General features: G+C 38.6%; 3 protein-coding genes across 3 annotated transcripts; 2 read left to right on the top strand and 1 right to left on the bottom strand.

Annotated features, from left to right (window-relative positions):
• Positions 1-15,895: 15,895 nt before the first annotated feature.
• Positions 15,896-24,891, top strand: LOC119262946 (membrane-spanning 4-domains subfamily A member 4A-like). The gene is made up of 8 exons (XM_037536590.1): positions 15,896-15,998; positions 16,262-16,436; positions 18,091-18,201; positions 19,043-19,099; positions 21,003-21,158; positions 21,368-21,487; positions 22,711-22,773; positions 24,491-24,891. The coding sequence occupies exons 2-8, from the start codon at positions 16,263-16,265 to the stop codon at positions 24,554-24,556; spliced, it is 747 nt and encodes a 248-aa protein (XP_037392487.1). The 5' UTR covers positions 15,896-15,998; position 16,262; the 3' UTR covers positions 24,557-24,891.
• A 2,915-nt stretch (positions 24,892-27,806) lies between these two features.
• Positions 27,807-59,897, top strand: LOC119262917. The gene is made up of 16 exons (XM_037536339.1): positions 27,807-27,898; positions 28,578-28,770; positions 32,504-32,614; positions 32,723-32,779; positions 39,613-39,759; positions 43,414-43,530; positions 43,616-43,681; positions 43,910-43,975; positions 46,286-46,407; positions 53,250-53,460; positions 54,483-54,596; positions 54,674-54,730; positions 55,168-55,314; positions 56,548-56,661; positions 56,748-56,828; positions 59,165-59,897. Exons 2-16 carry the CDS (start codon positions 28,579-28,581, stop codon positions 59,255-59,257), a joined length of 1,695 nt encoding a protein of 564 aa, XP_037392236.1. The 5' UTR covers positions 27,807-27,898; position 28,578; the 3' UTR covers positions 59,258-59,897.
• Positions 59,898-59,918: 21 nt separating this feature from the next.
• LOC108424798 (membrane-spanning 4-domains subfamily A member 12-like) lies at positions 59,919-70,906 on the bottom strand. The gene is made up of 8 exons (XM_017693035.2): positions 70,587-70,906; positions 69,987-70,167; positions 66,863-66,973; positions 66,710-66,766; positions 63,478-63,615; positions 62,365-62,478; positions 62,126-62,182; positions 59,919-61,935 (listed from the first exon to the last, which is right to left on the bottom strand). Exons 2-8 carry the CDS (start codon positions 70,140-70,142, stop codon positions 61,840-61,842), a joined length of 729 nt encoding a protein of 242 aa, XP_017548524.1. The 5' UTR covers positions 70,143-70,167; positions 70,587-70,906; the 3' UTR covers positions 59,919-61,839.
• Positions 70,907-72,089: the final 1,183 nt, after the last annotated feature.

Raw genomic sequence — 72,089 nt, 5'->3', positions numbered from 1 at the left:
AAAAGGCCTCGTTCATTCTATTCTGCTTCTGAACTGCGGAGCTCAATTCCACCTTTTATAAGAAAGTCAAGCTCAGTGCTCACTTTTAAGAAGTACCTAAAATGTTTCTCTTTAACTTAGTGTTTAATTAAAACTCTGCCTCTTGTGGTGTTTGTCTTAATTTGATCTGCATCATTTTCTAATATTTTATATTAATACTTGTAATTTCTTGTATTACTGTTAAACTCCTGTCTGTAAAGTACTTTGAGCTGCCACTGGCAGGAAAAGTGCTACATCAATACAAATTACTATTATTATTACTTTTATATCCATTCATCCATCCATCCATCCATCCATCCATCCATCCATCCATCCATCCATTATCTTCCGCTTCTCCGGGGTTCGGGTCGCGGGGGCAGCATCCTAAGCAATGAAGCCCAGACCTCCCTTTCCCCAGCCACTTCCACCAGCTCTCCAAGGGGGATTCCAAGGCGCTCCCAGGCCAGCTGGGCGATATAGTCGCGCCAGCGTGTCCTGGGTCTTCCCCGGGGTCTCCTCCCAGGTGGACCATTACTTTTATATACTAAGGCTTATTATTCAGAAACTACAAGGCTGAGCGATTCTTAGTATAATAAATCTTTGACTATTTAAGAGGTTTAATGAAAAATGAATGAAATTGTAAAGCAATTACGTCATTTGTTCACACATTTACTAACAGAATTCAGGAACTGCCCAGTGGCTTCTATTATAAGTCAATAGTGATCCTGTTTTGTTTTTTTGTTTGTCAGGGAAGAGCATTCAAGTAAATATTTGAAGTAAATGACAGTGAATTACAGCAGCAGACAGATACCTCTTTTCCAAGGTGCTCATGCCAGAGCTGGTGCTGGTTCACAGGAGCTGGTGAACTCTTTGGACTCATTACGTCACAAAATTCAAAGGAGAAAGCATAAAAACAACATTGTGAAACATGCTCTTCATTTGCTAATTTTACTGCTTGACTTCTTGCTTTGAAAGCATATCTTACCAAGCAGAATCAGCTTTTTCAGTGTCTGACAGCAATTAATGCTTTGTTTCCCTTCATCTGTAATGAGTGTGTCCCGATATTGAGCAGCAAGTTACATTCATAAGCAGTTTCTATGCGTTTCTCATATTAAATATGACACACTTAGTAAAAGGCAACTTGCTTTCAATTTTCACTTTTGATAGGCTGATGGCTTGATGGATGTCTCCTTGTGTATGGGCTCATCCACAAGCGCCTCACTGGTGCGATACGATTATTCCTGAGCAAAACAGTGATGTCAACAACTTTACATGTTGACAGCAGTGCCATGCCGCTTGCATCATGGGTTCCTTGGTCCCAAACCAGCAAGTTTGAGGCCAGCCAAGAACCCGTGTGTTTTGCAGTGGAAAAGTGCAGAACAGTTTGAGATTTTGGCACCAGCACCATGTCGGTGGAAAAGAGCTAAGAGACTCAGTTTAAGACCCTGGAAAATCACTTTAATAACATGTGTTTTGTGTAATCACTTTCAAAAAGGTTCCCATGGTCAATGTTGCTCCAACACTGCATCTTTTTCTCATTTTTAAATTGAAATAATTTATTATTAATGTTTCAGAAGTGCTGATAATACAGGGAGGGTGGCATGGTGGGTAGCGCTGTCACCTCACAGCGAGGAGGGCCTGGGTTCGATTCCCCGGCCGGGTGACCAGGGTCCTCTCTGCGTGGAGTTTGCATGTTCTCCCCGTGTCTGCGTGGGTTTTCTCCGGTTTCCTCCCACAGTCCAAAAGACATGCAGTCAGGCCAATTGGACATGCTAAATTGCCCCTGGGTGTGAGTGACTGTCTGTGTCTGTCTGTCTGCCCTGTGATGGACTGGCGACCTGTCCAGGGTGTATCCTGCCTTCCGCCCGAAGACTGCTGGGATAGGCTCCAGCACCCTGACGGAGAAGCGGCTTAGAAAATGGATGGATGGATGGATGATAGTACAGGATAAAAATATAATATATTAAAAAAAAATGCAGACTTACTTTGCTCTGCTTTAACCTGTAGCTCAGCTGCAGCCGCTTTTCCAGCAGAAGAGTTTCTTGTAAAATGTCTCTCAATATTAGACTTTTTATTAGGCTAAAGTCACTCCCCATTCACCAGCTTCTTGTTCAAACTTTCCTGGTCCACCTTAACTGGTGCCTGAAGCACCAAAATATGACAGCAGCACCATTTAAGGTGGGATGGGAAACTTCAAATGCCAGAGAGCTGGAGAATGAGTTTTTAGACTTTGACAATGCAGATTAAATGCATCAGGAAACCACCCTGAGTGATTATGAATGCGAATAAGTTCATTCATCTTAAATCTCTCTTTTTCTTTTCATTAGCTACTAGCGAGGCGAGACTGTTAGTATTTACGTTGCTGTGTGACCAGTGGTCTTCAGGGTTAAAGGGTGAATTAGAAGTTATATGCATGAACTCCAGCGTTTAAGACCATTTATTGTGATAACTGTGTTAGAACTGTGTGCTGTGATGATCAGCAGAGCTTTAGTTTAGAGCAAAGGAGAATCATGTTATTTTATCTAAAAATCTAGGTCCACTGTGTTGCCGATCCCTGGCTTAGTCCTGCACAGAGCCAGGGTCCCTGATGATCATTTTGAGGCTATAGTGTTGCTGAAGCTTCTGTCTGTTTAATTGGAGCAGTTTTATTTCCACTGTTCGCAATACTTTGAACTAAATTCTTTAGTTTTTGTTGGTTTTTATTCAGAAAAACCCTTTAATTAGCCTAAATTGTTGTTGGATTTTATGCCTTTGGTTGTGTAAGTTTGATTGTTGGTTACACTTAAACTCTTTATGTGTGATCTTTATGTATATTTGCTTTTCAATTGTATGTTTCATTCTAGCACATGATTAAATCCAATGTCTTGTTCACACTGCCAGTTGGGCTTGTTTGGCGTGTCAGATGGAGATTCACAAACATTCGGACAGTCGTGTTTTGAAAGTGGCCAAAAAGTAGTGCACTACTTTTCAAAAAGTAGCTAAAAAGTAGCCACTACTTCTTCTAGAAAAGTCGCTAAATTGTAGATAGCTACAAATTTTGGGAAAGTAGCTACAAAGTAGCTAACTACTAATTTTTCAGTAGCTATCCCAACCCTGCTTAGCTCCACCCACTCACACTGAAGTTGTAAGGAATGTTTCAGGCAGGCTGCTTTTTGAATGAGGCACAAAACAGAGTAGCCTATTAGAAGAGAGCTTGTTTACACATTTCAGTCTTAAAAGTGCAGTAACCAAAATAGCCTGTTTAATTCTAAGAGCCAAAAGAAGGATGGAAAACGGTCATGTAATGATGAATTATGGCTGGTTTTGGTAAATAAATCCAAACACATGTCATATATACATAAAATGCAGGTAAAATGTAGGACATTGGTCATTTAATAGTTTTCTGTGCTGTCATTGATTGTAAAAAAGATAAAACTTTTTTTATCTTTTTTTTTTTTGCTGTGCAAAAAGAAACACAAATATTGTTTTCCATAACTGGACACACAGATGTGCTAAAAAATAACCCAGTTCGTACTGTTCTGAGAATGCACTACATCCAGATGCTTCTGTAGAGCTCCTAAGGACTGGAATAATGGGTCCCAGAAGGTTGCCTGTGTGACGGAGCTTGAAGATAGATCATTTCTCTATGATGGAGGGGTGTGTGTGTGTGAGAGCGAGTGTATTATCATGGGAGTGACTATTGACTGAAGCTGTGCCTCTCCCCAGGTCTCCATTTTCCAGCTTTAATAATTCATCTCAGAGAAATGAATAGCGTTTTAAGCCACCGCTGATCCGCTTCCCCATGAGGAGCATTCGGGATTAGCTGGTGAACTGAAATGTCCCCGAGCCCCTCAAAAAAGAAGGAACACTATCAGTTTGTCTAACTGAGGTTAAAGCACATCCCCATGCTCACTGCCAGTATGTACCAGGATGGCAGGACAGAAACTACAAGAGCCTAATACCTCAAACACATCCCTGCCCTACATCAAAAAAGGACGGTATAAGTAAATAAATATTCAATAACGTGGGGGTGGGCATTAAACTTCTATCCTTCTGGTTCATCCCAGCAGCCATTGGGCCGAAGGCAGGATCACCAGCCTGTTACAAGGCAGAGGGTGGGCAAAATAACAAAAAAATATGATATCATGGTACATGAAGATTGCTGCTGATTACTGTTGGAAGGCATGTACAAAGATACTTGCTGGCTTGACCCCCAACACCCCCCCACCCCCACACCCAAAGACTCAAGACCCTCAACCCCCCTAGCGTGAGATTATTTTCAAAGGTATTAGTTTATTTTTCAATTCGGAGTGTTTGTCAATACTGGTTGCAATTATGAAGATAATACAAATGATGTTTAGCAGTTTATAAACTAATTTCTGTACATGGGATAAACTGGGATTTCGGACATGGAGGCCTGTTTTTTCCATGCCTGTCAACAGTACGGGAATCATATTTTACATTTCTTATTTTCATCACAGCTATCATGAAAATATGATTGCAGCAAATAGTTTAAGGCGTTTCTTTCTTTTCATTTACGTTGCTGTTTAGCGTTCATTGTTTTTATTCAAAATCAGATAAAAGTCACACTAAAGCCTCTAAATTACTCAAATAAATAGTTCAAACAGTGACTCGTTTGATATTTCATTCCTGTTCAACTGTCTGCTGGTAACAGCTGCCTAATGCTATCAATTGGAAAAATTCAACAATTTTCCGAAGCTAGCACTCCACCACTTAGCATCATGCCTATCATTGCACATTTCACAACCCCAAAGTTCCAAACTTTGCAGATATCTTTATAGTGGTGGCAGTAGGAACCAGGGTCGCCATGACTACAACACAAACGCAAGCATTTTTGTTTAATATCTGAAACCACTAGTGTACCTACACGAGTCTTCTGAGTATTTGTATGGAATGTTGATGATGGTAAAACAGTGATAAATATTTTATCACTATATAAATTTGGGTACCACTTTAAAATGAGACTGCCCTTTTGAAGTGACTTATAATTAGTTTGTTGATGGTTATTAGTAAGATCGTTAATGCTTTAAAAATCAGTAATAAGCAGTTATAACACATTAACAAAAAGCGTTCACTAACAATGAATAACAATAAATGAGCGTTCACTATTAGGCAAACAACAGGCCACTGTGACCCTTTTTATTTATTTTGAGTTGTAAATGCCTATTGGTGATGATCTTTATGGCCTAATTGATAACTGTTTTAAAGCATTTACGAATCCTTTATAAAGATATTTTAAATAAATAAAATATTTTAAAGTGGTCCCTAACTTTTCTTACCATGATTGAATAAACATATAGGTGAAAATGTCTCCAACATCAGATGGTCTATTCCCAACCATTTCATGAAGCAACTCTTTGTTAGATGTATACAGCCTGCTGTTGAATACATGCTTCTCAGTGCTGCAGGGGAGCTGATTGAGAACAAGCACCGGCATTGTTGGCTCTATTAAACTCACAGGTTTTTATGATCGTTTTCAATCTCCTTATAGACAGTATTGTGAATAAATTGAAAATATAGAGATTTGACAAAGATCTGATGTCATTGTGTCGTTTTCTTTCATTTGTTGAGCCAGATGTTAACAGTAAAGCAGAGGCGTTACTTGTCTAACTGAGGTTAAAGCACATCCCCATGCTCACTGCCAGTATGTACCAGGATGGCAGGACAGAAACTACAAGAGCCTAATACCTCAAACACATCCCTGCCCTACATCAAAAAAGGACGGTATAAGTAAATAAATATTCAATAACGTGGGGGTGGGCATTAAACTTCTATCCTTCTGGTTCATCCCAGCAGCCATTGGGCCGAAGGCAGGATCACCAGCCTGTTACAAGGCAGAGGGTGGGCAAAATAACAAAAAAATATGATATCATGGTACATGAAGATTGCTGCTGATTACTGTTGGAAGGCATGTACAAAGATACTTGCTGGCTTGACCCCCAACACCCCCCCACCCCCACACCCAAAGACTCAAGACCCTCAACCCCCCTAGCGTGAGATTATTTTCAAAGGTATTAGTTTATTTTTCAATTCGGAGTGTTTGTCAATACTGGTTGCAATTATGAAGATAATACAAATGATGTTTAGCAGTTTATAAACTAATTTCTGTACATGGGATAAACTGGGATTTCGGACATGGAGGCCTGTTTTTTCCATGCCTGTCAACAGTACGGGAATCATATTTTACATTTCTTATTTTCATCACAGCTATCATGAAAATATGATTGCAGCAAATAGTTTAAGGCGTTTCTTTCTTTTCATTTACGTTGCTGTTTAGCGTTCATTGTTTTTATTCAAAATCAGATAAAAGTCACACTAAAGCCTCTAAATTACTCAAATAAATAGTTCAAACAGTGACTCGTTTGATATTTCATTCCTGTTCAACTGTCTGCTGGTAACAGCTGCCTAATGCTATCAATTGGAAAAATTCAACAATTTTCCGAAGCTAGCACTCCACCACTTAGCATCATGCCTATCATTGCACATTTCACAACCCCAAAGTTCCAAACTTTGCAGATATCTTTATAGTGGTGGCAGTAGGAACCAGGGTCGCCATGACTACAACACAAACGCAAGCATTTTTGTTTAATATCTGAAACCACTAGTGTACCTACACGAGTCTTCTGAGTATTTGTATGGAATGTTGATGATGGTAAAACAGTGATAAATATTTTATCACTATATAAATTTGGGTACCACTTTAAAATGAGACTGCCCTTTTGAAGTGACTTATAATTAGTTTGTTGATGGTTATTAGTAAGATCGTTAATGCTTTAAAAATCAGTAATAAGCAGTTATAACACATTAACAAAAAGCGTTCACTAACAATGAATAACAATAAATGAGCGTTCACTATTAGGCAAACAACAGGCCACTGTGACCCTTTTTATTTATTTTGAGTTGTAAATGCCTATTGGTGATGATCTTTATGGCCTAATTGATAACTGTTTTAAAGCATTTACGAATCCTTTATAAAGATATTTTAAATAAATAAAATATTTTAAAGTGGTCCCTAACTTTTCTTACCATGATTGAATAAACATATAGGTGAAAATGTCTCCAACATCAGATGGTCTATTCCCAACCATTTCATGAAGCAACTCTTTGTTAGATGTATACAGCCTGCTGTTGAATACATGCTTCTCAGTGCTGCAGGGGAGCTGATTGAGAACAAGCACCGGCATTGTTGGCTCTATTAAACTCACAGGTTTTTATGATCGTTTTCAATCTCCTTATAGACAGTATTGTGAATAAATTGAAAATATAGAGATTTGACAAAGATCTGATGTCATTGTGTCGTTTTCTTTCATTTGTTGAGCCAGATGTTAACAGTAAAGCAGAGGCGTTACTTATACTGGGGCCCACAGAATTAATACCCCTCTGCTTGCCAATCAGTCATGGAGGCACATCTGGTAAAAAGCCTGTTAGACACTCAAAGGATTAAATGGTTTAACACTAAAGTGGGTGCTACTTTGCCGTGGATGAGAAATGAAGAACAAATGAACACAGGAAATTTTTATTAATTATACACATTTTTCTGATGTTTCCTTCTCTTTGTTGTTTTCTCTCTTTTTCCTTCCCCTGTTCTGTTCCTCTTTTCCCTCTGAAGGCTCTCTCACTTAATGAAAAAGGTTCATTTGATGTCTTAATTTTTTTTCCCATTTTATTTTAATATTACTGCCACAAGCATTGCATGTAAAATGAAACCTTTTTGGCATAAAACAGTGATTTTGATTGATTTTGTATTTGCTTGATTAGTTCAGGGTAGCTAGTCGACGGCGGCTTGTAAAATGAGTAGGTTACTGTTAATATTGGACTTGGACTTGTGTTATTAATGTCCCTTTCGCTAGCTAGCATAAATAAAGCCTTTGCTGATTTAATGAAAGCCTTTGCTTTAGTGGTCCAATATGCATTGGTGGGTTATATGACCAAACATACTGCTATCATTGCCTTGTTTTGCTTTCATGGCTGACCTTTTAATATTTACATGTGTCAGCTCCTACACGCAAAACTGAAAGCCAGTGCAAAGATGCAGGGGAATTATGGGAAACATAGTGGCAGGAGTGAATTTGTTTGGTGTGTCTTGTAGTTCTGCTCAGCAGTTCAGGATCAAATGGAAAACTTTGACTTTTTTACTGACTTTTTCATGCTGTATCTTGGCACAGCAACATTCCACTGGGCCAAATGCCCCAGTAAAATGGGTCTAATGATGCCCCTGCAGTAAAGTACATGGTGACCTTAGTAAATGTGTAATTTAGCAGCTATAGCTGCTTTGTGAAGCAGGAGCACAGACACTGCTGATGTTGTCAATCTGATTTTATAGGATCAGCTAGACTCAAGAGAAAGGCAATTTTGTTGTATGTGTGATTTAAATATGCTGGTTCTTTATGCATTTACAGGTCTTACATGAGCAGAAAACTGAGAATCTGAAAAAAACCCCAAGAAAGACAGTGTTAGACTTGTCCTGAATGAGTAACAGAACTGCAGAATGATAAATCTGGGAAATATCTGTAAGCAGGTTGTAATAAATGAATAACAAGAATCCCTGGTGAATTTTTTCCAAGTAGATAATTACATTACATTGTTTATCATATATTTTTTCACCTAAAATGCTTAAAATGTTGAATAAAACGTCTAGTAATGCCTTTTTGGTGTAAAGTTGGTCATTTTTAAGTCTACATTTTTTAAATTATTGCTGAATTTAAAATGATGTGGACAGCTTTCAAACTTTTTAATGGTCGTTCATAAGTATTCAATTATTTTGCCATTACATCATCACCACCTGTGCTTCCACTTTGTCAGACAGCACCAGATGCCACTGCCATGGGTATGTGGCTGTTTAGAAATAACTGTGGACTTTACACCAGGAATAGTGAAATGTAGATGTTTTGAGTGTATCTCATGTTCTGTTAGTGTGGGTTTATATTTAATGAACAAAGGTGTGTTTTTTTTGTTCAGGTTGTGTGTCCACTACCCATGTCCACTAAATTAATAATTATTTTAAATCATTATTATTAAATCATTTCGACATTAAAATTAACATCAAGCCACATTCTGAGAGTACATACAGCCTTCCTGCAGTCCAGAACTGTGTCCCATTGAGAATGTCCATCTTATTCAACTCAAAATATGACAACAAAGGTCCTGGACTACAGCCAAGACTTCTATAACAGAACAATGGCAAAAAATTCCGCTTTCAAAATTGGGTCAGTTGGTGTCTTCTGTACCCAAATGATGATGAAGATGTTGTTAAAAGGAAAAGTGATGAAACACAGTGATATTTAAGTAACACAACCTTGAGTGTTCTATTGCTTTTATACAAACGGATTTAGAAAATAAAGTACAGAAATTAAACAAAGAAGCCCAAAAATTCATGCTAAGTATGCTTTAATACTGACAGTACCTTCTGCCAAAAAGAAGTTCTATAATAAATGAGTTGTTGCTATGCAACAGTAATAATCCGTTAGCCCAGGGATCAGCAACATAGCTCTTTTACTGCTTTGTTGCAGCTCCACAGCAAAACTAACTTTTTTGGGTAACAATAAAATGATCCTCCTTTACAGTAAAATAAAGCTCTGTTGATTGTTCAAACACAGTTTTAACACTAGAGTTAACTGCTAATTTACCCTTTAACCCCGAGGACTGGCATGTAGACTGCTGGTCACACAACAATACAAACAATCTAGCGTAGCTAGTAGCTAACGAGAAGGCAAAGAGAAAGATTTAAGACAAACACTGATCATTTTTAGAGGAAGCACGCTTTATTACTTTACCAAAAAATTACTTGAAGTAAAAATTCCTTCATGTGGTGACAAGCAATTGAACTAGTTTGATTCAACTTAAAAACTAAATTGACTTAAATAATCACTCCTTCAAAGTTTTTATTTAGGTGGAATAAAATTAATTTACTTGTTGCCACATGAAGTCTTTTTTTTAGGTAGATCTGACGAGCCACTTTACACAGTGCAGAACCTTTTTGAAAATGGTTCTATGTAACACAAAAAAGGGTTCTGCTACTGATACAATGTTAAGCTTAGGCATGCGGATAGTTCTATAGAGAACTCCAACCGACATTGCCATAAAAGCTAACGTGTCTTTTTTAAATGTGCATTAAAATCATTATAATAAAACACTCCTGTTTTGCTCTGTAGCTACATAATGATGTTCTTTTAGCTCCATATTTAGTAACAAATCGAACCTCTTTACATTTGATGAACATTTTCACTGCAGGAGACGCCTGGCCAAGCTTCAAATCTCAGGTTTGGGTTAGGTTTTTATGTGCTGAAGTTAAGGTGCTAGGATTAGGCAAGGGTTAGTGTTAGGTCTTGCGTAAGGTTGGGTGGGGATAGGTTTTGCATGATGGAAGTAACATATTAACAGTACATCTATTTAATAAAAGTACTAGGTCAACAGAACATCTGCCAGATATTTATTTCAGTGTGTTCAGATGCTTCACTACTGCGCAGTGTTAAAATGTCAGGTTAATTCTATTAATTAAAGATGCATTTATTTTAAGAAAGTCATTCAGAGGATGCATCATTGTGCTCTGCTGCAAAACAACACAAAACAAAATCACCTCCAATAAGACTAAAATGTAGCCTATTTCTACGCAGTAATTGCTATAGCAACTATGTAATGCTCGTGCTAACTTCAGAGGGGTCTTTTGCCTCAGGTCTGAAGGGGATCTTACCCCAAATGCCTTACTTTACATTTTCATTTTAAGAAATAAAAAAAGTCTCTCAAAACCAAATGTAACTGCTGTTGATGTTTTATCAAATCGAACTCAAGTAAAAATTCTCAAATGAATTGGCAGAAAGGAAATGAAATCATGCTTTACGATCTTTTCCTCCCAGGTCATATATGAGACCCTCAATGTGGAGGAGCGTCTGTAGTAAGAAGTAGAGCCATTCAGTGACTGTTAAGAAAGCTCAAGCGACGGTTTTGGATTATGAGCACAGTTTAACACATTTACTATCATAGTAGACCTTTCCCAAGTGTCCTAAGGAGTGCCGCAGTGCACTTTTGTTTCTCTAAACAGTATTTTTCCTAGATAAAGCACCATTTTTGTAAATTATATGTATAAAGTATAGCCAGACTAGGGATCAATAAGGAACATTCACTTTTAAGAATGTAAATAAACAACCAATAAACTTAAAACCCCAAACAGAACATGAGATATTCTGGAGAAACAGTGTCCATATAGACACCAGGTGCTGATGAACTTGATGGCACTGGTATTGTTATTAGATAGATAGATAGATAGATAGATAGATAGATAGATAGATAGATAGATAGATAGATAGATAGATAGATAGATAGATAGATAGATAGATACTTTATTGATCCCGAAGGAATTTTATTGTACTGTTATTATAATTCAAAACAGTTGAATTATGAAAGGACATTTGTACAGTTTTAGCATCACTTCCTGTTCAACAGACTGAGATGTAGAAATTCACTTTTTACCTTTCAAGATATCTTTGTGTAATCAATTCTTAAACTACTTATTACAGTACAATTAAAAGCAACACAGTTTTTTTACTGTAAAAACTGAAACCATGTCAAAATCACATATTCACAAACTGAGGTAGCAAAAAAATATATGTGCTAACTTTAACTCTGTTTCTATGAATGAAAATGCTTGACATAAACTTGAGTTCATATAACAGTTGTCCTTTTTGAGTGTAATTGATTTTAATGACTCTTTGGAGGAGGGGGGGGCATCCAAGTTTAGTGTCTCCTTGTCACTCAAATCTACCAAGCTGGGAGGGTGAAGTCTAGCATAGGTTGCTCTGAGACATGCGAAGCTCCACCACATTGTTTCAAATGATCACTAACACAGTGTCAACACACTTGGAGGAGATCACTCACTGCTAATCCAGCGAATAACAACTTTAGAAATAAAAAGAACACATCTACCCTGCAAACAAAGGAATCTTCACAAGAGAAATTATCTTAATATAGTCGATAAATCTAATATGTCTGCTGGTGAGGTTGTTGTACATTTATTTCAAGATTATTTAACTTATTTTCAAACATATTTTACTTGTTGTCAGTGATTTTATCAAGTACATTTATTTGATCTAGATTGGCAAATATTTCTGCTTGTTTTAAGAATTTTACTCAAAACCAACAAAATTATTTGGCAATATAGTGAAATAATTTTTCTTGATAAAATAACTTAAAACAGGTAAAATAAGAAAATAAGCGAAATGATTATATAAGTGTGCAACCACCTCAAAGTAAGACATATTACATAGATTGACTAGAATTGACTAGACAATGTCACTTGACAAGATGCTATTTTTTGCAGTGTATATCAGAGTTTATAGACATTCCACTTACTGAATCATATGTACACCATAATGAGATACTGGTAGTATGAAAGAAAAGAAAGAAAGAAAGAAAGCTGCTCTCTTTTTGGATTCTCTGAAGGTGATGGCAAATTGCACCTCTTGTTTGAAATATTTCTTAAAGAACTTCAGCATTACAGCATTTACAGTCATATCATTGGAATCATCATTGAATCCACAGCAATGTCGCTGTTAGCTGTTGTATTGTGTCTTCTTCAGTCTTTGTGTGAGACTTTAATTTCCACTGTTTTTGATAAAGACACATTCCTAAATGATACTTGGGTTGAATGGCTGTGTGTATTCTGTCCACGAATAGTGAATCGTCAAGCAACCAATAGAATGGATTTTATTTTTATACATTGTACATACAGCAAAGTGAGCTCTTCCATTGGTTAAGTCTTCAGGAGCTGGACTGAAGGCCTAGTGTTCCAAACTAACCACTAAAATAATGGGAAACTGACAATGACTAATGAGAAAATGTCACTGTAGCGAAGACTTTATGGAAGTCCTCAAAACATCATTGACTGTGAATGTGAGTGGCACATGTTTTCCCTCAGTTGAAAGAAATGGAAAAGAGCTCTATGCCAGGGCTCTTTGCAAACTGAAATAGATGTTATAGTGTCTGTAACAATATTCAAATATAACATGCAGTGTCTTTTACAAGATGTGTTTATTCTAGCATAGTGCTAACATATTACTAAACATAGGGATGCTAGCAGAAATTAGCATTATTGGTGGTTTTGTTTCTTGTTTTGGCCAAGCTTTGACAATTATTGCTCAAACTGAAGCCCTAACTCTTCTAATCATGGTTTACCAGGTGGCCCAGGAGAAGTCCAGGAAGGTTGGGAGAACTCCTGTTGGGTATGTGTTATATGGTATGTGCTTGGACCAGTCTCTGTGGACTAAAAACCTCTCAAACATATACAGCAGAACTCCAACACAAACTAAACATCATATTTGTAGTGATTTAGAGGATAGATTAGCACCCCCTCTGCAACTGATACAGCCTTGGTTTACTGAATATAATTGGTCAATTAAGGGGTCTAGTAGAGTGGGTAGAGATAAGCAAACAACAGCAGAAACTGGAGAAAAAATCAAGGTGGCACATGGAGAAGGGAAGAACAACAAAAAAAATGCACTTCAGCTGTGAAATGCACCCAAACATGTGACATGAAAAATGTTTTGGGAAAGTATTTTTAGAGAACCAATCTGGGCAATTTGGGTGACTAGCTCTAGATGCCTGTCTTGCTGCTCCAGTTCACACCAAATTTGAACACCAAAAATGTTTCAGCTGTTGAGCTACATCTGCGGAAGGAGAGGAACATTGTGTAAATTATATATTTTTTGATGTTTAATTGCATGTAAACAAACCATCACTCCTACAGATGCAAATCTGAGCATTTGAAATGAGCATTTATAGAAGATGCCTAGATGCTGAAAAATGTAAATACTATTTAGATTAATTTTTTTTCCAGCTATATATATATATATATATATATATATATATATATATATATATGTGTGTGTGTGTGTGTGTGTGTGTGTGTGTGTATTGTTGGGGAAAAAAGTTTGTTATTATAAGGTTTTCTTCTTTGAAAATCAGGTATCACTGAGAGCTTCAGGTTCACTCACATTTTCAGTGTACCATTAATTTGATTTTAAAAAAATAATAAAAAAGAGGTTTTTGTCATTTTCTACTGATCTTCCTGGTCGGCACTGCAAAAACTGCAATAAATAAATGAATGTAATGAACGTTAACAGTAACCAAAACACATCATAAAGGCATAGTTAGTTATTTCACTTTCTCAAAATATGGAAACTGTATGAAACAAACAAGACTTGCAGCAATGTGCTCTTAGCTCTTAAATTAAACTGTCTGAGATGCTTTTCTAGTGTGGATAAGTTTAAAAGGCAACCCTAGCCACGTAAAACTACTTAAAACAAGGGTTTATTATGGAGATCTGCATCTATCTGATCTGGTCTTACAGAAGCTAAGTCTATATGAGGCAACTACAATTTTAATAGCTCACCAACCAAATGAGTCAACCTCACAAACAGCAAAACTCACCGCAGAACACAGCCACGAACAGACTTTACAGGTCAGGACATTTATTATTATTCTCATTCTTTTTAGCTCCTTTAGAAATGGCCTTTTTCTCTCCCTCGGCTTTTGTTGTGAGTGTATCCTATAATATTAAGTATTACACATTCACTGAAATTACTGCATTTTTTAAAAGTTTTCTCTATAGAGTTTAAATATTTAAATTTAGTTCATTCAAAATTTTGGTGGGGGTCCCGAACTGCTTTACTGTTTATCTCTCACTTTGGAGCTTTTTATTTTAGACAAACACGCACCAGAAAGGTGTGACGAATCGACAGAAACCAGACACGTGCGGATAAAAAGGACAATAGCAGCTTCACTTTCATAATCACAGACGAATAACAGGTGTGGGTCAAATCCAGAAACCATAGCAGAAGGCAAACAAACACAAAAAGGCAAGGCAAAAGATGGAGTCGAAGAGGCAGGCAAAACACAAATCAGAATAGTTCAGCACAAGTACAGAGGGATAAGGCAAAAGGCAGAGTCAAAAAAACAGAGCAAATGGTCAGAACACAGGATCCAAACAACAGGACAGCGCGCACAGTAGTTTACAGAGAACCACTACCTCGAAACTAGACGTAACTAAAGCCCAGGCTTATAAACTAAACTATAGGAGTCATATGACTACACACACAGGTGATGCACATTAGACTTCAGGGGACTGTGAGCGCTGATAGGAGCGAGAGAGAGCCACAAGTCCCCGAAGCATTCTGGGCAATGGAGTCAGGACTCCAGGTCTGAGGGAAGTATCTCAGTCATGTGATGTTCCAGAGAAGTCTGGGAGATGGAGTCTGTGTCTTTCTGAGAACTTGCCGGATGCGTGACAAAAGGGAAGAATAGGGTCTAACAGACTATCCTGATACATGACTTAGATGGACTTAGATGAGAATTCAGTTCTTCAGGGGTTTTTGTGCTTTTGTACTGATCCTTTTACTCAGAGCTGTATTTTGCTGGGCTATGTTTGCATATTTTGAAGTCATGGTTTCATTGTAATAGTAAAACTTTTACCAGAGTGTGTCTTCAGGAGGCTCTAAGCAGCTCTACACATAAAGTTGTTTAACTGTTGTAGAGGATGTTTTTCTACTGTCACAACATAAATCACTGCATAAGAAAAAGCAGCTAATACCAACAGCTAATCACTCAGGAGGTGCTGAAAGAGGTGGACAGAGAGTATAAGTGGGAATAAATGAAATAACGAGAGAGTGAGAGAGAGAGAGAGAGAGAGAGAGAGAGAGAGAGAGAGACCTGCCTTTATCTAATACTGACCTGCACATGTTTGTGATAGTGTGAATTGTGAATCACGTCATTTACGGCAACTGTTTGAGCACACATTTGATAAAGCTGCTAAAGGGTGTTCCCAGAAGAGGTAAAGAACATGAGAGATAGAGAGATAGAGAGATAGAGAGAGAGAGAGAGAGAGAGAGAGAGAGAGAGAGAGAGAACGCATGTTCCAACGAGAACAGCGAGAACAGCACTCTGCTCTACACGCTGTAGGAACCAAAGAAGAACTCAGAACTCCAATTCAGGTAAAACATTCAATTTTGTGTCTCATTTGTTTTTTCTACCAGTCGACCAGTGAATTACTTGCACGTGAGTGATGTGATGTGTGAATCATGCAAATGTGAAAACATGGAGGTACAAAAGTTTATGATGTATAATTCACAATACAATCACAATATATACCACTCTGCAAGATACTTACCACAATCTGTTAATGACCAGGGTGAAGTAATAACGAGCGTTATGATGTCCCCCTATACAGAAGTGTTTCTGTTTCTCTCGTTTGTAGAATGTCTACCACAGTTGTTCCAGTTGAGAACATGAAAAACTGCTTCACCATCATCAGCCATGTGGTCCCAACACAGACAGCTGGAAACGAACAACACAGAGCAGCCGCTCCAGCAGGAGCTCCCACCTTCACAAGAATCAGCGCTTTCCTGAAAGGAGAGCCGAAAGCTCTGGGGGTAACTCACATGTCTGCTCACTTCTGATATTCAGTACACAGCAAACAAGATTATTCATCGTTTTCTTTCTTAGGTGTGTGTGCAAAGCTCTGTATATTCTCAGAGATAACAGTATAAAACTGTCACTGGGGCAGTGCCCCTCTTGTGACTGGAGTGGGACCATCAAGGGTACATCTCAGTACCTTTTGTCAGGGAACATAATTACACCATAATCCACTGAAATGATATTTTCTGCATTGCATTGACTCCACACCCCCCGTCTCATCTCCAGGCTTTTTATTTTATTTGCTCTGTTTTAAAACATTAGGTTATGAAAAGATACAAATATGTCATTTTCATCAAAAATATTGAAAGTGCACAAGTGGACCTTAAAACCAATGCTGTACCTTTGTTGTACATTATTTGTACCTTGATGAGCAAAAAATGTACCTGAACAGAACCTTTATTTCTAACAGTGTATGAACACCGCGTGCCTGGCCCACAATACAAGATTAAATCTTAAGTGATGTTAAAAATGTGTGAAATAATAAGTGATACATTTTTTAATCCCACAAATGGGGAAATTCCACCTCCGCATTTAACCCATCCGTGAAGTGAAACACCACATGCACACTAGTGAATGAACACACACTACAGGGCAGTGAGCACACTTGCCCGGAGCAGTGGGCAGCCCTATCCACGGCGCCCGGGGAGCAATTGGGGGTTAGGTGTCTTGCTCAAGGACACCTCAGTCATGGACTGTTGGCGCTGGGGATCGAACAGGCAACCTTCCGGTTACAGGGCCAGTTCCCTAACCTCCAGCCCACGACTGCCCCCAAACACAGTGGCCACTGCCACTGAAGAAGCGCCCGGACTGAAGTTCGAACCGCTGCTGTTATGGTCGCAGCACCACGTGAGTGAATACTCCATATAAAATGACAGATCTCACTTATTTTTTGCCTTTTGTCATCTCTCACAACCCATTGCAACCTCCAAACTACAAGATTTGTCCAGAGTAAAACATCACATGCTTATACTCATTAACAGAACCCATACCACACTGGGGGTCTTCCAGAATTTCCCACAAAATAATAAAAATAAATGTTGCAAACAGCATCGTGGCACAGATTACTCTGAGGGGTTTTTCTGCAGTTCTGTCTGCATTTTGCCAAAAAAAGGCAAACAGAGATGCCAGCAGAAATTAACGTTATCATAGTGGAGGAACTTCTGTTCAGCTACAACTTCATTGTTAATATTGGTTATTGGTTATACAGCTGATGTGTGATGTCAGCACTGTGTTTCACATGAATCCCCCCAAACACTGCATCAAAAATATTAAACATATTATCTGAAGTTGAATTAATTCAGTTTTAAGCAGCCTGATCATTTTTCTAAAGTGAGATGATTGTTTATATTGTTGATATTGTTTTATATATATATATATATATATATATATATATATATATATATATATCATTGCTAATTAGCTCAGTATTAGCTCCCTAAGAAAATATTCATTGAGTTCACTCAATCAAGGAAGGAAAAATAAAAATAAACCACATTTTAACAAGAGAAAACTCTTGACTTTCTTTAAGGGCTCAGTTCTTTGTCTCGTGCCTGGATGTTTTAACTGGAGCCACCTGAATGAAATGCTGCTGTCTGGTTTTCTCCTTAGACCGTCCAAATAATGATTGGCGTGGTGACGTTCCTATTTGCTATCGTGTTGACGGCCAACATCAGCAACATCTCTACCTACAGTGGAATGTATTACTGGGGAGCTCTGATCGTGAGTCCTGTTCATTTTATTTATGTTTTAGTGAATTGCAGTGTTTTGCACATTTGCCTCATTGCATCTTTGCAAAGAAATTAGTTTGAGCTCACTTGTAATGTTGAAGCAATCACACCATTTTGTATTACTCAGTCAATAACATGTAAGTCAAGCATGTTGTTATATTGCACTGTTAATTACAAAGTTGCCCATGTTCATTTGCGTATATTAAAAATATACAAGTTAACATTTAAGTTAACATTGAAAAATACTCTGTGGGGCAACGATATAAAAAAATACTGATATGTGGGGCGCATGGGGTTCAAGAACCAGCTTTCTGGAAAAAAAAGATATTTACAGTCAAACCAGACATAATAATAATAATAATAATAATATTAATAATAATAATAATAGCAACAACACTTTTATACTGGATTGTCATATGTTATTTTCTATTTTAATTCTTATTAGTTCTTTGTTTGCAGTTACATATGCCAGCTATAACTGTCATTGACAATAGTTTGAGTTTTTTGCTAGTTGTTAAACCATTATTCTCAAATTTACATACATATACACAAAATATGAAATTGATGAATAACAAAGCTGTTGTTGACATTAGCGTGCACTTATTTTTGACTGTACAAATCTTCCATAAATAAGGTCAGATGTCTTTTTATGTGTAAAGTAGAGAAGGTCGGAGTGGGTTAAGCACTCAGATTTTAAACATGGTCTAAACAAAGGTATTTGCTCACTTACACTCATACCAGGACAGAGTATCAATAGACTATCAATGATTCCCTTAGTAAATCTGCACCTTTCAGATCTTTCAGTTAAAGCAGGCTGCTTTCTTTCTTCTCAGTACATCAGCGCTGGCAGTCTAGCCGTTGCAGCAGAGAACAAACTTCATCCATGTGTGGTAAGTATAAAGGCCTAGACTATTTTTGACTATTTGTTTCAAAGTTTATTTAAAAATCTCGTCAACATTACAAAGTTTAGCACCCAGACTCTTTTAATACAGAGACATGCTGCTGCAATACATGCAGAGTGTGGTTTAACATTGTCTTGCTGAAATAATCAAGGTCCCTGAAACAGCTTCCCTGAAAAAGATGTTGTCTGGAAGGCAGCATATATTGCCCAAACATGTATATATCGTTCGGCATTAATGGTGCCTTCACAGATGTGCCAGTCACCCATGCCGTGTGCACTAATGCCCCCTAAACCATCATAAATACTGGCTTTTGAACTGTGCACTGATAACAAGCTGAGTGGTCTTTAGTCCGGAGGATACTGTTTCCAGGATTTCCAAAAAGAAATTCAAATGTTGATTCGTCGGACCACAGGACACTTTTCTACTTCCATTTTAAGTGAGCTCCGGGCCAGAGAAGGTGACAGCATTTCTGGATCCTGTTTATATATGATTCCTTCCTTGCATTTAAGAATTTTAATCAGCATTTATTGGATGCAGTGATGAGCTGTTTTAATAGACAGTGGTTTTCAGAAGTGTTCCTGAACCCATGCAGTGACTTTCCCCTACAGAATCATGTCTGTTTTTAATGCAGTGCCATCTGAGGTCCCAGAGATCACACCAGCACTGGTTCTTGGCATTGTCTCTTGCATACAGAGATTTCGCTGGATTCTCTGAATCCTTTAATGTAGATGAAGAAAAGCAACATTCATTTGCCATTTTATGTTGAGAAGCATTATTCTTGAATTGTTGCACTATGCAGTTGTGAACCCCTCCTCATCTTCACCTCTGAAAGACTCAGCCTCTCTGGGATGTTTATTTTATACCCAATCATGTTATTGACCTGTTGCCAGTTAACCACCAGGTGTTTTTTGCATTAAAATGTAAATGGATTTTCATTCCAGCTAAAGAGGAATTACACAAACATTTCTGCATAACTCAGTCACGGAGCTGTTTACAGAATCATTTAGAGTGGTTTGATGGTATAGCCATCAATTGATGGTCATAGCCAGAGCCGTATATGCTTACTACACATGTTATGCAGTGCCCTGCAAATCAGGCAAGGGCTTTATATCAAGAATGAGAGGGTGAAGAGTAAATATCCATCTGGTCATGAAAAACAGTGAATAAGTTTATATACATTCAATAATCTGATCATAGTCGGGTTTCTGCAGTTTATTCAAATGGTCATGTGATTATTCAAATGGTCATGTGAACAGCATACTCTGATTTCTTAGATCGGAGTAATGTCTAAAAATCTGATTAAGAAATCTGATAACGAGGCTGGACTTTAGCTCAGTAATCAGATTTCTTAGTGGAGGTGAACTCTTTCAGATTTCTTTCGGATTTGTCAGTTTGTGCATGTTCAAAAACAGACGTGATACCAGAAATAAGCAAGCAATGAGACGCAATGAAGATTGCATATATATATATATATATATATATATATATAATATACACAATATAAGACAGCTGCATCATGAAGTTTGAGGTTTACACCACACTTAAGCCACGTTTTCTTCTGTGAGTTTATCGGCTGGTTGCAAAGTAGAAATCTGATTGCTGTCTGACTCATGTAGAGTTTCACATCATCATAACAGTGTAGTACTACAGTGTAGAGGGAGCACTGGGGTGTCAGGTGAGACTGTGTGGCAACTGCACATGATTTAAAAGGCTCATGGGTCAGGTAGGAGGACCCCATGGCAGAATTTTGCTTAGGGTGCCAGGGAGGTCAGGATATGGTTCACTGTAGAATCAGATTTCTTTATAGTATTCAAGTCATAAGAGGCTTATGTAGGTGCAATGTAGCCTTATGAATGCTGCCATTCAGAACCTGCTTTTTTCTCTTTTGCAGGTAAAAGGCTCTCTAGGGATGAATGTGATCAGTGCTATAACTGCAGGAATAGCCATCGTTCTTCTGTCTTTAGACTTGGCTTTCGGACCAATAAACTATGGACCATGCTATCCTGAATATGACCACTATTTTGAATGCCATACTGCCTTCAGATTGGTGCGTAGCTGATTTTGTCTAGATCCAACTTTGTGTTTGCTTTCATTTTCTCCAACTTGTTAGCGATAAAACTCTCCAGCTTTCTTCTGCTCTTTGATGGACTCTATATAATCTCTGTTGTAATTATAAAAGGGATTTTTGACTTTTCTTCCTATTCATTGTACATTGTTGGGTGTTAATAATGACCATTGTTGATGTTTGTTTGCCAGTTTAAGAGCCGGAATAATGGGATCACTGGAGTGTTGCTGTTTTTCTCTCTAATTCAGTTCATCATCTCCATCTGCATCTCAGTATTTGGATGTAAAGTCATTTGCAATGATGAAATTCTAGTGAGTATTTTGTTATGGTTAAAATATAAAGATCAGAGACCACTTTTCACTTATTTAACTTCTAGTCAAACAGCCATTTAGGGCAATTTATTCATTTTCAGGACATTTTTTTGAGATTAGAAATAAGATCATCAAAAGAAAGGAGAAAAATCTATAGGTCAAAAAATGTATTAAAAAATTATTAACTGACAAAATAAGACTTCTAACAGTCACTTGCAAGACTGTTTGACCACTAAAACCTCACCTGATAAACAACACTTAAAAGCTTTCGTCTTTGAGATGCACAGGTCTGTCTGTCCATCTTTCCACTGTGAGAAGATAACTCAGCACTATAGGTCTGAAAGGGTGTGTAGCTGTTCAAGATGAAGCCTCACTGAGAAAAGGAGACTCATCAAACAAAGAAGCTGAACTATGGACTGACCACCCCAGAGTCCAGACCTCAACATCACAGAATGTGTTTGATTATTTCAGAAAACGATAAACCAGCTTCTAAGACTGAACTTTGGAGGTGTTGAATAGAGTTGTAGGTGATTGGTGTGTATTTTGTAGTTATAGATGAAAGTGGCATAACATTCTGTATCTTTGTGATGATCCAGTGCAGAAATACAGTTCAAACATGTCCTGAATCTGTAGAGTTGCCCTTTCCATTCCATCTTATCACAATATCGCACATGACTCACATCTGGAGTTATGAGGTTATGAAGAGGGGCTGAGATATACCATGTGGAACTGGTGGATTTGTGCATCTGTCTACTTTGTTCATGAAATTGCCCAATGGATATTCAGGAAATCACTAAGAATGTGCCATCACACCAGAAACCCTTCATTCAGTTCACATTAGAGACACATGTGGTGTTACTGCAGTGGTTTTGGAAAGTAATGATGAAAATAATGAAGCATTTTAATATGAAACATATGAGTATTATGTTATATGAAGAGCCTTTAAAAAAGAATTTAAGAAGATAAGCAAAAGTCAAGAAAATGCCCTCAGACCTCAGCGGGTTAAGATACATTACCATCCAGAATTTACAAGAACTTACTATAGATTACAGCATTTTACTTAGCATTCAATAAAGTCCTTATTGCTCAACAAAACTTCAAACAGAAAACATCTTCTTGCACAATATATTTTGCATAAATTCTAAAATTTCATTCAACACTGTGAAGCTTATAAATGATGGTTAATAAAACTGCTCAGCAGTATTGCATATTTCTCTTTACAGGAGCAAGCTGCAGTGAATCTGTATGCGGTTCCCATTCCTGTCTCGAGTATTGAGAACTCACAGGTAAGAGAATTGTACTTGATGTCAGGCCTCGGAAGAAATAACTGCCTCACTGTCTCATTGATGACATTCATAAAAAAATGTAATAACAGTGAATGAGTGGGTTTAGCAGCTATATTTCTTCTTACATAGCAAAAATAATGAGCTGGATTTAAGGATGAGAATTTAATGGAAAAACTTGAATGCATGAGTAGAGGAGCATAAGTGCAGATGATTCCAGGTGTACTGCATGAAACAATTAAACCATTAGCATTCCATCATGCATAAAAATGCCAAGCTGACCAGCATAATTTGGGTCGTGATGGACAGAAGACAGAGCTAAGTTTATTATTAAGATGGGAAAGACAGGAACTTCAGTCACAGACCTGGCTCCTAAACAGTGGCGGAAAAGACCTCTACAATTAGATTTGTGGGAAAGTCAATCAGATTGATGAGGGACATTAGTGGCCACTAACAACAAATGTTGCTCATGTATCAGTAACAGAAGAGCAGCTGTTCCTCAGGAGATGGACAATGTCATGTAGAACATGACCAGTCTGTATCAGCAAGAACAGTCCATACAGTGAAAGTCAGTCACCCAAAACGTTTCTGTAGACACATACCCCCAAATCTCAATACACAGAGAGCACATAAACCCCCTCACTACAATGACAAATGACCATTTCAGAGTTCAGTGGTGAAGAAAAACAGTCAGCACTCATCTACAGAAATATAGAGAGATCAGGTCACTAAAACTTAATTCAAAGTTATTCTGATTGATCACCTTTATCCTACTAATTAAACATTTCTATCCTGTTACAAGTGGTCTCAGTGCCCCAATCTGCAAAGCATGAGGGGCCACTGAATGGTTACATAAGTATGAAAATGATTTAGATCACATACTATGTCCATCACAGTCTCTAGATCTCAACCCAGTTGAACACTGATGGGAGATCTTAGGCTGAAGTGTTAGCCCACATTCTCCACAACTACTGACAAAACACAAATTGGGGGAGTCTTTTGGTTCCTATTGGTTGGTGTAGTGTACTGGGTAACACCTCTGCCTTATATGCTGTAGACTGGGGTTCAATCCCCCTGCCTGGGTAAGCACCCTACACTATACCAATAAGAGTCCTTGGGCAAGACTCCTAACACCACCTTCACCTACCTCGGTAAACATGATCAAACTGTAAGTCGTGTCTGCCAAATGTAATTCAGTTCCAGAGACTCTCAGTTCTATTACAAGGTACATTGAAGTTCTTCTAGTGGCCCAACACCTTACTAAGACACTTTATGTTGGTTTTTCCTTTCATTCCTTTCACCCGTCTATGTTATTCATGAGGTAATGGTGTGCACATCTGAGTCAAGTCAATTCAGTGCATAATTCTTCAGCCCTTACAGACAAATGACATGAATTTCACATGTTAATACAAACTTCCCGTTAACTCCTTAAAATCCCATGTGTATCACATACTTAGGCTTATTATCCAGTAATTACAGGGACTTCCATGCAAACTGGTTGAGCTATTTTTAGGTTATAGAAGTATGTTATAAAACTTTGGGACTGCCAGTGGCCTCTGACCATTTAAGGGTTGAAAAATGTGTGATCACATGTGAAATTGTGTTTAAGCCCATGTGACTTTTCTGTAAGGGAGCCCTCATTTGTACTAAACCCATTACATTCAGGCTTAAATGCATTTCCTACAAACTCACATGATTGACAAACATTTTCTCTCTGTAGTTGTGCTCCAACATGGAACTCCCACCTGAAGAAAGCCCTCCAGCATACACGGAGAATGCCAACTGAACATGAGCGCAAAAGACCATTTCAGTTTCATGGGTTAGCAAGAAAATAAATAAAATTTCATTTTATTAGAATATAATTTTCAAGGGAAGGTTCACTTTAAAAGAAATTGAATTAATAAATTATTCTATTCATTATTAACATTTTAGGTGTTGCATATAAGAACAGCTTTATACGAAATTACCTTCCTTAATAATACTCCTGTAATTTGGAATGATATACATTATGTAGTGAAGGTGGACATGGAGATGGTTGGTGTGAAAGTAGAGGAGGCAGTGGATAGGGCAAGATGGAGGCAGATGATCCGCTGTGGCGACCCCTAAAGGGAGCAGCCGAAAGAAGAAGAAGATACATTTTGTGCATTTATTATAATAATTCTCCTGCTTTTAAACATTCTGAATTAAAACAAATGAGTTTTTGAATGATTGTTAAGCTTTTATATGATCATTAAAGAGACAGCTTGGCAAAAATTTAACTGTACATGATTTTTCATCTTACCCAAATGCAGTCAGGCAGCTAAAACATTGGAATCAAAATTTTCCTTTTCTGGTTTTGAACTGGAGGCTAATGTTGATAACAGTCACTTAACTGCCTATGTTTTAAACGGAATATATGAAGAAATGCATCAGTTGGATGCAGAACATAACAGTAACCCAACAATCTAACCCCACCCTGACACCCATCTCCTCGCACAAAGCTGAAGTTAGCTTCTAATTGTTGAGCTACCTATTTGAATTTTTCATTGCAAATGAGTTTTTTTTTGCTGAAATTCCCCTTTAAGCTTAATAAGTAACACCAGTAATTATCATAACAGATATGATAACAGGTGTGATAATGTGATGGCTAACTAGACTACATATTAAAAAGTAACAAAGTAACATGTGACAGGGTTGTCATGACAACTATCCTTGACACTGTCATATTACTGCAGAAACTTTCTGAAGTGAAAAGGTCTGACAGAATATGATATCTACCATGACCTGTTTATGTCAGAGTCAGAGATGTGCACAAGTATCGTTACTGTACTCTGCTCAGAGGGCATACTGCAGTATTTAGTCAAGGAGGGTCCAAATGGGGGCACTGTGTTCAATTCTTTATCTTTCATTCTCAGTAAGTCTGAGAAACTAACAGCTTAACAGGTTCCAGGCATGAATAATTCAATAAGATTTAAATGCTTTAATGTAATGCAGCTGCTACTTTCTCTACTTCACACTGATGGATATCAGTAAATTCTTAGACATTTTCAGCAGCATTAAGGAAGCTACAGGGATAATCTTTATACTTTGAATTGGCTCACAGTCATATGCAAATGTTTAGACAGTCCATTTAAAATTATATATTTTGTTTATTAAGCTTTGTTGAATAAAAACTCCTAAATGTTGATGTATTCACTCATTTTCACTTTTACAAACAAAAGTCATTTGACACAAACTTTGAGATATTACTGTGATTCTGTGTGTTTGTCTGGTAAGTGTGACCTGATATGTTTTGTGCTTCTACATGGATGTCTAGTTGAAAACTCCCATATCAGAAGCTTTGGTTGTGTATAGAAATATTGGGCAGTACAAAACATTACATCACATACACTACTGTGCAAAAGTCTTAGACACCTAGTTACATTTAACTTGGCAATAAGTGATTTGTGCTTTTAAACACACCGTGTATTATTAAAATAGATGCATAAACATACTGTAAAAAGTAATAGAATATATTATGTTGAAAATTCTGTAAATGTATAGTGGTCAATACGATTTATTTTAGAAAACATTAAACATATCACTGTCCAATGAAAAACATGTATTTTTTCTTTTTTCTATTTTTTCCTTTTCTGCATTATTTGGGCTCACCAGCTGTCCTTGACACCGTCTGAAAATGTCATGATGATTGTAGCAGTAGAAATGCTCCAAAATTGGTTAGAATGAAAACTCACACTGAGAGCAAAAAAAGTTTTAAATAAAGTTACTATGGTGGAGTTTTTCTTTCGACAGCGATGATGTGTAAAAAATACATACATGTACTGCATTGTAACGCTGCTGATGTTAATTAACAGAAGTAGAATGTAAACATCTGTGTTTATTTGAATTTTTCTTATTGTTATTATGATGGTAAACTACTGTATGTCAGAATTACTATCTGAACTGGTGAAACTGTAAAAGAGATCAAAGCAGCATTTCTTATCAAGTAAAAGAATGTTATATTTACCATCACTGAAAAAATATACTTCTCCACAGATATTACCGCTATTTATTTATTTGTTTGTTTGTTCATTTATTTACTTATTTAACAGTGTAGTAGATGTTTCATGAGCTAGTTTGAAGAAGAAATTTGTCCGGAGATGCCTAAAATTTTTGCGCAGTAATGTGGAGGAGATCAGAGATCAGTAACTAGTTACAATTATGTTACATCAAATTGCTTTTATGGATTTCTAATTTTGTGAGGAAGGTAATCTACTTTTTTTGTTGTTGTTGCTCCATTTGAACTGTTTGAAATTAGCTCTACACACAACTACACACAAAAGATGGCTCTTCAAGGGTTTTTTAATAAAGATAGTGGTTGTATTTAGAACCGTTTCCTGCCTAAATGATTCTCTGCAAATTTTTCTTCAGATTGATGGAGAATGTGTTGTGTATGGTTTTGTAGAGAATTCTATATAAAGGTTCTATAGAGCACCAAAACACGTTCGTCGACTGTAACAATGTCAACCTTATAATAACTGCAGAATCCTTTTTGACAACTTGACCATGCAGAGAACCATTTATAGTAAGAAGCATTTATTTTACCTTTGAAGAACCATGTTTTTAAGTTTGTACTTGAGGAACAATTAATAGTAAAAATACTTTTATTATTGTTATGGCTCCAGGCAGCTCTACACAGCTCTGCATTTAAAGTTTTATAGCTATTCTAGAAGATACTGTTTTCTACTGTAACATTGCATCAGAAAAAGCAGTTAATGCCAACAGCTAAACTGTCAGAATCATTCCAGCAGGTGCTGTAAGAGGCAGATGGAGAGTATTTGATTAGTGGGTGTAAATGTTTAATAATAACTGAGATAACGAGAGAAGAAAAAAGATAGAGGGAGAGAGCTAGAGAGAGAGAGACAGAGAGAGAGAGACCTGCATTTCCTTAATGCTGATGACCCACATACATTTGCATGAGTGCAAATTGTGAATCACGTCATTTACAGCTACTGTTTAAGCACACATTTGATAAAAGTGCTGGGTGTTTCCAAAAGAGGTGCAGAGCACTTCCTCTATTTAAAAAAGGGAGTGAGAGATTGCACGTCCAGATGGGAATAGAACATGCTATGCCTGCCACAAGAACCCAATAACTTGAGATTTCATTGAGGTAAATGATTGTTTCATTTTTTATGTTTTGCTAATGACATTTTTGCCAGTTACTTTACTGTGTGTGTATATGTGACTGATGTAAATGTATTTATACACCGAACAGGGATATTATGTTGTGCTTTTTAAGAGGATTGTCTAAAAATACTCATACTGTCTAGTCAAAACTATATCTGAAATAAGTATTTATATAACCAGGAAACCAGGAAACCAGTTGTATAACCAGGAAAAATATCATCTCTGATTGCAAGTGTAAAAGCAATATCTGTGTTTTTAGAGTTTTATTTCAGTGCTTCAGAGTTTTGTTTCAGTGCTCATTGTCCATTTTATCAGCGCCACTTATATATTAGCACTTTGTAGTTCTACAGTTACAGACTGTAGTCCATCTGTTTCTCTGATACTTCATTAGCCCCCTTTTACCCTGTTCTTCAGGGGTCAGGTCCCCATGGACCCTCACAGAGCAGGTACCATTTGGGTGGTGGATCATTCTCAGCATGGCAGTAAGTGGAGCTGATAAAATGGACAATGAGCATAGAAACAAGGATATGGTCATAATGTTTTGCCTGATCGGTGTACATGTTAATATTTATGCCATTATGTCAAACACAGCACTGTGCAAAAGCTGGTGCTCTTACAGAAGTGTGATTTCTCCCAGCTGAGTAAGTTTTTCTTGTGTGAAGAATGTCCACCGCAGCTTTTCCAGTTGAGAACGTGGTAAATGGGTTCACGATCATCAGCGAAATAATCCCAGCACGCAGAGTTCTAGCTGAAAATGAACAAAATGGAGCTGCCGCAGGATCTCCCACCTTTCCAATAATCGCCGCTCTAGGTCCACTTGGAAGCTTCCTGAAAGCAGAGCCGAAAGCTCTGGGGGTAAATCACCTAACTGCTCTTTTTTAACATTTGCACTACAAACAATCTGATCTATGCTTCTGATGCTGTGATATCACAGTGCTCACCCTGAAACACACTGAGAGTCAAATCAACTTGAAAATCAAACATCTGCAAAGCCTTTTCACAACTCAATTTAATCAGATGTTCTCACATTTTTAGTACTTCATTTTAGATTACACCCTAAAAAGGCTGGTCCTTCAAGGCTTCTTTAGCAAAGCTAATGGTTCTACAGTAGTGCTTGAAACCACTGGGTTTGTGAACTTTTTAGAATTTCTGTACTTTTGCATAAATTTGACCTAAAACTTCATTAGATTTTTACGCAAGTCCTAATAGTAGGTATTCCATCAATCCACAGTCAGACTGAAGACCATTGTTACGCTACCCAGGAGTGGACAACCAAAAAAGATCACACCAAGAGCAAAGCATTTAATACCTGTGAGGTCACAAAGGAACCCTGGATGACTTCTAAGCAACTAAAGCCCTTCCTGGCTAATGTTACTGTTCTTGAATCCATCATCAGGAGAACATGGAACAACAGTGGTGTGCATGTTAGGGTTGCAAATAGAAAGCCACCGCTCTCCATAAAGATGCTGCCTGTATGCAGTTTGATACAGATCACATAAGACATAAGGCTATTGGAACCATATTTTCTGGATGGATGAGACCAAAATAGATTTTTTTAAAATGTATTTTCTTATTTAAATCAGAAGCGTTATGTTTGGAGAAAATAAAAACTGCATTCCAGCATAAAAAGACATATCCCATCTGTGAAACACGGTGGTGGTGATATCATGACTTGGACTTGTTTTGCTGTATTTGGGTCAAGATGGCTTGCCATCAATGATGGAACAATGAACTATGAATTATCCCAGCAAGTTCTGTAGAAAAATGTCAGAACATCTGTCTGTGAGCTGAAACAATCACCCTAAACACATAAGGCTGAAAAGTTAGAGAAGAAAACAGTGAATGTTTTGGAATGACCAAGTCAAAGTCCTGACCATAATCCTATAGAAACTTTGTGGAAGGACCTGAAGCAAGCAGTTCATGGGAGGAAACCTAAAAACATAACAGGGTTGAAGATGTTTCATACAGAGGAATGGACTAAAAATCCATCAAGCCGATGTGCAGGACTAATCAACAGTTACCAGAAACATTTAGTTCACATACTGAAAGCAAACTCACAGACTTCACAGACTTTGGCTACTCACAGATGAGCATTATTGGATCATTTTCCTCAATAAATAAATGACCAAGTCTAATATTTTTGTCTAATTTGTTTAATTTGGTTCTCTGTATGTAATATTAGGACTTGTGTGAAAATCTGATGAAGTTTTTGGTGAAATTTAGGTTTCACAAACCTTCAAGCACTACTGCATATAGAAGCATAAGCACTCAACAGACCATTGGCAAGTTTATAGCTTCTTTGCATTATGAAATGGGTCTTCAGATTGATGGAGAGTATGTTGTATAAGATTCTATGTAGCACCAAAAAGAATTCTGCTATTGTTACTAAGTCAGGGTTGTAACAATAGAGCAACAATTTTTGGTGCTATATAGAACCATTTTATATTAATGGTAAAGCCAGTTGAGCTTTAATACAGAGCAAATGTGGTTCTCTCCTCATAAGTTGATATTGCATTTCCAAAGCTGGATTAACCTACGTGAAAGATCATACTTACAGCTCAATATCAAACCTAACAACAGGCAGCTCTCAGTTAAGCTAATCTATCTAGATTACTGTAGGTATCTAACCCTAATTTATTATGATGTCAGTAATAGAAATGTTACACAGCATTGTTAAGATCAGTTAACTTAGCTGATAACAGTAGATTTGATAAGTAGTAGGGCTGCAATGGTCTCATGCACACACACACACACACACATTTTCTAAGCTGCTTCTCACTCAGGGTCGCGGGGGGGTCACATATACACAAATAAAAAAATGTCTTTTTACTTAAACATACATTTTCCAAATTTCTGCATAATTAACTATATTAGATGTAAACAAAGTCATTCAGAGATGTTCGCCATGAAGTTTGTCATCATCAACATTCCATATAATACTCAGAAGACATGTGTAGGCTCACTGGTGGCTTTTAGATGGTAAATAAAATGTCTGTATTTGCGTTGTAGTCATGGCGACCCCTGGTTCCTATCACCACTGCTGGAAAGAAATATACACAATAAGCCATTTCACACCAAACCACTCTGAATCACTCTGTTCCTTAAAAGTGAAGTTAAAATATTTAGATTTAGCATGAATTTAATTACTGATTTATTACAAAAAATGCTGTCCCATATTTTCATGTCACTACTGAAACACAAAGATTGTTGATCCATAGGTGGAGCCTCATTTTAACCACACCCCACGATTGGCCCCTCCCAGTCCTGTCCATGTGTGTCTGTTTACATGTCCATGTGCTTTCTTCGTTTTGATTCCCAATCCAGCCCCCTTGTTTTCTGACTCCACCCCTGATTGTTACCATCTGTGTTTCAACCTGTGTCCTGTTATCCCTAGTTAGCCCACGTGTATTTAAGCCCTGTGTTTGCCCCTTGTTGTTGGTCTTTGTTTGATTGTGCTGTTTGCATTGTTTTCTGTGTTCTTGTCTGTTTTGTTGCTTCGTTATGCCCGTTCCACCTTATCTCCATGTTGGCTCTATGACCCTTAGTACAGGTTTGCCCAGAATAAATCTCACTTTTCATAGTGCATGCATCTGCCTTATCGCTCCAGTTACACCCTGCATTTTAGAGCAGGTAGTGAGGCTGCATCCCTGTCCCTCATGAGCAGTTAAATCTCATGGTTTTGAAGTAAATGTGTCAAAGAAAATCAGTGTGAAATATTAAGAATTGTCACCACTGAAACACATTTTCTGCAGTTAAACTTTAAACTTTAATGAAAAATACAAGTTATTTTAGTAATTTAGTTATTATTAACTGGAACTGTCAAAAAAAGTTTTGCTAGTGTTATGATTGTTTTGGTAATGACAAAATGGATATTTAAGAAATTATATTAATCAAAATAAACACAATAAAGGTATAGTGTTACTCACAGCACAATAATTTTAGTCAACTTCATTTGAAAAGGAGTGAGAGTGCAGATCCTAATGAGAACAGAACACTCTAGGCCACAAGAACCCAAAAAGAACTTAAAATTTCAGTTGAGGCCAAAGATTCAATTTCATCTTTTATGTTTTGTTAATGCCATTTTTCACTAGTTACTTTACTGTGTGTGTATGTGAACAATGACAATAAATACTCAAAGCTAAATCATTTTGGTCTAAGCTCCAAGTCAGTAAAAAGTCTAAAATGTGTTCTTGGCTTCTTTTGGACAATTCAAGTAACATCTGACCAAATCTTAATGAACAGAAAACAAAAATAAATTCTGAGCTTCTCACAGTTTGGAGATATTTGCTAAAAATGTGAAGGTAACCCCTCTACAGTTGCTGCTTTCATCCATATCTGCTTGTCTGCTGCAGCAGAACCTAAAATAGGACAGCAAAGCCTTGGGTTACACATCAGACGTCTCATCTTCCTGCTGTTACCAGATGCAAGTTTACACAGGACAGAAAACACACTGTGAAGCGTTCTGAAGCAGATATATTTTTATAAAATAAAAACACACTAAAAAAAAACTTCTAGACTCTCTTTATAGGTGCAGTTCTTTGTCCTGTGTCTGGATGAATGAAATGCTGCTTTCTGTTTTTCTCCACAGACCGTCCAAATAATGATCGGTGTGATCACCCTCTTGTTTGGCATTGTGTTGACGGTCAACATCAGCACCATCTCTGTCTACACTGGTATTGTTTACTGGGGAGCTTTGTTTGTGAGTGCTGGTCATTATATTCATGTTTCAGGGAATACAGCGTTGCAAATCATTCCCAAAACATCTAAACACTTTTCACTTAAAGCATTTTGCTTTCTTTCTCCTCAGTACATCAGTACTGGCTGTCTAACAATTATAGCGCAGAAGAAGCTTCGCCCATCTTTGGTATGTAAAACAATTAAATTTAATTTAACTAGAAAGTTTCATTACAAATTTTGTGTTCATAGTTAAAAGTGACTTTTTTTGCAAAGTAAATTTTTTGAATTTTCAATACAAACAACGTTTTCAAGTAATTTTATCATACATAGCAGTTAAACTGAAATTTAGGAGGTGGATTATTTACTTATCTCAATGTGCAAATGACCATTAAGTCAGGACAGTGTAAAAATATTAGGCAATCAAAACTATAAACTATTTTTAAAAACATTTCTTTAAACTATTCATCTCAACAGTATGTAACATTAATATCTAGAACCTGTTGGACATTTCTGTGCAATTCTGTTGTTTAGAGTGCCTTGGAACTTAGGGTCACATTACCCAAATTAATGTAATGAATTAATGTAGTACTTTGGACTCAGTACCTCACAATTACCTGCACTGTAAAATATTACACTGTAAACTTACAGTAAATTACTGGCTACTAGTTGCATTGCTTTGACTGTAATATACTGAACTACATTCGCCGTACATAACAGCTGTGTAGAATCAACAGAATCCAGATGCTCACGGATAAAAAGGGCAACAGTGGTTCTATTATCACTAGGCAAAAGCGTGGTCTAATGACAGGTGTGGGTCAAATCCAAAAAACACAGTAAGATCACCATGGTGATCATAACACCAGATGGACAAATACAAAGGGACTACTTATTCAACTACGTAGTTGAATAAACAGGCCAAGTGGTTTGAAAAAACACAGATCAAATATGATGAGCAAAAGTACAAAAAGGGCCGAGCAAAAGGCCGAGGCAGGGAAACAAAGCAAAGGTCTAAAAACGGTAAATGGGATCAGAAGAGTAAAACTCAACAAGTTCTCAAAGAATCAATACCTTGCACTGTTTCTACCTAAAGCTCAGGCTTATATACTAAACTGTTCTAGTCATGTAACAACATACACAGATGAACAGCATTTAGTAATCAGGAGATTGTGAACGCTGATAGGTGCGCAAACGAGTATCAAAAGTCATGTGATTCCTCAAAGTATTGTGGGCAATGGAGTCTGTTATGGACTCCGAGCCAGAAGGAAGTTGCTCTGTCATATGATCTCCCAGTGGAGTGTGGGAAATGAAGTCCGTTTCCTTCTGGGAGTCATCCCAATGCATGATGCAATTGTATACTGTGACTTAACAGCCACCTGGAACACAAGATTGCTGTGATGTAGCTTCCAGGACATTTACAGTAATGAGCTGAACTATAGCTCAGTAACAGTAACATATATATATTTAACATTTGTCTTGTATTTTTGCATAACAACTGTAAAGGTAATGCAGCTCAGTCGCCAGGATTTACTGTAAATGTATGTTTTATCAGAAATTGAAATATGTAAGTTTTTTCAAACAATGACTTTATCTGTTCACCATGCTTTGCAAAGAGTATCTCAAATTGAAATGAAATCCATCATAACTGGCTGTCTTTTGTTGACAGAGCCTTTAAATGATGATGAGGGCTGCTCAGGTCCCCTTGTACAGCTGGTACAGATTTGTGTGTGCTTAGAGAGTAACGTTGAAGTAAAGACATGTCTCGTAAGACTTTTCCAATGAAGTGAATAACGAGTATAGCTCGGGTCGGTAACCCAAATTTTAAGAAAAGCAATTTTGTCCTTTCAACAAAAATCTAACCACCTTGGGAGCCACAAATTTTCAAATCCATTTTAACATTTTGGCTGTAAATATGTCTCAATATGTGCTAATGTACTAGTACAGGCTAAAAGTCTGATATAAATGAAAACACAGACTTACTCTTGCTCTGCTTTAAGCTTCAACTTAGCTATAGCTGTTTTCTCACATCTCTGACAGAAAACCTAAAAGTAAAAGGGTCATTCTACAGAAACGTTTATTTTTCTATCTATAGACGTCACTGCTGTTACCAATTCTCATTGATGGTACACATAAGAAAGGTCACACCACTGACAGTAACATTTTAATGAAAAATGCATGTTACAGAATAGCTGCTACAGAGTATCAAACCACACGTTGTCAAACATGGAATACCCACTGAAATATGTAATTTAGTCCATTTGTATTCTATTTTTTTACAATTAAGAATAAAGTAGGTCACACCAATGATTTCAACTAAAAGCTTCATATGTAATTATGAGGTAAATGAGAAAGTTTCGGATAACTGTAAAGACAGTGGACTTACCATGTGCTTTTCTTCACCGATCTTCAGAAAACAGCTAAAAGGAAGTCAAGTGGTGTCATCAGAGTGATTTTTATATAAAATTAAGACACAACTCCTGGGGACAACAACTTTCATTATATATTTTATAATATTTATTTGCCATTTGTTTTCTTTTGGTCATTCAATGTGTATATTCCATAGTCATGTACAGATTATTGTAGTAAAAATTGCAGAAAAACATTTTTTTTTCTTCTTTAAAACATGACACCTACCATTTACATATGACTGTGGGGACGAGCACTTCTGTGGTGCTTGGAATTATAGACAATTAATTTAAAAACCAATATTGATAAATAAATGGCTCAAGAAGGTGCAATTGTTCAAATAACTTACCGCTTTATTTTTAAATATAAAAAAATTGTAACCCTAACATGTTTTTGAAGTGTAATATATATGCAAATGCTATGGACACAAAAATGGATGCTTCTGTAGAATGACCCAAAATAGTTTCTTGTAAAATGTATCACAAAGTTAACTTTTTTTACGAGGCTGAAGTCAGCTTCTCATTCGCCAGTTTCCTTTTCCAATTTTCCCATTCCACCTTAAATGGTGCCTTAGGTGCCAGAATGTAACAGCTACACCGCTGAAGCTGGAACAGGAAAATTAGAACAAGAATCTGGAGAATGAGAAGCTGACTTCAGCCTTGTGTCTTTTTAATGTTTGGCAGTCCATTTATCTCCAAATTAATGTTGGTCTTAAATCTTTCTCTTTGCCTTTTCGTTAGCTACTAGCTAGCCAAGACTGTTGACTGTGTTGCTATGGTGATCAGCAGTCTGCATGCTGGTCTTCAGAATTAAAAGGCTAATTAGCGGTTATACATTAACTCCAGCCCTTATGACCATTTATTGTTAAAACTGTGTCACAGTGATCAGCAGAGATTTCAAGATTCAAGATTCAAGAGTTTTACTGTCATATGCACAGCAAAACAGGCAGTTAGACTGTACAATGAAATTCTTACTTTGCTGTTCCTCCATTCACCAAATATAATCTTAAGAGAATAAAAAAGAAAATATAAGAATAAGTCTAAAAATGGTAGTAAAAAGTAAAAGTAAAAATGTACAGTATGTGCAAAATTGAAATAAAATTAAAGTTACACATGTGTATGTGCAAATATGTAGAGCAGCTGTTCATAAAGTGAGGTGTTCACCAGCCTGATGGCCTGTGAATAGAAACTGTTGATCAGTCTTGTAGTCCTGGACTTCACACTCCTGTAGCGTCTGCCTGAAGGTAGGAGTGTGAAGAGTCTGTGCTGGAGCTGTACTGTCCCTGATGACCCTGTTGTGGGCCCTCCTGATGACCCTGGCATGATAAATGTCCTGTAGTGAAGGGAAGGGAAGGCTGCTCCTGAGCTGGACTGTGCAGTTTTGATCACACACTGGAGAGCCTTTCTGTCCTGAGCAGTGCAGTTTCCATACAAGACCATGATGAAGCTGGTAAGAACACTCTCGATCGTACTCCTGTAGAAGGTGCTGAGAATTTTGGCTGGCATGCCAAATTTCCTCAGGCTTCTCAGAAAGTACAGTCGCTGCTGGGACCTCCTGATGACAAGGTGTGTGTTGTGAGACCAGGTGAGATCCTCACTGATGTGGATGTCGAGGAATTTAAAGGTTTTCAACCTCTCCACCTCAGTCTCATCAATGTGCAGGGGTTCCTCCTTGGATCAACAATCATTGGTCTTGTCTGCATTCAAGGAAAGGTTGTTGTTATGACAACAGGCCACCAGCTTAGCCACCACCTTCCTGTATGCTGTCTCATCCCTACCAGTGATCAGTCCAACGACTGTAGTATCATCAACAAACTTGATGATGCTGGTGTTTTTCTGGGAGGCCACACAGTCATACGTGAAGAGTGTGTACAGAAGGGGGCACAGCACACAGCCCTGGGGGACCCCTGTGCTCACTGTACTTAGAAAGTTCAACAACAGGTGTCAGTCCGAGGGTGAGGAGCTTTTCTGAGAGTTTGTGTGGGATGACTGTGTTAAATGCTGAGCTGTAGTCAATGAAGAGCATTCTGACATATGTGTCTTTGCCCTCCAGGTGTGTGAGGGCTGTGTGAAGGGTTGTGTTCACTGCGTCGTCTGTGGACCTGTTCCGACAGTATGCAAACTGAAGAGGGTCTATAGTGTTTGGAATGGTCTCCTGGATGTGAGTCATGACTATCCTCTCAAAGCACTTCATCACAATTGGGGTGAGTGCAACAGGGCGATAGTCATTTAGGCAGGTCACAATGCCTTTCTTTGGGAGGAGTACAATGGTGGTGGACTTGAAGAAGGATGGCACAAAAGCTTGCACAAGGGACAGATTGAATATGTCCACAAAACCGTCAGCTAATTCTGATGAGCAAACCCCTGAGTGCACGCCCGGGGATGTTGTCTGGGCTGGTTGCTCTCCGCGGGTTTATTCTCTTCTCTGCACTGATGTCACAGTGAATGATGTGCTCTGTGTAGCCATAATGTCTCTCGGGCGGCCAGGGTTGAAGGCCTCGAAGCGAGCATAAAACTCATTTGGCTCATCAAGTAGTGTAGTGTGGCTGGTTGTGACCGCCCTGCCCATCTGTTAGTAGTTGGTGATGTGCTGTAGTCCTTGCCACATGGGCTGGGAGTCCGTGGTGGTGTAGTAGCCTTCCAACTTCAGCCTGTACTGTCTCTTGGCCTCTTTGATAGATCTACGCAGGTCATATCTGGACCTTTTGTAATCTTCAGTCTTGCCTGAGAGAAATGCAGCATGGCGAGCACGTAGCATGGACTGAACTTCACTGTTTATCCAGGGTTTCTGGTTGGGGTATTTTCTGCAGGGCCTTGTAGGGACAGCGCTTTCAATGCAGCTGCTGATGTAGCCCATTACCCCAGAAGCATAGTCCTCTAGATCAACAGTACAGTTCTTTGCAGCAGGTCTGAACACATCCCAGTCTGTACTGTCAAATCAGTCCTGAAGCACCAAGTCAGTTTCTTCATTCCACACTTTGATAGTCTTACTCACCGGAAGTGCTTGTCTGTATGCTGGTTAGTGGAACACGGAGATGTGATCAGACTGTCCAAAGTCTCCCCTCACATTGCTGTAAACTTGGTCAAGTATGTTACTGTCCCTCATCGCTAAGCTTACATGCTGATGGTACTTGGGGAGGACAGTCTTCAGGTTGCAGTGGTTGAAGTCACCGGCAAGAATGAACACGGCGTCTGGGTGTGCAGTCTCTTGTTTACTAATAGCGTCATGTAGCAGCCCTAGAGCCGTGGCCGAGTTCACGCATGGCAGGATGTAAGTAGCCAGAATAAACACAGAGCTGAACTCTCTTGGCAGATAGAAGACTCTGCACTTCACCATTAGCAGTTCTAAGTCTGCTGTACACCACCTGTTGTTCACATAGATGCAGACACCGCTGCCTTTGTTCTTCCCCAACGCTGCCGTGCGGTCCCTGTGGTGGACGGAGTGCGTTTCCAACTGGAGTCTGGCGTGCTGTCCGAGAGCTAGGTTTCCGTAACAATAAGAGCACAGCACTCTCTGATCTCACACTTAGTTGTTATTCTGGTACTCAGCTTGTTTTCGAGGGAGCGAACATCTAGCAGCAGGCTAGGTAGCGGTGGCCGTGTAGCCCTAGCCTTTAGCCTAGAATGTAGCCCACCTCTCTTGCCCCACTTCCGCTTTGGCTGCTCTGTTTGTCGGCTGTGCTGCTCACCCGAGGCCGGTGCTGCTGGGCCTTGCCGGCTGGTGCTGGTGGAGTGTGAGCGTAAAAGTAAGTTGAAGTCTGAGAGGCTAAAGGTACGTTCCTGACAAACTTTACCGATCTCCAGGAGTGCCTCTCTACTGTAACTAACTGCACCGTAGATGCACTGTACATTTAAAATAAATTTAAAGTAGTTAAGGTAAGTAATAAACAGCATCGGTCGCAGGAGGAACAGACAAAGACATCTGCCACGGTGAGCGCCATCTTTAAAAAAAAATATACAAATATATATATAATTTTTTTTTTTTTTACTGCAAAGGAGGATTCTTTTATTTTTACCTAATAATCTAATTCTGCTGTGGAGCCACAACAGTTGCATGCTCCTCCGAATTCGTATGTTGCTGACCCCTGTTTGAGAGACATAATTAGTAGCTTGTAGTGGATCACTTGGCACTGAGCTGAGCTCAGATATTTCCATTCAGATAATCCAAAAATGTCTACAAAAATTGTCTAATTTAACCGCTGCTTTAACCCCTAAACTCCTTAACCACTTAAAAACGGCCTGTGTGTGGATCAATGCTGCATCTCCTCACTCTAATAGCTATACATACAAAACAGTTTCACTGTAGTTATTGAATAAGTCATACTAGTTATGGTTTAAAAAGCTTAAAGATATAGTAATAAAGATATATAAAGACATAATATCTGGCAATTACCTTGCAGTTTGACCCTTAGCAGTTAGCCATGTTATTGCTGGCAATTATTAAAGCTTGTTGTAATTTTACTTTTTTTTTCTTATTTGCTTATTTCTGGCAAATAATTCACTGTGTAGCTATGCAACACATTGTGTGATTAACTATGTAATTCAATATATAATAACATAATTACATATAAATAATATAGCAAAACTGCAATAACTCTGTTTTTCCCCTCTCCTGTAGGTGAAAGCCTCTCTGGTAATGAATGTGTTCAGTGCTATAGCTGCAGTAACAGCCATCATTCTCATGTCCTTGGACATGGCTTTTGGGCCAGTGAACTGGTGTGGTCTTGTTGGACGGCGTATGGATTGTTTAATTGACCTTTCATTGGTGCGTGTCTTATTACTTTGCAGTTGTGAGATCCAACTTTGCTTTTGCTCCCTTGTAAATTGACCTTGTTAATGATGAAACCGTGCAACTCTGTTCTCCGGCTACTTACTGGACTGTCTGTTACAGTTATAAAAGGGAGGTGTGACTTTTTTTGTAATTGATAGTATTAGATGACATCATCAAGAACAGCCTATTGGCATTTTGGAAAAGCTGTACCTCTGACTTTGGGCTTGGCTCATCCCAGCTATGACCAAGCAAAATAGACCAGAATGACCACAAAAAAATAAATAAATGCAGTCTCCAGAAATCGCTATGAGGAGAAGGTCAGCTAAATTAGTGGACAGGAGGCATATAGCCTGTATATCTGCAGAGTTCAGAATGAATGCATGAGACTCACCTTCGAAGCCACTTCTCCTTCTGGGCCACAGGGGGTGCTGGAGCCTATCCCAAATCAAATCAAATCAAATCAAATTTATTTATATAGCGCTTTTTACAACTGATGTTGTCACAAAGCAGCTTTACAAAAATGGGAATCACAGCACAGAGAATCAGACAAAACACTGAACATAATATACAGAATATACAGAACCCCCGTGAGCGCTGAGGCAAGGAAAAACTCCCTCAGAGCTGGAGGAGGAAGAAACCTCGGGAGGACCAAGACTCACATCTAAAGGGGGGACCATCCTACCACTGGTCAGACAACTTATAAGTTAAACATTGAAAAGTCAATTTTACATCCACGCAGTTCTAATATATTCAGGTGTGTATAATCAACAGTGGAAACAATTAGAGTTCATATAGATTTGGATGTGATCTGTAGTGGAGAAGCTGCGTTCCAGAAACTTCCATCAGTCTGGTCAATCAGGGGGACAGGGGGACTTGAGGGTGGGACATCCATCAGTATTGGGCCGGACCGGTGGACAGTCAGTAACTCGGAGGAAGGAAAGATTTAGGAATTAGTTTAGACTGGATTTATGAAGAACAGAAAATGTAAAAAATTATCAGAGTGTGACTAATGACTCCGGCAGGTCTGAATATGACAGCCTAACTAAAGGGAGAGAGCCAGAAGGTAACATAGACACGGAGGCTCCCTGAGACACTGGCATTCACCCACTCCACCGTCCACAAACCTGAGTGACTGCATGTAGTGAGTGACAGCAGCACCAGCATCTCAGTTTACCCACAATTCACTATGTCCATGAACCCCTGGATCTGCAGCCTTATCTAAAGGGAATTAACATTAACTACCAAAAGCTAAACTAAACAAGTAAGTTTTTAGTCTAGACTTAAAGATTGAGACTGTGTCTGAGTCCCGAACATTATCGGGGAGATTATTCCAGAGTTGGGGCGCTTTATAAGAGAAAGCTCTTCCTCCTGCAGAGCTTCTCTGAATTTTGGGAACTACTAGGAAGCCAGCACCCTGTGATCTAAGTAATCGTGGTGGTTCATAATAGGAGATAAGGTCTCTCAGATACTCAGGAGCGAGCCCATGTAGGGCTTTATACGTTAACAGGAGAATTTTATAGTCTATGCGGAATTTGACTGGAAGCCAGTGAAGAGCTGATAGGACTGGACTAATATGGTCAAATTTTCTAGTTTTAGTAAGGACCCTGGCTGCAGCATTTTGAACTAGCTGAAGTTTATTTAAGTTACTGCTAGAACATCCTGACAGTAGCGCATTACAGTAGTCTAGCCTTGACGTAATGAGGGCATGTACAAATTTTTCTGCGTCATGTAAGGATAAAGCATTTCTTAGCTTGGCGATGTTACGGAGATGTAGAAAAGCTGTTTTAGTAACATTAGATATGTGTTTATCAAATGCTAGATCTGAATCTATGATAACGCCAAGATTTTTAGCTGTTGAACCAGGTGTGACTGAGAAGTCGGCCAGATTCAACATTAGGTGTGATAATTTATTTCTAGCAGCTTTAGGGCCTAATAGAAGAACTTCTGTTTTATCACTATTTAATAGAAGAAAGTTGTGTGACATCCATGATTTCACATCTTTTACGCAATCCTCCATTTTCTTTATTCTCTGTTTGTCATCAGGTTTGGCTGATATGAAGAGCTGCGTGTCGTCTGCATAACAATGAAAATTAACATTATGTTTTCTAATAACTTTGCCCAGGGGGAGCATGTATAACGTAAATAATAACGGTCCTAAGATAGAGCCTTGTGGAACTCCATATCTAACCTTTGTATAATTGGAGGGTATATTATTTACCCTCACAAACTGAAAACGATCGGTCAAGTATGATTTGAACCATGATAAGGCAGTTCCAGTTATACCGACCATTTTCTCTAATCTTTCTAGGAGGATATTATGATCTATTGTATCAAAAGCTGCGCTCAGATCAAGAAGTACCAGTAAAGAAACGCAGCCTTGGTCAGCGGCAAGAAGCAGATCATTTGTTATCTTAACTAGAGCTGTCTCAGTGCTATGATGAGGCCTAAATCCAGATTGGAATTTTTTATAGATCTGGTTTCTTTGCAGATAAGAGCCAAGTTGTTGGGCCACGGCCTTTTCTAAAATCTTAGAAATAAATGGTAAATTTGAAATAGGTCTATAGTTAGATAGTACACTAGGATCAAGATTTGGTTTCTTGATCAAAGGTTTAATTACTGCTAGTTTAAAGGCTTTGGGAACATACCCCAGGTTTAATGATGAGTTTACTATTGTTAATAGTGGTTTAATTATGTCTGGTAATACCTGTTTTAATAGTTTTGTGGGAACTGCATCAAGTGTACAGGTTGTGCAGTTTGATGAGGAGATAATTTTCTCCAGTTCTAAATGATGTAGTGGGTTAAAAACTTCCAACCTGACTTCGGTAGCTGGATTTTGTTCTATATCAGCCACACCAGATGACAGACAAGCTGTGCTATTTATCTGTTGAATTTTGTCCCGAATATTTTCGATTTTATTATCAAAATAGTCCATAAAAGCATTGCTAGTGTGGATTGCTGGAATCTGAGGATCAGTACCTGCCTGATTTTTAGTCAGTTTAGAAATAACACTAAAGAGAACTCTAGGGTTGTTTTTATTAATCTCGATCTGAGAGGCCAGATACTCTGAGCGGGCTTTATTAATTTCTCTTCTATATTCAACAATACTGTCTTTCCAAGCAGAGTGGAATACTTCCAGTTTGGTTGATCGCCATTTTCGCTCAAAATTTCGTACTAATTGCTTTAAAGTACGAGTTTATCCCAGCGGTCATTGGGCAGAAGGCAGGACACACCCTGGACAGGTCACCAGTCCATCATAGGGCAGACAGACACACACATTCACTCACACCTAGGGGCAATGTAGCATGTCCAATTGGCCTGACTGCATGTCTTTGGACTGTGGGGGGAAACCAGAGTACCTGGAGGAAACCCACACAGACACAGGGAGAACATGCAAACTCCGCCCAGAAAGTCACCCAGCCGGGGAATCGAACCCAGTCCTTACTTGCTGTGAGGAAACAGTGCTACCCACTACAGCACTGTGCCACCCCTATACATTTGTTTGTATATCTTATGTAAGATTATAGTAAGAAATCCCAGCCATTTAAATTTCAGCTTTGATTTGTTATCACTACACTAAGATATGAATGGAATACTATGAGTTACATCATCATATGTTAAGCTGAAATGCTGTTCATGTTTGCTTGCTAGTTTCACAGCCAGACTAATGGGATCAGTGGAGTGCTGCTGGTTTTCTCTCTGCTTCAGCTCATCATCTCCATCTGCATCGCCGCGTTTGGATGCAAAGCTGTTTGCTTTGAAATTCCAGTGAGTTGAAATTCCAGTGAGTTGTCTTAATATGAATCAATCATTTGACAAGTGATCCCTGTCTGTTGTATATTTCTCCTTGCAGGAGCTTGCTGCAGTTGGGAATACATATGAGATTCCCATCCCTGTTCCAAGTCTTATGAACTCACAAGTAAGAGAAGTGCAATTATGTCAGTTCTCAATGGAAATACACTGCCATCCCTCACTGTCTCATTATAAAATCATAAGACCCCTGGTCAAATGATCTTTTGTTGACTTTCTGACATTCCATTATATCTACATGAGAGCTTGCATAATTAATGACAAAATAGCATAAATAACAATATCAATTGTACATAAAGCATATTGTCACAGATTCTACGTTCTTCTTTCTCTTTAGCTGTACTCCAACATGGAATTCACACCTGAAGAAAGCCCTCCAGCATACACAGAGAATGCTCACAGATAATAAATGTACACACATATACAGTATATATGTATTAAGTAAGGCTCCACTCAAAAAGAAATGAATATAATAAATAATGCAATGATGTTTTTTCATTTATGATCAGCGTTTTGTTACTTATGCCTTTTTGAACATGCTAATAATCATAAGTGGCACCTGTCTGAATCACCTGCAGTGAAAAACAGTATGCTTTATTTACTCATTTAAAAAACAAGTGCAATATTTCTATATATTTCTATATTCAACTCCACTAGTTAGTCGGGGTGGTTGACTGTGGTTTCATCTCCCGGGTGGCCTAGTTGGTGGCTGGGAATTGACTCTGGGATGACTGCTTGTGTCGGTAACTTCCTGAGTAAGCTGGGGGGCCTCGGCGGCTGACCTGGGGTGTCTGTGTGCTTGCCCTGGTTGGTGGTGGATGGGTGGGGGCTCGGGGGGCGCCGCCGTTTTGCCTCGGGTGCAGGTCCGGGGACGCGTGGAGGGTGGGTGCAGGCCCTGGGTGGGGTAGCTGGCCTCCCCTCCGGGGCTGGTGGCGGGACCCGGGGCCCGATGCCTTGGAGCCGCCCGACCCCATGCTGGGTCCCTGCCCGTGCGGGGATGGCTTGCGCCGCTGCGGGTGCACCACCGGGTGGGGCGGGTTGACCTTGCGTCGGGGCGTCGGGTCTGTGCCTTGGGGTTCTGGGGTGCCTGAGTGGCGGGGGTGGGGCGGTGACCAGTGGGGGGGGTGTAGGGTGGACTGGGGGCAATGGGTTCCTGACTCAGGCCAGCTTGTCTTCTGTCTCGTTGATGTCTGTTGTTGTTTGACTGTTGTTTGACTGGAATGGTTCGGTACAGGTGTATATAGGTGTGGGGGTCTATGTGTAGGTGTATATATGAGAGCAGGTGGATGTGTGGGCGTATATAGAGGATGAATGTGTCTAGGTGTACATATATGTCTAAGTGAATGTGTGGGTACACATGAGGGTAGATGTATATGTGGGACGGGTGTGTGTATGTGTGGGGGTGTGTGTGTGCAGGGGGGGGCTGTGTGTGGGTCCGGGGGTGTGTGCGGGGGGGGGGGGGGGGATGTGTGGACGCCCGCGTTCGCATGGGCATGTGGTGCTGTGTGGTTGGTGTTGCTGGGCGGGCTGCTCTCTGCGGTAGGGGAGGTGGGGGCTTGGGCGGGGTGGCGGCATAGGGTGTCTCCGTGACCTCCCCGGGCCGACCTCATCCTGCCTCGAGCGGGGGGACAGTGAAACGCGGAGCCTCATGAGCCAGCTAGTCAGCTGGCTCTCCTCTTCCAGAGGATCATTGCCTCTGGACCTACATACCCCCCCCTCCATCCACCCCCAGACACACACACACACACATACATACATTACTCCCCCACCCAAACAAACACACACAGTACTCATACATTTAGGATCTTGGGGGCAGGCATGTTGCCGGGGGTCAATGAGGTCAACCCGCTGTCATGGCCTCACTCGTCTCCTGACGACTGTCTGTCCCTCAGTTTTTACTGCACTTTAGACATTCAGGGCTTTTGAGGGGACGGTGTAGATGGACACTGCAGACCAGTGGCCCGGTGCTTAGCCCATGTTTGCCCACACACCTGTCCCCCCAATTTTAACTACACCATAGTATCACACACTACCCCACATTCATATACACCAACTCCTGCACTCAACACTTCACTGGAGGTGGAAGGGTGGGAAGGTCATCCCTCACCCGTTTCCTGCTCCCTACCGGGGCGGGGTGTTGAACGCCGGAACAGGGGCTGGGCCAGGGGCATTCCTGGCGTCCTGGGGTTGCTGCCCGGGCCCCCGCCGCCCCCGCCGCGGAGGGTGGCCTGTACGGCGGTGCCGGTCATGTGGCATTGTATGGTTGGGTGGGTGTGGGCGTCAGTTCTTCCCTGACGTGCGCCCTCAGACTCGTGTGCAGTCGTGCATGTTCCTCCCGTGTGTGCGCCCTCCCGCATGTGTGCACGTTCGTCCCATGTATGCATCCATATACAAACTGTTACTGGCTGGCCTTTCCATTCGCCCCCACCTCATCTAGGGGGATGGGGGGGTGTATATATGGGTGGGTGTTTGTACATATTGGGGTGATGTGTATGTATATATGTGGGTGTATGTATGTATGTAGGAATGTATATAGGTGTGGAGGTATGTGTGCGTAGGTGTATATATAGGGGTGGAGGAATATAAGGGAGTGAAGGTATGTAGGTGTATACATGAGGTTGAGTGTATGTGAGGACAGCTGGTTCTGGGTCGGGGGATTGTTGTCCCCGGTCCTCTCCCGGCTGCTCCCCTGTGGTTGCTACTTCCCCCCCAGATGGGGGGCGCCTTGGGGCTTCAGGGCCTGGTACTCCGGCGTGACGGTTGGCCCGCTCCCCTGGGTGGTTGGGCTCCGGGGCGGCTCAGGGCCCCTCGGCGGGGATGGGGCCCTGATGGGTGGTGGGTGGCTCTCGGGCGTATGAGGCGCTGGGTCTTTGCTGCTGCCTCGTGATGGGGAGGGGCATCCTGGGGGCGGCTCTGGTTCCTCTGGTTCCCCTGGACCTGCGCTCCATGGCTGGGGGGGGTGCTGTCCGGAGTCCCCCTCTCCCTTCCGCTGGGGTGGGCATGCAGGGGTCACTGGGAGATACGGCTCAGGGTCTCCACTGCTCCTGGGGGGGCCGCGGCGGGCGGGATTCCCTGGTCTTTCTCTGCCTTCCTCTGGCCTCTGGGGGGATGTTGTCGCAGCTTTCTGCCCTCGATATTGAGTGCATCTTGTGACAAATTTATACTGTACTACACTCACAAACACACACACTCACATACACATACATCACAGTCATTTGTGCAGTATTTCCAAGTGCTGTATGTCTCAGGTACACTTTCTTCTCTTTTCTCAGGAGCAGCAGTTGGTGAACCATCGCCGTGGCATTTGCGCTGTGTTTTTCTTTTTTTCTGCCCTTTTGTTATTTCCCTTTTTTTATATATTATTGTACTTAGTCTTTCACCATTCTGTTTTTTTTTCTTTATTTAATCTCATCTGAAATACATTGATACCTTTTAAATTAACATATCTTCACAGGTATCTCCAAAATCAGGAGAAGGTTAAAAATAGTCTTAAAGTTAAGGCAGGTAAATGTAAAAAAATTCAATTTCAAGTATTTTTTAGTTGGTCCATTCAACCAGGAAATATGTATACAATGTAAAGGACAGTTGCTGTGTTTACATGATGAGTAAAAATACAGTGCTGAGAAAATAGAGATGCCTTTTTTTCTGGACAGTGCAGATATTTTTTCATTGATCTGATAGGAGAAAACAATGATAAGACATTCTGATAATACATCGCTGGAGTTTCTGAGCACTCTCCATCAGTACCTCGCTAGGAATGTGTTTATAAGATGCTTTATTTCCATTTCTTGCAGATGGTTATTTCTGTGAACTGTGCTCATTTATTGTAGATGTATTCTGCTGTATGAGTTGACTGTAAATCCCTCAATTGCAGTATTTTCAGAGGCAGCATGAGGGCGCTGTGCTCAAATCTTTACCTTTCATGGTCAGTAAAGCAGAGCAGAGATGAATAGGTTTCATGACATTAATGTTAAATAATTCCCTGAGATTGTTTTATACTTCACGATACTTCACCTCCTTCATGCTGATAAAAACGGAAATGAAACGTTTACCCTCCACGTATTTCAGCAGCGTTATTGAAGGCAGGAGGCAGTTCCACAGCTCTGTATTATGAATTAGCTCATTGCAAGTTATCATTTGACTGCTGTTTGAACTTCCATTCTTCACATATACTTTATTTAAGTCAACCAGTCACTCCAGGGTTGCCTGGACTTTTTGGGGGATCATTGTGAGCTGAAATGACTGATTTTGCACTAGCCTTTCTCTATATTTGTAGCTTTTTAGTGGCTACAGCACAACTGTGGAAATGTGTTATGTTGGTCAGTCTATTTCTTGCTGCCAGTCTGATAGCTTTGAAATGAGCTTAATCGGTTCCTGACAAAATCAAAGGAGAAGCAAATAAGATATTAAGTGTATGAATTTGCACTTGTCCAGGGTGCCTTCCGCGTATATATATATATATATATATATATATATATATATATAAATGCATGATTATGGGATCACTGCAGGGAATATTCTTACATCAGTGAAATATCGACTGCAACACAAGTATAAATACCTAAAATAGCAGCTCATAAAAACTACTGAAGTAGGCGAGAGGGGGGCACAAACTGACACAGGGTAAAATATAGCTTGAAAGGTTAAACAGGTTCAAAGCATTATAAAATTTTTAAATTCATTATAAAAAGCAAGGTCACAAAAATGTGACGCTGGTGGAATGTGTGAAATTTCAGTCAGGAGGGCTGGCATACAGCCTTGTTTAATTGTGTTGACACATTTCAATGGGAAAGACCTTTACACGGTAATAAGGTAATAAGAAATGCATCATGTATGCAATCAAAAAAAATAAATACTAAAAAAAGGTATAGGTACTTTATTCAGGAGAGCTTACACAGCGGATTCTTCCAATGCAGTAATAAAAACTATGACTGGATGCTTGGTGTCACTGCTGCATGCGGCCTATAGTTCCTACTAAAATTGATTCAAAGGAATTAATTACCCTGTAGAGCATTAAAACAATATGACTCTCAAAGTAACTCAACCAGCTAATGCAGTGTCTGTGGCAAGTGTGAAGCCAGGCTCTTCATGAAGGAGGGGATGTTCTACTCAATCCAGCCAGTAGTTGACAGTGTTGTGTCATCTCCACCCTGAGTAAAGATGAGCAAATATGCTCTAAAATTATGGTTTTCAGAGTTTCTTTTTGAAAAGGGTTCTATATAGCACCAAAAGAGGTTCTTCTTTTGTTTCAGTGTTGAGCTAGTGACAACAGAAGACCCTTTTTGATGTTATATAGAACGCTTTTCACAACGGTTCTACATAGAACCAGCTATAGGACACCTGTCGGCCTGAGGAACAGAGCACAGAGCAGAGATGCAGAGCATTCATGGTTCTTTATAGAACCATTTTCTTTATTAAATAAACCCTAAAGAGCTATTTTTAAGTGTATAAGCTCCAAATATAAAGTGTTTTTCATTTGACAGCTTACACTATAAATATAACTTGAACCCCTTGAATCACCAGGGCCCAAATTTCTATTACACACCTAAGAATAGCTCAGCCAATTTGCAATGAAGTCCCTATAGTTACTGAATAATAAACCTTAGTAAAACAAAACATTCCAGTTTTTAGCATATTAATAACTGTTCAGTGATAGAAACACGGCATGCAGGCCAACCCCTTTAGTCATATATCACCATGGAGATGATCAATATACAAATGAAGTGAGATAAAAGGCTGTTAACCTACATTACTGTAACACGGTCCAGTCTAGTCCAGTTTTTTTTGCCTGCTCATGGACGTCTCGTATGGATAACGTCATGCAACAGGGGAGTAGCCACACGTTCAACAAAAACTCCTCCCTGGCAAGACCATGATACTGCAGAGTTCTGCCTTTTCCCCAAGCTGACACAGCTGTTTCTGCTCATGTAATAGGGCTTCATAATGAAGTAAATTAACATGTAAACATCTGCGTGATATTGTAATTATAATTTATAAATGTTAAATTATCCATCAAAATTGGACTGAAAAAGCATGATAGAAATAGAGTAAAAATGGGTGCGGCCTAATATTATAATGAATACTCTTGACTGACATCTCCCAAACACTCCCAATGCCACTGACACAGAACTAAACCCAACTGCAAGAGTGCATCAGGTCTCTATATGTACAGGTGGTGTTGTTGGCTCTACTGCATCCACTCAGTAAAAATATTTTCCAGATTTCCTACAGTTCTATGTAAAAGTTTCCGCACTCTCGGCCAAATTACATATTTTGTTGATTTTTGAAGTGAAAATAAATACAACCTGTGCAGCCAATTATTATTAGTCTTAATCACAAAGGCCAATGCCTGAATTATGCAAAAACAGCATCTACATAATGAAATGGTCATCTGTTAGGCCACGTCTACCTGAGGGTTGCAGAGAGCTCCACTTTAGTGACTAGGGCTGACCGACGACCATATTTAACATTGAGCTCTCAATGCCTTGTCCAAGCGTCTCTTGATCAAGCCAGAAATGCAAATATACAAATAAAAACAATCCATTGTAATTTGATGAGTTAGCCTAACTCTTTAAGCTTTCCTCAAATAATCCAATCTCTTGTTACCCTGTGAACATGGCCTCCCCCTTGTTTTGTTTTGCCCTCCCCAAACAGTGCCCGCCCACAATATTAGGGCACTTTTTAAGTTGGAATGAGAACATTTGAAGAACAATCTGATGAAAAACAAGCTGCATTGAAGCTTCAGCTTCATTGAGAGTTGGAATGCCTGAAAAGGGATGAGGAAGTCGCTCCTGCTTGACGGGTTGGTTGCATTACCTCATTTCTGCTGTTTCACATAATCAATTGGTCAGTGCTGTTTTGTCTTGTTTGTGAATGTTTGTGATAGCAGCTGGTTAGCATCATAACAACTGTAGTGACAGTCTGCTAACCCACTAGCTAACACTAGTAACATTACTTGCCAAACAGTTGCTCACCCGAATGTTATATCAGGGTATTTGTGTGTTGCAAAGGTTTTTTTAGCCACAAAGATCTAAAAAGGCATGTTGGCCTCAACAATGTGCGTCCATAAATGCGGGGGCGCAGTTGCTGAAGGAGCACTAAGCAAGGGGTGTGTTTGTTTCACTGTTGCGTTCACATCAATAATTGTTCTCCAGAATCATATATTGCTCCATTAAATTAAACTAGTTGCCTCTTAGCTGTTCCTGAGATCCCGGGAACCAAATTACACTACTTCTTATTGTATTCTACTAACCTTTAAACATTTATAAGTTTATTGACAAAACTTAGTTTTGCATTTTACTATTTAGGTTACACCCCTTTTACAGGGCTAAACAGGACTTTGGTACTTGCTTTGAAAACCCCACCACAGACATTGCCTTGCTTTAACATCTGTTGTATTTTATAGTGTTCCAAAGGTCATAAAAATACATGAAACTTCCTGGATTTCAAATGGACTGATGTAACTGAGCATTGAGGAGGAGGAAGAACACAGCAACAACACAGCAGAGACGAGAAAAACATCAGGTAAAAACACTATAACTAAGCGGAGTAATAACTAAGGAGTTTTTAATGGATATACTTCTCTTACTAAGCTATACTTTGTTAGTATATTTTGTAAAAGAAAACATACAACTAAGAAACTGTTCTAGCCCAAAGATTGCAAAGTCTGAACACACCCAGTCAAATGAAGTGTTCTGTTGGTTTTCTAAGCGAAAACAAGTTAACAAATTCTCTGCAGAGAAAACATTTCAATAAACATATCTAACAGGCAATAATGACATTCTAGTGGACAATTTTTCACAGATGTCCCGCTTTATATTGAGTATCGTTAGTAACTGTGCAGTTACACATGAATAACCTATGCAACAACACTGTAACTGCTGATTTAGGCAATGTTACAGATGGTTTTCAGAAGTGCAGCCTATGTAAAAACACATGTGTATCAACTTCAGTTTTGCCTCTATGTAATTACACAAGTGTATCTTCCACACAGGAACTTGCCTGTAGTGCAGTGTTAAAGTTACACTTTGAAATAAGTGGACAGTTAGTAGTTGTTATGTAGGTACTGTGTAATAACAGAGGGGCAATAGAGACATTGCTTTGGATTTAATGCAACACATTTAATTAATGTCATAAGTTACATTTTACGATGCAATACATCTGCTGTACTGTCACATTACAGAATGGTCTAAAGCAGAAACTGGACACAATGTTACAGCATAAAAGCTAGGTAAATGTTAGGAAACCTGGCAGATACAGTGTAAGTAATGTCTTAATATAAGTTATTACATACTTTCTTTCACTGCTGGAAAAGATGTCTGAAAAAAAAACTGCTGTTCCACTCTGATTACAAAGGTAGTTAAATTTTTGTTATAAACCTTGTGTAATTACATGAGAAAGAATAGGCAGTTACAACTATTAGGATACACTTGTGTAATTACATAAGGCAAAACAGAAGTTGAAACACATTTAATTACATAAGGTGTACTTCTGTAGTCCATCTTACATTTACGGCATTTGGCTGATGCTCTTATCCAGAGCGACTTACAATTTGATCATTTTACACAGGTAGGCAAAGGCGGGGTTGGGAGTCTTGCCCAAGAACTCTTATTGGTATAGTGTAGGGGGCTGACCCAGGTGGGGATTGAACCCCAGTCTACAGCGTGGAAGGCAGAGGTGTTAACCACTACACTAACCAACCACACATCTGTATGTTGTTGTTGCACATGTTGTTCACATGTAACTACAAAGTTATTAGAGAGGCATAATAAAGTGAGAGCCGCACAAAGACTTTTCTATATATTGGAAATGACTAATACTGTACAAAAGTCAGAGACAATCCTTTAGGTAACTCATTTCTGTGCAATGTGACCATTAAGTACAAACTGTTCATTTTTCAGAGATATTTCTGAGGAGACTAAATGTTAGTCATTGAAGACCTGGCAGGCCACTAAAACTGCACATCTGATGGGCGCACACTTTCTAGTGAAAATGTCCTTTTTGTGTACATTTCCTTTTCTCAGTGAGGCTCTTCTTGAACAGTTACACACCGTTTCAGACCCCTAGCGCTGAGTTGCCGCCTCACAGTGGAAAGACGGACAGAAAGACCTGTGGATGTTTTCAGATCTGAAGTAGCTTGATTTTCCTTAAAGATTAAGGTTTTAAGTGCTATTTATCTGATGGAGACAGTTGTGGTGTATACCAAGTCTTCCAGGTGGTTTGTTAGGAGGCCCTTTTTTTTTCAATTTTCTCTTAAGCCTTTAATCTTTTTTTTTATCAGGTTTGGTAAAAAAGTTTGGTTTCTTTTCTCAACCTATTTTCCTTTGACTTTCTATGTCCCTGTGAAAGTGGATTACTTCTCTAATTATTTTAACTAATAAATCTAAAGGCAGCTGACGTGAGTTTGGGTAGTTGTTTGTGTGAATGTTAGTCTTGGGAACATCTTGATTAGTTTATGTTTCTGAGACTAAAAATGAATAACGTGTAGTTAATAGCTGTTTTGACTTGACATTTTAGCCTTTTTTCAGTACTGTATTACATCAACACCGTGTGATAACTGATTTATTTAAAATAACATACTATTATGAGTCAAGTAAATTCAGCGCATGTGGCCTAAAATCACTATACAACATATTTCCCCTGTGAGAAATTTCTCAACAACTCAGTTTGTTTTAAAGGATGTCCACCACATTCATACCAACGAATAACATGGAAAATGGCTTTACCATTGTGACCCACGTGATCCCAATGCAAACAGCTCCAGCTGGAGCAAGACAGAGTGGATCGGAGCATGGAGCAGGATTCTATAATAGACTACTGGCCAGAAACACAAGCCGTGACCACTCCAGTCCAGGCTCAGCCAGGCCCACACTACCAAAAGTACTGGGGGTAAGATATTCCTCCTTCTGAGACCTTCCACACTGGGCACTAGTGCATGTACATGTGTGCAACCCCACATTTATGAGACGGACAGCAAGAATATGTGTTGGCTCTCCTACTTTATTAAAACAGAAACTTGGCTTCTAGTGGGAATAATTGTGTGAGCTTGTTATTTTTTCATGTTGTTAGTGAACAAACGTTTGCACTGTGATGAATATGAGTGAAAATGGAAAGAATTATTTAAGCTGGAACGATGTACACCACAATGCAGAAGTGTACTTTAATTTGGAAGCCCATACTTCCCAGTCAGAGGAGAAAACCTGTCTGACCTATTTAGGGTATTATATTTTCAAAACTTTGAGTGTTATGATGAAACAATAGCTTATCTCAAAATTATGCTTAAAGCTGCATTGATGTTGGTGGTGCACATTCAGCAAAAATGCACTTCCCAGTGGCATGTGATAGCTTTTGCAAAGCAGAGGATAGGTTAATGTTAATGTTTCATCATTTTAAAAAAACTGCTCATGCCCATGGTGCTGGGGGTGGGGGTGATATTTCCTATATTCTTTGCACATGGCTGTCCACTTATTAACATATCGTAAAACCTCTTGAAATAATTATACATCTAAAATAAATTCAGTGTTGCGGTGTTAAAGAGGAAAACCTTGCGAATATGAGTAAATAAAAGCAACTTAATATTCTGGTACAGGGATTTCCACACAAGTAAGGTCATTATACAAATATACAAATATATCAGACCTGTAAAATGATCCAAAATAAAAGGAAAAATGAGAAAAATAGAAATAAAATATTTTTGTGCAATAGCCACAATATACAGGGTGTCTCAAAAAGTAATGAAACACCCATATAAAATGAACATGGTTTGACAGATAGTGATCCGATTTTAGACACAAGCTGTGGGGTGAGGGGGAAACCTTGGATCACAATGGCTTCAAGTTGAATTTAAGAACTGGATACGTAAAGAGTTTTGGTTGAGAAGTCATTGTCCTGTTTCTTTTTTTCCCCCACAGACGGTGCAAATCATGACAGGTTCAATGTCATTTTTGTTAGCCATTGTGCTATCACAGCACCCTGGCACTCAGTTCTTCTCTCAGAGTTTGCATGGATACTGGGGATCCTTCATCGTAAGTCTTGGCAAGTTTTCTTTCAGTTAAAATGTTTAGAATAAAAACTTTGACCAACTTTTTGTATCCCTCTTCAGTATATCAGTGCCGGCGCTCTGTCTGTAGCTGCCCAGAATAAGTTTCGCCGCTGTTTGGTATGTTTACACTAGTTCAACTTTCTTTAATATTTTTTGTTTGTTTGTTTGTTTGTTCAATGCAAAGACTAGAAATGAAGAGACAAACAAATAATGATAAACCTATGCAGAATTTCCCAGGAGGGCTTCCTACCCCATTTAAGTGGGCATCTTGCCTTGATAGTGGGACAAGGTGGTTCTTTATAAGACTTTTTGTAATATAAATCAAAATTGTGTTTTTTTCCAGTTTGTTTGCAATAACTAGCAGCTTTGCATGTCATACTGAAGATATTAATTCATGTGGGTGTTTCTGCAACTCTGTTGTAGTTTTGGCTGTCAGACCGTGATAAACTGTTGAGGAAAGACATTCACTATGGTTCTGAAAGAGATCTAAAATACCATGAAAAAAATACAAATGAAATCTTTATATAATGCTATATGATTTTTGGTTCTCCCAGGTGAAATGCTCACTGGCAGTGAATGCAGTCAGTGCAGTAACTGCAGGAATAGCCACCGTTCTACTTTCCTTGGACTTGGCATATGGGCTTAATGGCTTAACTATGGCATATGACTGTGAACTCAGCTACTACTGTGACTTCTTCATGGTTTGTGTCTGATTACATCAAATGCAAAACATTAAAATTCATTTAAACAATGTTAAATTTAACAATGAATTCACCTCAGTCAATGTAAATGTGTGCACACATGACCACAGCACCAGAAATTTAGCCTTACATTCCATAATGTGGTCAGCCAAAAATAGTGTAAGCAGTATTGTGTGCTAAAAACATGCTAAACCAGGTTTGTTATTCTAAAATAAAAATTGATGCCAGGCTCTGTGGAGCTCTTCAACAGAATTAGAATATATTGCTTCATAGCAGGGCAACACAGTGATGCAGTGCTGTCACCTCACAGCAAGAAGGGCCTGGGTTCGATGCCCTGGCCAGGGGACCAGGGTCTTTGCTGTGTGGAGTTTGTAGGTTCTCACTGTTTGGGTTTCCTCCCGTAGTCCAAAGACATGCAGTTAGGCCAACTGGAGATGCTAAATTGCCCCTAAGTTTGAGTGTGTGTTCGCTCTGTGATGGACTGGCGACCTGTCCAGAGTGTTTCCTGCCTTTCTACCAATGAGGGATGGAATGGGCTCCAGCAACCCCTGAGAACAGGAAGACAAGTGGCTTAGAAATTGTGTGTAGGCTTAATAGCAATTGAATAGTGTAGTGGGTAACATGACAGCATTGTATGCTGGATAAAGGGGTTCGAGTCCCTGTTTAGGCAGTAAAGACGTCTAACATTTCATTTGGTTTGCTCTAAAACCCGATTACACTTTCTATCTTAATAAAATGTTTGCATTATCCTGTATCGTTGTGACGAGGAGCGAGGTAGCGGACGCATGTGCGGAGGTAAGCAACTTTTATTGAGGGCAAATCCGGAATCGGGGTCATAACGGTCCAGGGTCATTGAGCCAATACGTAGAGATCTTGGTACAGACATGACAGACAAACTAGACTTGACTTGAACTGAACAAAACATCTAACAGCAAACAAAGGTTCAAACAGGAGAGGGACATCAAACAAAGACCAGCAAAGACAAAGTGCAAACACAGGGCTTAAGTAACAAAGGGAAAATGAGACAGGTGAAAACAATCAATGGGCGGAGTCACAAAACGAGGGGCAGGACTACAGATACCAAAACAAACGCACATGGACAGGACTGGGAGGGGCCAATCGTGACAATCTTACACTTAAATAGTTCAAATTCAACTTTCCTTCATCTCCTGCCTCTTAAAACATCAGTGCATGGGTCTGGTGTCTGTTTACTATTGTTGGCTTTTGTTTCAGAAGCGGACAAATGGGATCAGTGGAGTGCTTCTGGTTTTCTCTCTGCTTCAGTTCATCGTCTCCATCTGCATGTCACTGTTTGGCTTTGATGCTACCTGCTGTGCTGAACCAGGGGTATGCAACATAAATTCATTAAATGCAACATCCAGAAAAACTCAGCAAAATACAACCCTGAAAATCTCCATGCTTTTGTCTTATAGGTTCATGCTACCAGCCAGTTTCCATCCTGTGGAGCATGTATTTCACTTAGTAATCCCTGTAGTGCTCACAGTAATGAGGAGGTAAGAAAAATGTACAGTCTTTATTAGGTGTTTAGGGGATTTCATAAGGCACTTCTTTAAAGTGTAAATTGCTTTTGAGCTTTTTTTGTAAAATTCAAATTCTACCAATTGTTAATTGAAAGTCAAAATCAGCAATGCATGTTTCCTTTCAACATTGTGGGACAACATACTGCTCATATGCAGAGAGAACCACAAAATCTAGAGATAGACCTTCATTCTGGGCCAAAAATGTCAAAATTTGGCCAAAACATAAAAAAAAACACTTCAATGATAAAGTCGTTTCTTAGCACTAAGGTAACAACGATTTGCATGAAGACTTTCTGACAAGGCTGATGAATTTTTTGTTCCACCTTAGATGGTGCTGCAGTTACATTCGGGCCCATTTGGTCACTTTGGCATCTACTGCAGCATTTAAGGTGGAACAGAAAATCTGTTGGTACTCAAATATATGTTGGCAATGTATGAAAAATATATGTCAAGTATATATTTATTATTTTTTAAAATGCAGTAATTTATGTTTGCTTTTATATATATATATTTTGTATGTAGTTCTAACAAAGGTTAGAGATGTAGCTAAATGGTATTGATTTCTATGTTTTGCATTGTACTTTGCATTAGCCACTGTATGCATGTGGTAAGAGAGCACGCACTTAAAATTTATTTCAAATCAAACAATCATCAAACTGCATTTTCTCTTTGTATCAATACATACAACACAATTTTTGACATATTAAAGGTCCATTTGCTAATATTTAATATTAATACTGGAATACAAATATCAATTTAAATGGTATCCACTCAGAAGAGTGCATTAGACAGTATTCTGGCTATTTTCCTACATTTCCATTTTATTTCATAAACATATTTACACACACTTACTACACCAAGAAATGTACCATATAAAATATCCCCCATATATGTAAAATATATGTATTTTTGAAATATATTTGGTTATATGGTTATAGTGCCATGTGTTTGACAAGTATTTCAGATATATACAAAAATATATGACCATAACTTTTTTTCTATACGTGGTTGCTGATATGTTTAAGGTGGGAAGGTAAATTTGAAAGAGACAGTTCTAGATTAATCACAGACATCTGAAGCTTCTGAAAGATATTCCATGTCTTACCATAGTTTGTCTTGTGGCAGTTGTGGCAGTGACTCTTTCAATAGAAAGGCTGGTGTAGAGCTGCTGTCGCTGTTTTCCGTCTCTAACAGCACATTGACTGGTTGATGTTTGTATTCAGCCAGTGATGTATTTAGGACCTCCAGAAGGCCTAAAGTGTTATAATTTCCCACAAAATTGGTCTCACCCATTAGAAATCAAGACATAGTTTCTTTATCCATCCGTCACTTCGTAATTATGCATAAGGTTGATAAAATGTCAAAGGACTTTGAATGAGCTTTTTTCCAAAAAGTTGATTACTTCCATATGGAACAAGTACATTTTAAGTTTTTGCATTAAAAAAACTTTTTGCAGGCTGAGCTGCTGTGTTTTTAAAGCTAATGTTAGCTACCAGAAAATATGGAGACTGACAGAATCAAATGGCACTTTTGCAACTTCAAGGTCTCACAAGGTTGATGATTTTTCTCCACTACCATCCCCATCTTCAAAGAGGGAAGGTGTTTCTGATCAGGCAGTGTATCTTGAGCCTTGAACAATATGAGCTACTGACTCGAGTCGCTGGAGAGTTGATGTATTGGCAGAAAATGATTAGCAGTGAGCAGCAGAGGCATCTGAAAGGCTATATATATATATATATATATATATATATATATATATATATATATATATATATATATACCTATTCATACGTTGGACATTATCAATGTGCAAGTCATAAGAACTTTGTGAGGTGGTGATGAGGTTTTTTAGCTCAGTACGTGAGTGTGAGAACCCTTCCTCCAGGGATCTATGCTTTCATTTTTATGAGCATGGCATGAGTAGGGTGTCACCGGTGGGCAGTAATTTGTGTTTTGCATAATGTGACATCCGCGGCTACAGCAGAGTTGGACCAGAGGGGCACTGCAGAGGCAGAACTGACCACAAAAGATATGTTATTTTTATAGTTTGGAAAGATGTGTTCACATTTCAAGGAAGCCTGGTATGTTTTATTATTACAGAGCAATGCATTTAACCTATTGATGAAAAAAAGGTCTTAGCGTGTAATTACTCTTTCTAATGAGCCATCAATATATATTCCGTATAATAAAGTGCCTCATGTTTTAAATTTATTGTTTATTGTTTTAAATAGAGTTTTACTCTACTAAACTGAAGAAACCGTTTTTCTTGAAATGTAACAGAGTAATTATGAACATTCCTCCTTTTCCAGGGTGTGTTTGTGATCAGTAATCCCAATATGAACAACTCACCACTGACACAACCTCCAGAGTACAGTGAGATTGAGCCTCAGTTCCAGCCTTGAGCTCCATAAGAACATCTGGATCTGCTGGAATGGAGTGGAATTGAATTGGCCATGCAACTATCTGACAGCTTCCTTTACATCTTTATGTATTCTGAAAATGAGTGATGGCAAATCATATATTTTCAGACTGATTAACCTGAGTGGTATATTTTTTTCATGTCTTCAGCTTATTATGCCTTTGGGGTGTGTGTGTGTGTGTGTGTGGTCTATTGCACAATTGATAATCTAATTTATTCTTATAGTTGTTTATCCTGATTATTTGTTTGATTAAGGTGTACTTTAGGTGGATTCAGGTTTTAGCACCAAATGGTCTTCTGTTATATATATATATATATATATATATATATATATATATATATATATATATATATATATACATTTTACCCCAAAACATGGTCCATGTAAAGAAAAGTTGTAACTGCAAGTAAAAGTGAATTTGATATTTGATTTTTAAGCAATCACATATATGTAGTTTATTAAAGAATTGGGTACAGATCTGTCTACATACACCACATTGGCCAATAGGCAAGTGATGATATATGTTGTATCACAATAATTACCATTAACATTTTATTATTGTTTACAGTTTTATAATAATGTTGTATACTCTTAAATGTTCTTCAAGGTTCTTTAGTTAAGACAATGGTTTTCTTTAGAACAATGAACACTCAATCTACATGCTTAGAAGCCTAAAATGTTGGGGAAATTTTCAATTACAGTAGCAATTATAAAGTGTGACAGTCACACATGCCATATGTTGTTATTTTCAGGAGACCCTGGGCTACTGAGATATGCAATTGTTTGACATGTAAATGCTAACAGAAATTTGATATCTTTATGAATTTGGGTCATTTACCAAGTGCCTAAATTTTGTACTTTCTAATTATAGAGATCTTTAAAAGCAAGTTGCACCTCAGAAATCTTTTCAGAAATTGTTTGTCTGGAGTGTCTGTGAGCTACAAGGGCAAACATTTTGATGGTGATTCATTCTATTGGTTATTATGAGTAAAAATAAAGAATTAGCATGAGGTGGGCATGATTTTTATTGATTTTCTATTCTCTTGGATTCGTGCTCAGTCCTAAAAGATGAGAAACACAGCAAGACAGGCTTTATTTTTAATTTAAAAATTTAGTGGCATATTTAATATTAGTCATACTATTTTGAGAAAAAAAAAAGTCATACTATTTCAAGAAAAAAGTCGTATGTCATTAAAGTGGCATTAATACCAGGAAAGGTCACAATGTTGTGGGTAAAGTCTTCGCAAAGGGAAAGCAGCACCTCCTTGTGTTGAAATGAGGGGCGTTGAGTTGGTGGAGTTATGTTTTCATATCAATTTCACCCATAAAGAAACACTCAGTCTACCTTTCTCTCCTGCCACATCAGCACCACTGTTATAGTATAATAGTATATATTATACAGCTGAAATTGCTGTGCTGGAAACTGAGTTTAATCAGAATAAAGAGCCAGACAGACTTGTGTCTGTTTTCTTGAAGGAGAATCGCAGGCAGGGTCATCTCTGGCAAAGTCTCCGTACATTCAAAGGTACATAACATTTCATAGACACTGAGAGTGGTAATCAAAATGATTGATCCACAAAGAGACAGGAGTGTTTGGAACTCCAGCATGCCAGTACAGCAACTCCAGCACTTTATGGCAGCCCTCACCTACAGTTAGCCCACTTTATCGTCAAAGTATTATGACTTTTTTCTCAAAGTCTACTATTTTTATTTTTATTAACAGTGGCCGTAAAATAGTATATAATTCAGAGCGCAGTCTGGTTCCTGCAAACTGTTGAAAATACCTCAATGTTTTGGTCAAGAGTGGTCAATCACATACAATACTGTGCAAAATTCTAAGACTTGTTTACTTTTTCCATTTTTCACAGCTTCAGTTCTTATCAGAAGACCTGTGTTTGTTTTTTCAAAGAAATCTGCAGTGACATTGTGCACGCCTCCCAAGTTCAGTCTGATAAGTTGGTCTGAATTTTCTGCTTCTAATGAGCCAATTAATCCCGAACACATCCCAGTCCCAAACTATTTCAATACCAAATACTAAATAATATTGCAGTTTGGAATTAGAGGTGGTCACTCTGTTGTTCCGGCAGACAAGTATCTGAGCTCCGTCTGATTTCCTTAAAATATCATTTGAAAAATGAGCTACTTTCATGTATTCACTGTTAAAAAGGGGCTGTGTAACTTCAGACAGCATTATGATTAAAAATGACATACAAAAATATATAGGCCTATAGAATATATATCCAATATATACAAAAACGTAATGTAACAGTATTTTTACAGGAATTGATGTATATAAAAAAAAGCATTGATGGTTTAATTATATTATTGAAGCATCTTTGCCTTGGAGCAGTTTGACTTAAAGCCTTTGGGAAAAAAGAAACTATGAAAGAGTGAACAACTGGTAACAAACATCACACAATTAAAATCAAAGGCAGTGCAATAAAAATGAAATCAGCAGTGTACCATATATTCTCATACTAAGTAAAACATAGGTAAATCCAAATAATTCTACAGTAGAAGTGCATATATAGTGTTGTGATGTTTCATCTGGAGATTGTTTAGTCTCAGTTATCTTCTTGGCCTTTAATCTCACTGTATGGTGGAGGACTTTCCATTGGTGGACTGTAAATGGTGGCATCGTTGATTGAATTCAGTGGATACTGCAACAACAAGAATATGGACACTGTAAAAGCTATAGACTATAGTGATATAGTTATATATAACCGGCAGCTTACTTGCTGATAAAGGACTGCAAATTTATAGAATAGAACTGTAATACATTAAGTAATTTTCCTCTAATTTTACAGTATTAACTCTTCTGACCCCAAGGCTAATTTTACATATTATTACCTGTTCACTGGAGTAATCAGGACATCTTAATTGATTTGGAGCCACAGTGATATTCACCTACAGACGTACAGAGAGATTCATAAGCTTCACACTTTATACAGGGCGAGTCACTACACAAGGTCATTACAGCAGATAGAAAACGTATAAACTATGTTCAGTGATACTCATCTCTCGAGCAAAGCGAGGACAGTACAAACAGCAAAACTCAGTAACGACAATGAAAAGAATATGATACCTACAGAAGGTTCGCCGCTGCAGGTGGCTTTACAGGCAAAGCCTGAGAGGATGAATGAAATTATGAACTGAATTATGGAAAAAATCAACAGCACTGCAAAAATCCCAATGGTCAGGCCCTAAAAAACAAAGGTAATTTCATCATAATCTGGTTCATTCTTAATCTGGTTCATTAAGGTATATGAACTATGCAGTTTAAAATGTTATTTGCAGACCTTCTAAACATTATTAACATTTTGAGAAAAGTATTAAATATTGTGCAAAAGACGAGGCCAGATAGATGTATGTACATATACATATTGATTAAAAAACTGTGAATACTACTATGTTTGAGGCCCTTATGGACCTCATGCTAGAACAGAAAAGGTTTTTCCCCAAACTGTTCCCACAAAGTTAGAAGTGAACAATTGTCCAAAATATCTTGTTACGCTTAAGCACTAATATTTCCTTTCACTGGTACTAAGGGTCCTAGGCCAACCCCTGATAAACTACCCATACTATCTCCCTCCTCCACTGAACTTAAAATTTGGCACAATGTCAGGCTGGGAACGTTCACTGGGCATTCGCCAAACCCAGACTCGTCTATCAGGCTGCCAGATAGTGACGCATGACATATCATTCCACAGTCCAGTGGCAGTGTGCTTTACATCACTCTGCCCTGATGCTTGCCACTGTGCACTTTGATCTTAGGCTTGTTTGTAGCTGCTGATCCATGGAAACCGATTTCATGAAGCTCCTGATGGACAGTTCTTTTGCTGATGTTGCTTCCAGAAGCAATCTGGAATTCACAAAATTCACAAACTCCACTCTGTGAGTTTGAGTGGTTTACCATTTCATGGCTAAGCTAATGTTGCTCCTAGGTGCCTCCATTTCACAAAAACAGCACTTACAGTTGTCTGGGGCAGATCTAGCGGGATTGAAATTTCACTGACTGACTTGTGGTAAATGTGGCAACCTGTGACAGTGCCATGTTTAAAGTCACTCCTGAAAAATTGTATTTAACTGCCATTTTCACAGGAAAATAAATTAATGCAGGATGGTCTCTGACCCTTAATCAAATAAAATTATGCAAAGTACCATTAATAATGTCATGTGATGAAAAATGTAAAAAGTCTTACCTTAGGGCTACAACCATAGCCGCTGTTATGGTTGCAGAACCTAAACGTTTGCATAATTGTCAAATCCAGGAAAAGCAGGGTGATGCTTATTCCTGCAATTATGGTGCTTATCACATTCATCCACAGAGCACCCCTCACCTAGATGAGAATCAGAAAACAAAAGCAAAACATTAACGCTATTAATTGAGCATCTGCTGGTTAATTGAACATTTTTGTTGTCTGACCTTTTCAGTTTGAAGCAGAATGAGGCACTTTCTCCCATCACCCCACAATTACTGTATTTTACAAACAGGTTTGTTTTCTTCCTGTTGACTGTTTATTCCACCACCTGTTTAGTTCTCATATTTTAAAATGCTTTTAATAATAATAATAATAATAATAAGTTACGCTTATATAGCACCTTACATAAACCCAAGGTCCCTTCACGTAGCATGGGCAAAAGATAAAATACATAAATAAATAAATAAAAATAAGCAGTGGAAGAGGAAGAAAAATTAGCCTTAAAGAGAAAAGTCTTTAAGTCATATTTGAAGGAGGAAAAAAGAAGAGCAGTCCCGGAGGGATTGAGGAAGAGAATTCCAGAGTTTGGGGGTCATGGCACTGAAGGACCTCCCTACCTAAGTGGAAAGTCTGGTGTGTGGGACAGCAAGTAAGTTATTACAAGAAGACCCGAGAGAGCGTGAGGTCAGCAGCGAGAGGTCAGCAGTTCTTTGAGGTAGGAGGGAGCAAGGTATTGCAAGGCTTTGAAAGTGAGTAGTAAAATTTTAAACTTTATACGGGACGGGACCGGTAGCCAGTGTACCTGAGAGAGAATGGGAGTGATGTGAGCTGAACGCTAAGTATGCGTGAGTAATCTAGCTGCAGAGTTTTGAATGTACTGTAGCTTTTGTATAGACTTTAAAGGAAGACCAACAAAGACGGAGTTACAGTAGTCAATGTAGGACATAATTAAGGCATGAACCAAAGTTCTTTCCATCTTTATCGGTCAGGATCGGACAAAGACGAGCAATGTTATGTAAATGAAAGAATGCAGTTTTAGTGAGGAACTTGATATGCAGATCAAAATTAAGTGATGGGTCGAGTAAAACCCTAAGATTTCTAACAACACGTGCAGGCTTAATGAGCCGGCCATCATTACTAACTGATAAATTGAACAATTTTGATTATAAAGGTTTAGGGCCAACCAGTAAGACTTCAGTGTTATCAGTTTTTAGCTTGAGAAAGTTATTGTACATCCAGAGCTTTAAATCAGAAATATAATCGATTAGTATATTGGGAGGGGAATCTGAGGGTGTTTGTACTGAGACATAACTGAATATCATCAGCATAACAGTGAAAGTTAAGGCCATGGATACGAATGATCTGGCCAAAGGTAGGTGTCCAACACTGTACTGCTGTCACTCAAGCAGATTAACCTAACAACAGAAATAACAGTTACTACAAATTCAAAATGTATCATCATTTATAGTGTGGGGCAAATTGCAATGAAGGCCACATAAGAAAACAAATAAGGTTTTCTTTAGAAAATCTTAGGAAAGAACAGCTGAAGAGAATATTTTAGAACTTCTTAAGGTTTTTTCAAGAACTACATTTAAGAACATTCTTTTGAACTTTTTAGTGTTTGTCTTAAGAACCTTCCCAAGTTTATTCTTAGTAACGTTTTTGCACACTGGCAGAGCTGACTGGCTTGTTGCCATTTACCTGGCTTCAGTTCAGGTAAAATCAAGGAAGTAATTTAAGAATGAAGTTTCAATAGATGGGCACAGCCAAGGTTGCCCAGTTTTACCAAATCTTGTCTTTATATTGACAGAAAACTTGCAGTAGTTTCGTTTTTTGTCCTGTGGCTGAAAATGAATACAACCTCCTGTTCAAATATGAGACATCATAAACTAATATGCCGTACACCTCTAAAATAATGGCAGCAACTATATGACAAACATCTCAAATAAAGCTGTGAACATTTATAAAAATGAAATACTTCACTTTAGTAGCCTGTCACAGTTTCATGCCAAGCGTGAGATTTCTTGTCAATGTTTGTTCTACTTGTTTTTCACTTGAATTTTTAATGCGATACTGTGTTTTTATAAGCAAAACACATTTAATTCTTAGTTAAATGGTTTTACATAATTTGCTTAGGTGCCTAATTTTATTTTGCTTAGAACCAAATATACATCAAACTTTCTTTTAGTTTTTTTCAAGTGGTGATTTCACTGATACAAATGGATTACTGTAGTGCAGTTTATGTAAATGCTCAAGTTCATCAATGGTTTTACTCATTCAGTTGCACAAGGTTATCCTGATAATCACAACAGCTTATTTCCTCTTATATGATTACCCAAATGTAATTGAGCGAACTGCTATGTTTCTAACTCTTATCTGGTTGTAATTACCCACAAGAGTTGTGTAATCTCCTAGCTAGTTATTACATTGTATCTGCACAGGAAACACCAAATTTTCTAACATTTCTTTAGCTGTAGTAGTATGCTTGTGCTTTTTCATGATACCACTCAACCTTCTGGCTTTAGAACACTCTGTATTGTGACTTTTTACAAAGTAACTGCACATATCTATAAAAGTAACATTTAAAAAGAATAATTCAAACAGGTGCTGTTTTGTTCTACCCTAAAAGCAATATCTGGATTTGCAATCTTCAATTTCACTGCATTTATATAGAAACCTACAACAATGGATTAATATCAAGCTGTAAATTCAGAGTAGCTAAATAAATATCTATATTTTAAACCAATAGATAAATGGACACATGCTGTTGCTGAACAAAACATTAGAGACTTTGATTAGGTGATCATGCCACAATACAAGCATAGTACTACAACTAGCTACATGGCGCGAATGTTATCAGTTCCAGTGCAGATGCAGTGTAAATACTCTCATAATGTAGGTAATTAAACCTCAGTTCATACAAACATAATTACCATCACATTGTTACACATGTGTAATTACATGAGCAGAAACACACTGTTACAACTACCAGAATATACTTGTGTTACTACATGAGGAAACACTGAAGTTGATACACATAAGTACACAGTACAAGTACAAGTGGGACCAAACTATCTCTTAGTAATAAAAGATATAGTTCAGTTCTTTATTATTCATACATTGACAACATGCTACAGTATTAACAACTTTCAATGTAAGTATTATTGAAATAAGCCTTAAAGCACTTTTCTGCAATGAATGTAAAAACAAATTGTAGTTGGTGTTTACATACCACACAATAATGAAGCTTGTTACTTGTTGAAACAGCCAGAGAGCCAGTGCTGATGTACTGAATGAGAGGAAAAATGTATTGTAGTAGAGTTTGCATTTAAATTTATATGGGGGAATATTCATATTCATACAGAATAACATGGATAAAGCTTACCACCAAAGCACCCCAAAATACAATTCCACTGAAGACAGTGAATGCGGGAATGTACATGATCATCACAATACCAAGCAAGAGTGTGAACAAACCGATCATTATTTGAACGCTCTGTGGAAGAAAAAAAAAACAGACATTTGATTAATATCAATACTGGTTGCATTTGAATGCTGAACGGAGTAGACCTCTATTGCAGCTTATGCACTATTTATTTTAGTAGAGCTTAAATGATCAACTGAGGTTAATTTTAATGAACTCAAGTGGATGGAGGGTGTATAACTAAAATGATACAAATCGTATATACAAATTTTATTTTTTATAATTTTATAACATTTTATAATTTTATAATGTAATATATACTGTCAAAAGTGGCTCATCAGATCTACCTTAAAATGACTTCATGTGATGAGTTAATAAACTAGTTATGTTCAACCTAAATAAACACTTTGAATGAAAGATCCTTTCAATCAATTCAAAATCAGTTTTCCAGGCAAATAAAACTAGTTCGGTTGTTCGTTTTCACATGAAGCAATTGTGTTAAGTAGCTCTGACAAGCCACGTTTTACAATGCAGCATAAATACTTGTTTATTAAGATATTTTTATTAAGTTTCATAACCATGGCTCACATATACATTAAACTCTGCTCTCAATGCCACTTAACATTCGATCTTTATCTCAAAATTTTAAGTTTTAGTAAATGGGAATTCCCCATGTCTGAAATTCCCTCTTTCTAAAGCCATCAACACTTCACAGACTCTTTTAAATGGCTGTATGTGCAACTGTATTACATTCTGACATCCACTGACAAAAGCCTGACACACAACTGCGTGTAATCAGCATAGCTATCACAGCTAATCTCATGTCTTCTGATGACGACATTTATCAAGAGATAACATACAAGAGAAAAGCAAATGCCCTAAAACAAATCCCACTGTGACCTCACAGGAAATTCCGCAATGTAACCAGGAACATTCATCTATTTCCTTTCATTTGGAGTAAATGTTCACTGTCATCACTGCTATGAGACTTCCTCTCTCCTAGACTTTGGCAGAGACTGTTATTCCTGTTTCTGGGAATCTGTTGGGCCACTAAGTCCTTTTCAAGAAATGGAAACTAATTTTATTTGATCTAGTCTTTCCTATGTTTCTACTTTTTATTTACTTACAGCGCTTTAGTTCTTGCTTCCTTCTTCACAACATACACAGTACTGGTGCAGATACACTTATTTATTTATTTATTCGTTCCATTACATTCTTCAATTGTACATAAGTGTCCATATCTTACATTTTTATAGTGTATTTTCTCTGAAATCTGCTTTTCATTTTTGTGTTTTGGTTTATGTATCAGAAACAGTCATAATTCATTTTCATGTAAACATCTTCCAGTCTCTACCCTTAGAATTGCATTTAGCTGTTCTTGTCACTCTGCCTTCAAGAGAATGAGCTGAAGCACAACAGCAGAGGTTTCAGAGTTTTAGCTTGACCCTCATTGAGTTGCTGAGACAGGATCTTAGCCCCATTTCACTTCCAAAATCTGTGCAGTGAAACACCACATACACCTCAGTGGACACACACACTAGGGGGCAGTGAGCACACTTGTCCAGAGTGGTGGGCAGCCCCATGCATGGCACCCAGGGTGCAATTGGGGGTTAAGAGCCTCACTCAAAGGCCTCTCAGTCATGTACTGTTGGCTCAGGGGATCAAACCGGTGACCTTCTGGTCACAAGGCTGGTTTCCCTACCCTACAGCCCAAGATATGGGTTTTGCCAAACTTTCAGTACTGCTTTCCACTTCAGTTTTTTTTAACCTTGTTTTTAGTCTGAAGACGCTGCTCTTGCTTTTTTTGTTTGGCCACAACCTCCCAACACTTGTTTAGCAACATTCCCATGAGAGTTTCTATATTGTTGCCACACCAGCTCAGCTGTAACACACTCACTCCTGTGAGGTTGTGAGTTAAGGGCCCAATCCCATTTCACCCGTTGCTTCTACCACTAAGCCCTTAGCCCATTTTGCGTGTTCACGTCTAGGGCTAGGGTGTCCCAATTTTGGTTGAGATAGAGAGGTAGAAAAAAAACCCACAAGTGTGAGAATTTTCTCCATTAAAAAGTTACAATAGCCATTGGATTATTTTAGTTTAATGTCATTTCAATGTATTACGGTCGTTTTCTTCATAACAAGCACAATAGCATGCTAATGTCTTGGTAGCTAGCTAGCTAGCTTTCCTGTTCCACCTTAAATAGCCTGGCAGTGTTGACGCCTGAAGCACCAGAATGTAGCTGCATCATTTAAAGTGGAACGGGAAAATTCGAACAAGAAGCTGGTGAATAGTTGACTTCAGCTTCGTATCACCAAAGAATTAGAAGTGGCTAATAATAAATAATTGGCTTATACCCCCTCTTTGAAATCATATGATGCCTTAAATGTGACTAAAGCCCAGCAGTGAGGTTACTGAACTCGCAAGGTTTTTCTTTTCTTTTTTATTTGTTAGTCTTTTTTGTTTATGTTTTTTTTTATTTGAGGGATGTCCTTTTTCGTAGGGCAAGATTTCAACCTCCACCACTTGTAACTCCGTTCTAAGTTCTCGAAAAACAAGGGGTACGGGTAAAATGAAGAAATGGGATTAGGCCTAAGTAGAGTTTGGTGTAACCTCTTTGTTTTTTTCCCCACACTATCAAGTCAGTACTGCTCTGCACTTGAGGCCACCTCTTGCGTGTGGAAGATGGCTAACTCCCTAGCATTCTGGTATCTGAACTGGGGAACTGCTCGTTTCATCACCACTTGAGGTAAGCCACACTAACCCTGGTCTTAGATAACATTGTATATGAGAATCTAAAACTGCTTAATGTGACAAATATAGAACAACAGAGGAAATCAAGGAGGTTCAAATTCGTTTTCATGGCACTGCATGTAGATAAGTTGGTTTTGTGATATCACATAAACAATGAATTCAATGCAAGCTGGTTTTACAACTAAATTCTCATTAATGAACTGCAGAGTGAATGAAACAAAACAAAAAAACAAAAATGTGTGAACACTTCAACAGGCTAAAACGCGAGAGAAACACAGCTTTCCATGATGTCGGCTACTTCACACAAAAACCTGAAAAGCAAGTTGGGTGACTTACTCCTAAAGCTTTTGGTTCTCCTTTCAGAAACTTCTGAAGTGGACCTACAGTGTAGTTAATTTGCTCAGTTCCAGTTGATGTTGGTGGAGAGATCACTTGGGTCACAATGGTGTAGCCATTTCTCGTGTTAGAGAGCGGAACTGCAGTGGCCGACATCTTTAAAGCCAACTGAATTATTCACCTGTGAAAGACCAAACATTCATCACGATGTCAGTACAAGACAACTAGACCTGAACTGTTAAAGATCACAGTAATTAAATAAACCAAGACAAATGACAGATGAACAGTAAACATGAAGAACACACACGAGAACATCACGTCACACTGGAAAATAGTCTAATAATATAGATTATTTTTATTTCAATAAGTCAACACTAAAAAACTTCAGTAAAAACATTCAGAAAAGGATTGTGTATTAAGTGGTTATTGGTAATAAACAGTGAAAACAAAAGAATAGAAATGAGCCTGAAACCAGGCCATAATGTAACCTACAGCTATAACTATAGACATACCTACTGTATTAGTAAATATCGATTATTATGTTAAATACATGAATACTTAGTAAATATTCATCAAATAAGTTAAATCAACCCCTGTTACCTGAAAAGAAGAGATGTTTTCGTCGTGGAGTGCAGTTGGTGTTTGCTCTTCCTCTTCCTCTTCCTCTTCTGAAAGACTTTTCTGTATCCCTCAGGAGGAGTGGCTTACACACTGCTTTCCACAGAAAATGAAAGTGCATATTCCTGCAGGCTGGACGTGTGTCCAAGCAGGAGGGACTTAACTCCAAATGTCTCAGTCTGAGCTCCAAACAGGTTTGTGTCCTGTTAAAGGCTTTGTTAGTGGTCTAAAACAAATATATCTCCAAAACTATAACTTTACAGGAGAAGGGAAAGACTTTAAATTTAATGTAAGTCAATGGAACCAGACTTCTTTCCAAGTAATTTTGGGTCATTTCTTTTGGTCCCTTCATCATGATATTTACAGACAATGTAAAGTCCAACAGGCATTTTCAAAAATGTGTCAAAAACTGAAAGATGATAAAAATGGAGATACAGGGTTTTGTTCTGACAGCAGAGATATGCAAACAGACTGAACTCTAGCAGGTCCAGCACTCATTGAGACAATTTGTGTTCATTTACAGCTCGGTTGTGACGCAGAGCGAGGTAGCGGACGCATGTGCGGAGGTAAGCGACTTTTATTGAGGGCAAATCCAAAATCAGGGTCGTAACGGTCCAGGGTCAAAGAACGGGGGTGCAGACATGACGAGCAACACAAACAACCAAACAGTTCCAACAAAGACCAACACATCAAACAACAACTGATGCAAAGACCAGCGAACACTAAGGGCAAACACAGGGCTTATATAACAAAGGGACAACGAGGGACAGGTGAAAACAATCAGGGGCGGAGTCACAAAACGAGGGGGCCGGACTAGAAAAACCAAAACAAAAAATTTTTGTAGCCCCTTGTTGATGAGGCTAAATGATTAATGAAATAATATGAAAACAGTTTGTCTGATAAAAACATGGTAATAGAGGCAAATATCTGCATCACTGATATTCAATGGCTCAAATATCCCCCATAAATTATTTGTTATTTTATTGTACTTCATTTTTATCTGAAAAAAAAGCAAAGGCAGGCTCTCTTTTAGATGAATGTTTGCTCTCACAAAATAATAGAAAAGCTTTTCTCAATCAAACACCATTTGAATTCAGAACCATGTTGAATGTATATTCCTGTCACGATTGGCCCCTCCCAGTCCTGTCCAGGTGTTCATGTTTTGGTTTAGCCCATGTGTGTTTCTTTTGGTTTAGCCCCCTTGTTTCATGACTCCGCCCCTGATTCTCTCTACCTGTTTTCCACCTGTCCCTTGTTTTCCCTGTGTATTTAAGCCCTGTGTTTGCCCTTAGTTTTCGCTGGTCTTTGTTTGATTGTATTGGTCTCTGTTGTTAGCTTTGTGATATGCTGTGTTGTTGGTTCTGTTGCATTCTGCTGTTTGTCATATCTGAACCCCAATCTCTCCGTGTTGGCTTTTTATACCTGGACACTCTTGACCATGAACCTGGATTTGCCCTTAATAAATCTCAGCGTATGTGTCCGCCT

Source organism: Pygocentrus nattereri, chromosome 30 (assembly GCF_015220715.1).
Source record: "Pygocentrus nattereri isolate fPygNat1 chromosome 30, fPygNat1.pri, whole genome shotgun sequence".
Lineage (NCBI taxonomy): Eukaryota > Metazoa > Chordata > Actinopteri > Characiformes > Serrasalmidae > Pygocentrus > Pygocentrus nattereri.
Note: the sequence above shows the minus strand (reverse complement) of the source record. Positions and strands in the feature narration are given on the sequence as shown.

What these genes read in the sequence shown, in the direction of transcription:
- LOC119262917 (XM_037536339.1), top strand. Translation starts at nt 28,579, where the DNA reads ATGTCCACCGCAGCTTTTCCAGTTGAGAACGTGGTAAATGGGTTCACG. An exon ending in ATAAGTTTCGCCGCTGTTTG is followed by an intron (nt 54,731 to 55,167) that starts GTATGTTTACAC and finishes TGGTTCTCCCAG; the next exon opens with GTGAAATGCTCACTGGCAGT. An exon ending in GTGCTCACAGTAATGAGGAG is followed by an intron (nt 56,829 to 59,164) that starts GTAAGAAAAATG and finishes CTCCTTTTCCAG; the next exon opens with GGTGTGTTTGTGATCAGTAA.
- LOC119262946 (XM_037536590.1), top strand. Translation starts at nt 16,263, where the DNA reads ATGTCTACCACAGTTGTTCCAGTTGAGAACATGAAAAACTGCTTCACC. An exon ending in ATTACTGGGGAGCTCTGATC is followed by an intron (nt 18,202 to 19,042) that starts GTGAGTCCTGTT and finishes CTTTCTTCTCAG; the next exon opens with TACATCAGCGCTGGCAGTCT. An exon ending in CGAGTATTGAGAACTCACAG is followed by an intron (nt 22,774 to 24,490) that starts GTAAGAGAATTG and finishes TTCTCTCTGTAG; the next exon opens with TTGTGCTCCAACATGGAACT.
- LOC108424798 (XM_017693035.2), bottom strand. Translation starts at nt 70,142, where the DNA reads ATGTCGGCCACTGCAGTTCCGCTCTCTAACACGAGAAATGGCTACACC. An exon ending in GAGAACCAAAAGCTTTAGGA is followed by an intron (nt 66,974 to 69,986) that starts GTAAGTCACCCA and finishes TTTCTTCCACAG; the next exon opens with AGCGTTCAAATAATGATCGG. An exon ending in ACAAGCTTCATTATTGTGTG is followed by an intron (nt 63,616 to 66,709) that starts GTATGTAAACAC and finishes ATTCTCATCTAG; the next exon opens with GTGAGGGGTGCTCTGTGGAT.